General features: G+C 34.4%; 3 protein-coding genes and 1 long non-coding RNA gene across 4 annotated transcripts; 2 read left to right on the plus strand and 2 right to left on the minus strand.

Moving 5' to 3' along the window:
- Nucleotides 1-2,391: 2,391 nt before the first annotated feature.
- LOC123541717 (uncharacterized) lies at nt 2,392-13,549 on the minus strand. Its single transcript, XM_045327271.2, has 7 exons — nt 12,605-13,549; nt 12,136-12,212; nt 10,910-10,968; nt 9,708-9,829; nt 7,451-7,538; nt 6,227-6,356; nt 2,392-4,219 (listed from the first exon to the last, which is right to left on the minus strand). Exons 1-7 carry the CDS (start codon nt 13,503-13,505, stop codon nt 4,109-4,111), a joined length of 1,488 nt encoding a protein of 495 aa, XP_045183206.2. The 5' UTR covers nt 13,506-13,549; the 3' UTR covers nt 2,392-4,108.
- A 5,787-nt stretch (nt 13,550-19,336) lies between these two features.
- LOC128551271 (neurogenic locus notch homolog protein 1-like) lies at nt 19,337-40,315 on the plus strand. Its single transcript, XM_053532031.1, has 13 exons — nt 19,337-19,403; nt 21,882-22,009; nt 22,652-22,723; nt 24,340-24,502; nt 26,263-26,376; nt 27,304-27,414; nt 27,790-27,900; nt 30,593-30,703; nt 34,409-34,519; nt 35,869-36,002; nt 36,929-37,028; nt 39,003-39,167; nt 40,071-40,315. Exons 1-13 carry the CDS (start codon nt 19,394-19,396, stop codon nt 40,313-40,315), a joined length of 1,575 nt encoding a protein of 524 aa, XP_053388006.1. The 5' UTR covers nt 19,337-19,393.
- A 4,066-nt stretch (nt 40,316-44,381) lies between these two features.
- Nucleotides 44,382-48,487, minus strand: LOC123542220 (E3 ubiquitin-protein ligase TRIM17-like). The gene has a single exon (XM_045327936.2). It carries the CDS (start codon nt 48,479-48,481, stop codon nt 47,345-47,347), a length of 1,137 nt encoding a protein of 378 aa, XP_045183871.2. The 5' UTR covers nt 48,482-48,487; the 3' UTR covers nt 44,382-47,344.
- Nucleotides 48,488-49,674: 1,187 nt separating this feature from the next.
- LOC123558170 (uncharacterized) lies at nt 49,675-58,204 on the plus strand. The gene is made up of 3 exons (XR_008368576.1): nt 49,675-50,226; nt 55,167-55,355; nt 55,989-58,204. It is a non-coding gene; the product is annotated as an uncharacterized LOC123558170 (long non-coding RNA).
- The last annotated feature ends 13,885 nt before the right edge of the window (nt 58,205-72,089 follow it).

The following is a 72,089-nucleotide window of genomic DNA, read 5'->3' on the forward strand; positions in this document are numbered from 1 at the left end:
ATCTGCTGGTCCAATTTTGAACTAAATTCTCACAAATGGTCCTTGTTCAAATTATTCTGATTCAACAGAAAACATGGCCGCTAGAGGGTATGGTCACCTTTCCCTACATTTATATAGTAGAAACTTTGAAAATCTTGTATGAAACTGCTTGCCTGATTTTTGATTAATTTCAGACAAATGGTCCTTGTGTGATCTATTACTTATATTGTCAAATTATTCCGATTACTCACAAAACATGGCTGCTAGAGGGTGTGGTCACTTTTCCTTACATGTATATAGTAGAAACTTTAAAAATCTGTTAAGCAGTATTCGATCTTCAAATCTAAATGAGTTGAAATCAATGATCCTGAAGGACCAGAAAACATAACAACACTGAGATAAAGTCAGGGCGACTTTTTACGGTCGCCACACAGCACTTAACACCCACTGTTGTGAAGTAAATAAAATCTGAAAAGTAGATCCCTCAGAAGCACCAAGAACAAGACAAACAGTGAAAATTGCAGCCGAGATGCTTTTACAATGCAGTTTTCTTATGCAACTGTTCATTTTTTACCTCCACTATTCAGAGAATAGAGGGGCTATTCTAAAGGCCCCCGCGTCGGTGTTGGTGTGAGCTTTCTTGGTTAAAGTTTTTCGGCAGCCTTTGTTTTTCTGTCATATCTTTGTTGATATTGCTTATATCTTACTGTATGTTCACATAAACATTGTCCAGCATACAAACAAAGTATGTGCAGGGGCTGGGCCCATTATACCTAAGGTCAAGGTCACCAACGTGTTATACTTTGGTTATTTTTAAGGTTAAAGTTTTTCACAAACCTTTGTTTTTCTGTCATATCTTTACTATTGCTTATATCTTACTGTAAGTTCACACAAACATTGTCCAGCATACAAACAAAGTATGTGCAAGGGCTTGGCACATTATACCCAAGGTCAAGAAGTTGTTATACTTGGAATTATTTTCATGTTAATTTTTTTTTGAAAGCTTTGTATATAGACATATCTTTGGTTCTTTTAAAGATAATGACTTGAAATTAAAAGTATTTCTTTATAATGTGTGTTACAATCCCTATAACTGTATAACTATAATTGTATTTATGCCCCTTTCGTACTTAAAATATTTTAGCAATCTTCGCTTTCTTGATGTTACTTTAGTACAATATAAGATGAAGACTTTAAACTTGAACTGTATTTTTATCATCATCATCTGCATGAGTGGTAACAATCCCCATAACTCTGATTTGTATTTTTGACCAAATTATGCCCCTTTCATACTTAAAGTTTTTGCCACTCTTCGTTTTCTGGGCATAACTTTGATACTATATAAGGTTATGACTTGAAACTCAAAATATATTTTTATCATCATGACCTGCATGTGTGGTAGCAATCCCAAGAACTCTAGTGTGTGTTCTTGACTGAATTATGCCCCTTGGTGTATCTTCCTTTTAAAGTAGATGTCTCTTATTGAGACATATATTCATTTTACTGTCAAACCACCGAATAGTGGAACGCGGTGTCTTACGGACAGCTCTTGTTATTACATCCGGTCAGACAAGATTCCATTCAGTTAAGACAGTTCATCCTGGGTCATCAGACAAGTCTTGAAACATTTTTGCTATGACTAATAATATATAGGGGAACCATGTCTCAACAACATGATCCATGTGAATACACAATTAAGTCCATTTATTTTATAAAAACAACCTGGAATCTGACTCCTGAATTTCACAAGAATGAAAGAAAGGAGAAAAGGAAGAAGAGAAAAAAAGGAGAAGAAAAACATGGCAGAAAAAAAGAAAAAAGGCTGGAAAAAAGATTTACCTAATTCTAAATGCTTGAAAAGGTATAACAAGAGGGCCATGATGGCCCTATATCGCTAACCTGAAATTAATTGCTTGGTTAAACAAATTTCTTTGCTAATGCTTCAAAAACAAACAAAAACTAGGTGAGGTCATGGTAACGATTCTTCAAGATAAGTACTGAAATTTGTTAAAAAATTATACAGGTGGTTCATTTTTAAATACTGTTGTATTGTACTATTTAGCTGCCCGTCGTGGCATGTTTCTGGCGTTCATGTTATTCTTATACAGGCATAAACAGAATTTGGTGGGGGCCGGGAGCAGTTTTTGACAGATCAAATAAATTGTACACTATATGTGTGAAGTCCACACATACCACTTAGGAAGGCACTGAACTTGTTTTGTTTTTTTTGGACACAGGTTTTCAGAGCTAAATTCTCTGATTTTTCCTGGACGTCATGTTTTCCGGTGAGGTGGAAAATTGAGAGAGCCACAAAGAGTTATAACATCATTTGTATAACTGCATAATTGTATAACCTGTATCGTAATAAACGGCCTGTCGTAGCCAGGGTGCATCGCTACAATGCGAAATGTATATATTTGTTGAGTTTATTTGTAGTAAAGAGAAAACATTTATGCTAACAAATGTCTTATACTGACTAATTTGTGTTTTTATTTTACTTGTTTGCAATCACAGTGATCCTTGCATGTAACACAGATAAACGAATTAATAGCAAAACACTTACTGGATGATATCTATGATAATGTTAGTAGTTTTGTATTGAATACGCGTCATCTGCAATGAGTCACCCAGTAAGTGTTTTGCAATCACAATGATCCTTGCATGTAACACAGATAAACGAATTAATAGCAAAACACTTACTGGATGATATCTATGATAATGTTAGTAGTTTTGTATTGAATACGCGTCATCTGCAATGAGTCACCCAGTAAGTGTTTTGCAATCACAATGATAATTGCATGACACAGATAAACGAATTAATAGCAAAACACTTACTGGGTGATATCTATGATAATGTTAGTAGTTTTGTATTGAATACGCGTCATCTGCTATGAGTCACCCAGTAAGTGTTTTGCAATCACAATGATCCTTGCATGTAACACAGATAAACAGCAAAACACTTACTGGATGATATCTATGATAATGTTAGTAGTTTTATTGAATACGCGACATCTGCTATAAGTAATTTCCAAAGGTAAATCAAGGGTAATATGATATCAATAAGTCTTTTTCAGAAACTTAACTTATATTGATCTAATGTTCTTTCTTATTCTTTTTCACGCACACGTGGCGTGGAGTACTTAGACTTTTACCCATGATGGTATACATGAATATGGCTGGGAGGTCAAGTTATCAATATGTTGTTTACTCAAGTAATCTATTTTTTCAACTTTTTCTCTGTCAGAGTTGTCCAGTTTAGCATATGGCTGATTTTTTCTATTGCATTTCATTCCTTTTGCACACCCCATCGTATAATTCCAACGCAACTGTAGAATGTTAAGCTAAAACAGGCTTTACCTCACATAATAAAATATATAATAAAAATGCAAACATAAAAAGGAAATGACAAACCTACTTTTAAAAACGTTATACTTCATTGACAGGTATTGCTGGTTATCACTGCGATGCAGAACGCTTTGTTTCTTCTTGACTAAATATTATTATACAGCTGATATTTGACACTGATTTGTCCTATTTTAATCATTAAACATCGTTGATCTTTGTAACCTCACTGTCAAGTTATCGTAAATTAAAACCAGTAACAAGATAAATATATTATAATCTCTGTGTGGAGGTTGTAGCGTTTTTGTCATCTTTGTCATTATCATATTTACTGTTACAAGCCGATGTGAAACCACCGTATCGAGTCCAATTCGAGTTCCGGCTTAAACTTTCCGATGCATGTTATTTTTACATTTTGTACGCAAACGCCTAGTGCATGTAGTCATAATACATAATACATAGTAGACGATTGTTACATTTTCATGCAAGAATTCGATGTTCAGCTAAGCATCCAGTCCAGCAGTCATAGTTAATCCTTAGTTATAAATACCTCTCAATGATCTTTCCGCCTTCTGTTTTAGACTTTAGCACACACGCACGCACGCACGCACGCACGCTCGCTCGCTCTCTCTCTCTCGCTCGCTCGCTCGCTCTCTCTCTCTCTCTCTCTCTCTCTCTCTCTCTCGTTATTTCACATCTAACTTATTTATAAGTCTTCAAAAGCTTAAGCCATTTCACTCCTTTCTCGACCTAAGTGTGTGTGTACTATGTCAAAGTCTTTAATAATTTAAGTATCTGGTGCTTTTGCTTCCAAAATAACCTTTACTTTCTGTCCATACGTATCCATAGCAACTGCCGGGTAGAGCGTTTTCTGTGTACGTAATAACCTTTCTCCTATCTGAAACAAATATCAAAAACACTTTACTACACATTCTTTTCTGTAAGATAAACTGATATCGTTATCTGAGATTGTTGTAGTGCCTATATAGTAAATCATAACATATGTCTAAATTTAGGATATTTCTGCACGTTCGGATCAAAGTTTTTTTTTTTCTGCAGTGGAGCATTTTATTATATCTTTAAAATTTTTGATATACTTACAAAATCGACAGATAAAAAGGGTAGGGTCGTTTTATAACTGATTTGAAAAAATGGGACGTCACATAAGTTTTCATAATGAGAGTCTATGGAAAATCACAATTGACAATGTAAAATTTAATCATCGTCTGGTGATTGATGTCAGCTTTCATTTCATGTAAAATTTACGGATTTACGTTAAACATAACGCTGGTACAATCATTTTACGGCAGATTTTGTTCCCGTATATCTGACGTCAAAACCACGCGAAGTTGTCAAGTTTGCGGCATGTTGGAATCGTCATTAATGTATTAAATGTGCAAAATATATAAAGATCTAAATCAGAAATATCTTCTGGTTTTTGTTGGTAAGGCTCTGAAAAAAGTCATATCATGGTTCTTCCTTAATCACGTTGAGGAACAATATATTCATTTCTTAGATATAAGAGCAGCGTTGGCGCATATCCATTTAAGGTATTAAATGTACTTTTTTCGGTGTTCATGCAAAATGACCGACAGAACAGGATAGGCAAAATCAATAATCGCACACAGTTTGCTAAATTTAATATTAAATCAGCTTCCAAACGGAACCACTTAGACGTCATCTAAGAAAAGTTCTCTCTGACTACACGCGAACATCGTCAAAACAGCGAACCATTATCGCTAAGCAGCGTTGACGTAACTTTCGCGACTTTCATTTTGCTGTTCATACGAAACGAACGTCAAAATTTTCAATGGAAAAGAATAGAGAGAATGTAAATATTTCGTAACATTACATCTTTGAAATCCCTCGGGATCCGCTTGTACCCCCGCCCTTCCGGGCTCGGGCACCAGCCAGTCCCTTGTGATATGTAGATGTAATAACTCGAAAAAGCATGTGATATCCCTACAATATAAGGTGCATTGCCAAATATTTTTCAGACAGCTTATGTATCCTATATAGCACTCAAGTTTCACTTCTTGAAAATGGATCTTCTTTCAGCATAAAGATGTGCAACAGTCAGCCGGAGAAAAAACAACACCTCTTGAAATAAAAGAAAGAAAGAACTTAAAATGTTTATAGGATACACGCTTCAGCTTCTTGAACTAATTCTATCATCATGATCATATCTTTTCTGAAACCAAAATTGAATATTTTTACATGCCTTTCGTTAGCAATATGACACATGCGATTAAAATTTGCCAAAATGTTTTGTATCCGTGTCAAATAAGGAGACCTAAATATATATCCTCATGTACATGGCATATGCCATTACAACTTGAACGGAAGATAAGACACGAAAAAAAGTACACTCATGTTAAAAAATAAACATTTATAAAGACTAAACGTAAGGAAATTATCACATTTATGGTATAAATGATGAAATAACTAAATGGCTTTTGAAAACAGCTAGTTATTGTTCTTATAATACTTCCGACCACTATGTTGGCGGACATTATTTCATTCTTACTTAACAAATAATCAAGGCCTTCGAGTGATTTATTGTCTGATTTACCACGGTTCAGAGTTCAGATGCGTAGAAATTGAGCCACGAGGGTGTTAGCCCGAGTGATTAGATACTGAAGCATCTGAACGATGAATCGTGCTCATTGCCGTATTTTAATAAATATGCTTAACTTCATTTACCCAAGGAGTAACGTATCGGACGTCATGCGGCAATCTGACGTCATAATTGGCGTCATAATGTTCTGCTCTTTTATTAGTACGCGCGCCAGCCGTTGTTTATATACAAAGCTTGATTTCCTTCTTTGTTTAACTGGAAATCTAATCGAGTAATGTTAGAATGGTATATATACGTACTGTAAACGTGACTAAATAGTTAACGTACCTGTCGTCCGTTTCTTGAAAAGTACACACGTACACCAACCGCTGACATGTTAGCTATCCCGCAGCCCATTGTGTCATTATCACCACAGGGTGGTCCAAACGGTTCTCCAAAATCACTATCAATAAAAACTCTGAAACGAATTGAAATGAAGTTTTAAAAATTTAGTTTGTTTGTTTGTTTGTTTTGGGTTTAACGCCGTTTTTCAACAGTATTTCAGTCCAGCACATATATATTCTAAATGATATGAACATTGTCTTATTTAGCTATAGTCCTTAAAAATTGATTATTGTACAGATGCACTTTAAAGAGTTGTTTGTTTGTTTAAACGCGTTTAAACCCCCAGTTTCCTGTATAAAGATTTCCGAACGTTCCAAGGCAGTGTCCCTGTTTTCAACTTGTTTTCTGTCTGTCTTGTATTTTATGTTGCGTATGTTGTTTTGTTTGTTGTTAGCGTTTCTTTCCTCTTTCACCTCACCCTCTCCCCAATTGTCCCCATACTATGCCCTTGCAATTGCGCTCCCTTGTTTTAGCATCTTCTCCCACTTTACTAAGAGTAAGTTATGGTACCCACCTTGATTTTTCCTGCCGGAATCCTAAGGCGGTGCCCGATTGTTGTTTATTCCTGCTTATATGTGTGCGCTTGTGTGCTTGTGCGTCTGTGTGTCTTAAGCGGTGACCTACAGTGTTGTTATATCTTACTTATCTGTTTGTCTATGCTAGTTAGTTGTGAGTGGATGTGTGTGTCTGTCTTAGGTACATGAATGTCTGCGCTACTGTGGTTTTCATTTTAGTGTAACTGTGTTAAAGGGTATATTCATCCTTGTTCTACCTTCCCCTTCCTTCAACCCCCTCCCCAACCTTTCTACCCCTTACCCCTCCCCCGTCTATCTATATTTTTCGTTAAATTAAAATCTACTTTTTGGATTTTTGAGGCAACCAATCAGTCATGTTTTTCCATTACAGCTTCTTTTTGTGGAGGGCCTACTTTGCAAATGCGTGGCTCTAAGGCTGTGTTTGTAGTGCTTTGTGCTTCCAAGAATTCTACCCTTATATTTTCTTTTAAAGTGTAACAGACTATTCTTAGCTAATGTTTAGAAGTTTTGGGGTTACAAGAATTTTACAGAAGTGTTCATCTACCTTTTTATGTTTTTTAAAAGGAAACGCAATTTATAGGAATGAGATCATTTATGAGTTGCGGAATCAAAACAAACGTTTAAAACTAACCGTCCATCGTCTGAATGGTAACCAGCTGAAAATTTTCGCCATCCAGGAAAGTCTTTCTCAGGGTAATCTTTAGGAACAATGCCTATCCCTTGAAATAAATAATGGTTTTGTCTGGTTAATAGCTGCATTCTTAATAATGTCATTCCAAAAGAAAAGTTTATTTAACAGTAACAATACTTGACTTAGCAAACAGCAAACATCTGACAATAACGATATGTTTCTGAATTAATCGAAGTGACAATGGGAGTGGTAGCCGAGAAGTAATATTTGGGTAAATGTTAGGTCAAGTCAATCCATGAACGATGAATTTACAGTCCACACATAAAACTGGAATGGACATTAAGGTAGTTCTGCACGTTTGGAAAAAAAATTCTATAATGTAGTATTTGACTAGACTCTGATTTATCAAAACTTCAGAATATACCTAGAGAATTCAGCAAATAAAAAAGATAGGGTCGTATGCTTGATTTTTTGCTAGACTGATTTGAAAAATATGGACCCTCATGCAATATTTCATAATGGGAATCTATGGGAAAATCATAATTTCCACAACATTTTCGCGAATAGAAATCTTTCTACAATTTAGATTTTGATGAAACTTCTCACAGTTGTAAATAAAGACATGGCCTATAATTTGGTGAAATAAAATGTATAGGTCCCTGTGCTTATTTTAAAGATATTTGACCATGATTAAAGTCAACCGGACAATTCACACTAATCTTAAGAAATTATTTTGAATTATTTAACGTGTCATGTGTTTTAATACCATATTTTGACTTTGGAAATACATGTATAGCAACAGTGCCATTGTTATAAGTTTACTCACAGGTTGCGATTAATTCATAAAATGATTTTCATTTCCGTACGCCGAATCCAGGCTTTATTCTACGTTTTCCGGATAAAAGACGTTACGCCATCACTTCCGGTTTATCAAACGTGCAGAACTACCTTAAATAAAGGCAGATTGTTCAAATATTAGATATGGTACATTTCTGTCAATGTACATTGCATTTCCTGTAAATGTTTCCTATAATTTTGTGCAGTTTGCATAAATTCCCTACTGTAGTTTTAGTTATGGCCTTAAGAAGAACCTTCAATATAGGGAGATAACTCAAAAAGAAGAAGGGTAGAGATAGAGTTCTTGTGACACATAACCATAGTCCAGGTATACTGCATTTCCTCTACTTGACCTCTATCATTTTAAGGAGATTGTATACATTCCCTTCAGTAGTTTTAGAAATATGCATTGGACAAGAACATTCAATTAAGGGGATAATCTAAAAGGTAACGAATTGATTTAATGTTCTTGCACGCGACATATCATCACACCATGCTGATCATTGGTGCAAAGTTTGTTTCAAATCTATTCGTGAACGGCAAAGTTACAGACTGGACACGAAATCAGGATGCACATTCAATAATTATTAAGGTAGGTTATTCAAAAAAAAAAAAAAAAAAAAAAGTAAGAAGGGTAGGGTTGTAGTTTTTTGCACACGACACATGTACATATCAAAATGTCAAACAGACGGACGCAGCAATTACTGAATGTCGAATCCAAATGATAGGAGTTGTTGCATTAACTAAACAAATATTATAAATGACTTTATTGTATTTGTTAAAAGTTTCTTGCAGCAGAAGTATTTGGACATATAGACTAAAATGATATTCTGAAGTACATAGTAAAATACAAAAAGTGAAGAAAAAAACTAGCACTGAAGCACCGGCTTAAAATGACGCAAAACACAACAGGGTAGTTTAAACACAAGACACACAATTTCAAAAACGTCCTAGAATGAAAGTACGATTCAGGTATCAAATGTATCTCTAATAAATGTAATGAAAAATACGATATTCGAAGTACTGAAATGCTTATTCAAATATTATATAACAAGTAACTTACCCGCACCAATGATTTTGGAGTAAACCGTGTATCAAAGAAAACACCATTAAGATCCCAACGAAATAGATCCCCCATTAAAGAAGCTCAGTAGCTGTTGGTTTTCAGAACTGTCCATTAGGGAGTCTACTACCAGGACAGTCGGATACTTTGAAAGGAGCGGAACTTAACATATGCGGTGTGTCACAGACGAGTGAGGTCATACAAATGTAGTAATAGGACTTTTGTAATAATTTTACCGAACAATAGGTATTATCCGAGAATCATGCAATCATCTTCAAGACAAATATGAAACCGACACAGTTATTATTCGTTAAGACTGAGTAGTTACATAACATGATAATTTTAAGTTCATCTCACCTACAGATCCGGCCATGCCACCACTTCTTATGATTTCTACTTCAAAATAGCATCCACTTGTCATTCTGATATCACCAATGTACACACCGTTTAAGTTCCCCGTAGGGTTACCACTGTTAAAACTATAAATATAGTTCCATATTACACAATAGAATTTTGAAGATATTTCTTGAACATTTTACTGATTTTTACAAGAGTTTTCATGACTTAAAATATCCTGTCAACATTTTCATGAGGTTTTCTGTATGCATTTGCTCCATAATACACCCACGAGTCATTGTACACTTGAAAGTAGTTATTGGTATATGCACACTTAATTACAACTAGGCCATCCCATAAGTAAACCTGTTCTAGTAACGCATAATACAAATTTTGCATCATGATAAATTAAAAATACTGGAAAATGGTATCTATAATGTTCCTTTTGAAAGAATATTTCGGACGATGCCATAATGTTGTTTTGTGAATGACGTCATATTGCGCGTGCTGTCTCGCGGAAAGAGCCGTCTTTTATATTTATATGCCAATGTTGTTTTTCTTTGCGACGAAAAAAAAGACGCATTTAAAAAAAATGTATTTTGAATGTAAATAATGCACCTGGATCGTTATACATATATAAAGGATGGAGTCACTACTTTGCACGCGCATGGGTTATCGCAAAATAACCGTTGACTGATTTTCTCCTATGTGTATATAGGTTATTTGCTGGTCTTGTTAGAATTTTCAATAAAATATTTTAAAGTAGTCTTTGAATATTCAACTATAAATGTCAATTTATTGATAGTTTAATGTTCTGCATATATGAACTGCAATGTACATACTATACACGACAACGCCATACTTCTTTCACAATGTTCTTGACGTCACGTCTCTAAACGTATTTGTTGACTTACATATAAGAATTGTAACTCTGGAAATACTAAACTTAACATTTCTTTACATTTTCACAGGAGAAAGTTTTTTTTTCAATATTCTTCATGCATATGTTTTATTTTAATTCTAGTTTGTGTCACTAATACTTTGTCATAGAACGGTTATATTATATCGAAAGGATCGATTAAATTTTTACTGATATTAACTTATCTGTAAGTAATATACGTCAGTATATTATATACAATATGTTAATATTGATTTAAAAGTGCTAAATGATTCTGTCGATTAGCAATATATATAACTGAAACATAGTTATATAAAGAACATACCTAAGACAGTCACCATCTACATGAATGTTGTCGATTCTCAGCTTCCGTTCCAATAAAGGCTGTTTAAAACATAGAAAATAATAGAAAAGATATTCGAATGTTAGAAATGTTTACTTAGAGATCAGTATTTCTCCACTGTGGAACTTTTCCAATGTACATGTATAAACTGTAAGTAACGACTACTTTGATGACCCTTAATAGCATTGTTCCAGTCAAAATGTGTATTATACGATGCAACTATTCTTCACAATATTAAAGGTCCATTACTAAGGGAAAGTGAGTTGGCAATTTTTTTCATAGCCAGTGCATAGACTTCTGCAAGACACTAAATAATGAAGATTGGCAGGTCAAAATTTACAGAAGGTCTTTGGAACTCAAAGAAATGTATGTGTATTATGTTGAAATTTCAATGAATCGACAGAATGACCCCCCAGGTCTTTTTAACTTTCTTCATACTTCATAGAAAAATAATTGTACATATACTGCGATTTATTTCGAATTTCTACATACCAACTTTCATTTTCCAATAAAATGAAATAGTTTCTGTGCTTTTTAAAAGAAATTAAAATGTTCACTTTCCTTAGTATTGGACCTTTAAAAAGACCTTCTCTGGTGCAATGCAGATTGGTGTTAACACTTTTACGGTAAAGCATGACTGACTAGAATAAGAAAGAGAAGGTTTTTTTTATTATCCTTTTGTACGACTGAGCCAAGACAAGAGGATTGATTAAAAAGCAGGTCTTAAATGTCGTCATCTTAACTATAATATACTTACATTGCGGGATAGTTAGAAGTTTAAGTTGATTTACAATACATTTTATCATTTTTATATTATATCATGTATCTTATATACATATGCTCATACATGATATTCCCAAACGAAAATTAAAAAAAACATTTATTTAAACTTCGTTGTGTGCGTTAAATCGCTTACGTTCTTTAAACTGTATGTGGCAGATCTCCTGAATTACGCTGTACATGTCCATAACAGTGTTTAAATGTACTAAATGATTCTCTCAATACTGGTACAGAATCTAGGAACACTGGTTAGGTTAACTGGTCGCCGTTACATGACTGAAATACTGTTGAAAAACGGCGTTAAACCAAAAATGAACAAACAAACAAAGTATGATCCGCAGAAACATATTTATATTATACATAAATGGACAGACATAAGGTGTATAAAGGACATAAATGAAACTCCAAAAATTTAGAATGAGTTTTACCTGTGCCTTTGGAATATTGACTGTTGCCTGTTTTGCCTCCTTTTCTGGCGTTAACAGACTATTTTCAAGCTTTGCATCTGTAATAGTGTTAACCAAAACAATTTACCTTTGTTAGTTCATTTATGGTCTCGGTGTGTAATATGTTTTAATTCCTGTTATGCTGATTTATGTACTCTTACTAAATAATAGAAGAAAGGGAATTGCTAGTGATCTAATTGAATGTATCTATCAACTGTTAAAACTTTAAATAAGACAAAGGATGTTGCACTATTCATCCACCAAGTCAGCGATTTGTGACCATTTGATTAATTGTTTAATGATCTACCTACTAAACAAATTAAGCTGACATGTAATAAAAAACACACAACAAGTATATACATTACAAATTTAAAGCACGATGAAAATATGTGGTATGATAACAGCAGATAATATTAGCACATAGAATAATTGCAATTTTTATTAAATTTACCGATATCTTGTTCTTTGTCTGGGCAATGCTGAATAAGTCCTAGACCGTTGCATCGCATTACTGCATTTTTTAATTGATTATCTCTTTGAAAACTGTATTCAGTTGTTTCATTTTTCTTCTTATTTTCATCTAACTTCTCTTTTAAGCTTTTCAGCTTCTGTTTAATCTGTACTGAGGCCACAAACAGTTTGTTTGGCTGATCTTGCTGCGACTGCAGTGTTTCTTCCATTGAAATTATTTCATGTGAAATATCAGTAGCTTCTTTTTCAAGTTTTCCGAAGACAATAATATTCTTTGATTTGATATCTGTCGCTTGAGCACAGATATCAGCCGTTAGTTTATTAACATGATTGACAATTTCATCCCTAAATGCTTCTGCATCATCAATAAACTTTGCATGTACAGTCTCGGCTACGTTCCTGTTTAACTGTATTGCTGACAAGCATTCTTGACTTTGATTGTTGCAACCTTTTACATCTTTGACAACCGATTCAAAGGATTTGCTGTCTTTGAAATTTGTCGCCTTCTCAGGAATATATTCAACTTTGCAAGGTTTATGCTCAAGAATCATACAGTCCCCGCAACCAACCTGTTCGTGAGTTGGACAATAAAACTTGATTAACTCTTTAAGGTGTTGTTGGCATTTTTCTAGCCCTTCATCAGACGCACCTGCTCCTTTCTGTATACTACCACCATATCGATGATCAAGCAACACGTGATCTTTACAAAACTTCCCCTTCTTATGATGTCTGAAGCAAGTTGAACACATATTTTCTTCACATTCTTGACATAATCCGTTAGATGCCGTATATTTGCCTTCATCTTCGCATGGTTTACAAGGTATATCTACAAATTCCTCGGATCCTTGTTCGTACAAAAATTTACGTCCAGGTACATCCATATTTTACGCATAGTATAAACTTTCATTTATAGTATAACACAGATAATGACTGCATAAACAATACAAGTTACACGGTACACTACATAGAGTTAAACCTCATTTTCCTATATATAATAATCATGGTTATAACATTGATAACGCGTGTTTACAATTCGATAAAGTTGTACAAATCTGCTACAATGTACTAATAAATAAACTTTGATAATGTGGCAGTTGACCTGAATACAATCGACACTGTTTATTGTCCAATACAGGTAAATACAATAATTGCTTTGCAATAGATCTATGATGGATTATCTTTGAACACCCCTGGACTTATTGGACTCAACTGCCACATTATCAAAGTGTATTAGTAGACAGAAGTATATGTCTGTATAATAAATGTTGCTTATTTTTAAAGCGGCATGCCTCCAGATCGTTCGACAACAAAAAATATTTTTGTTAGATATCTTAAAATAAATGCTATATTTCTTAAGAAGGCTTTAAAACTTAGTTACTGACAAACTTTATGTTACAAAAACACATGAGAAATTGCTGTTTTTACTACTTTTTACGATGAAAATCGAAAAGCGTTTGTCACGTTTTACTCCAGGTAAATGGCTCGATTGTAAATATCTATATTTTGAAGCCATTATTCACTACTTCAGCTATAGCGCTACTGGTTACGACGACGTGGAAATGTCTTTATTGCCGTGGCGGTCCGCGGTTCGATTCCCGACGCGGTCATCATTTTTTCTTGATTTGGAATTTTTAAAATACTTTAGAAACAAAAATTCATATTCTAATGTTCATAATATGACCAAAACTTCATTTTGAAAGAAAGATTATTTTTAGCCAAATCTGGAGGCATGCTACTTTAAAATCACATTTTTTTTGTGTTCCTTTTTTCTTGACTTCGCTAGAAGATTGAATATATTATAACTAAATAAACTCCACTTATTTTACAAACCAATGTATGTTGTACATGAATGACAAAATCTTAATGAAAAATCTTTTAATTAAAGATAACACTACATGGTTAGCATATTCTTGCGCAGTTTTAAAACATTTTGAAATGTAAACTTACAAAGATTAACACAAAAGTACACTATCTCTATGGCGGCCGAGAGGTAACGCGCTCAATTTCGGACTTTTTCGTCGTTGGTTCAATGCTTAGGCGCGCGTTTGTATCTTTAAAACTGTTTTTAAGATCTTAGTTTTCAATTCTTATGAATATCACTCATTTTATTAATTTAGGCTTTTTCACTAACATAAATTGGTCATTTTATCAGAACAAAAACGAACATACTTTTGTTTAAACACACATAAATTGTGTAAGGCCTAATGCCTTTCCATCGAGTTATTCTTTAAAACGTTGCACCTCACTTCATATAGCATTCCCCTGTCACAATTTTCAGTACTGTTTAATTTACAGATACTGGTAAATTTACTACGAAAAAAAAAATCAAAAAAAAAAAATCACAAAATAAAAAAGCGCGGTCGATTATTAGAAAATGTTTACTGATTTATTATTATTACACTTATCAAAACTTCTAACGACCCCTCCATATATTTTTGTCGGAAGGATATAACGTTGCAATGAACATTTAACAACACAATAGAGTCATGGATCCGATTATTCTTGTAGTCTATAGATAAAAGTTCGGAAATAAGATGTACTATCCCCCATGAAAATATGCCCGGACATACTAGCACCAGTTGTGATTTCCTTTTCGACTTACGAGTACATCTTCAACGAGATATTTTCGGCGAAAGCATTTGAAATCTATTAAATATCTATGGTCTGTTTAATGTGAAAATAGTGGGTATATTGTATATAGAATTTCAGTGAAAAAGGTGATCTTAAATGCTTCTAAAATGCCCCAGAATTCAGGAATTAAAGCGCTTAATTTCAAAATTTTCCCAGGGGGGGGGGGGGGGGGTGGGGAGGGGGGGGGGGGAAGGTGGCGGGCATGCAAACCTGTACTGGTAAACGGCTGACATCCAAACAAATCACATCAAATTAATAAGTGTGTAAAGACACACGTTTGTCACAGTAAAGTTAAGGTTGAACCCCCTCTCCTCAGAAAATTGGCTGGATCCGCGCATGCAATGTACCTTGATGAGTGAGCTATAGCATTTAACTACCATATAGGTATGGCCTCAATGCCATGGTTGCACTTCGCCAATAACATTGAACCTCATGTCTCTCTGTCTCAGCTTTTCGATGCTCAGCTTGTATTTGCTATCGTCTATCCTCGTAAAGTTCCAGGAGTTAGGGCAATCACATTTAGTTGCAGCTTTAATTAAGAGGACATAGGCTGAACATCTATGCGATAGGACTCGTATGTTGATGAATCAAATATATCGTTTCACGGGAACTTCAACAGAAGGACCAGTCAAGTATAGTATCTACGTCCTATAGAAGTTTGAGCTGAATATCATTAGTTGAAGTTTGTTTGTTTGAAACAGTGAGTAATTTGCCTGATCCCTGGCATTATCTAGCTCAAATCATTTAGACGAGGTAGCCAGAGAAAAAATATATGAGATATATGGTCTCACCAGCTCTACGTTTTAACAAAGGACATTCTATATAGTTTGTCAGCAAGTCTGAGACATAACGGGTAGTCGTGAGTTGGACAATAAAACTTGATTAACTCTTTAAGATGTTGTTGGCATTTTTCTAGCCCTTCATCAGACGCACCGGCTCCTTTCTGTATACTACCACCATATCGATGATCAAGCAACACGTGATCTTTACAAAACTTCCCCTTCTTATGATGTCTGAAGCAAGTTGAACACATATTTTCTTCACATTCTTGACATAATCCGTTAGATGCCGTATATTTGCCTTCATCTTCGCATGGTTTACAAGGTATTTCTACAAATTCCTCGGATCCTTGTTCGTACAAAAAATTACGTCCAGGTACATCCATATTTAACGCTTAGTATAAACTTTCATTTATAGTATAACACAGATAATGACTGCATAAACAATACAAGTTACACGGTACACTACATAGAGTTAAACCTCATTTTCCTATATATAATAATCATGGTTATAACATTGATAACGCGTGTTTACAATTCGATAAAGTTGTACAAATCTGCTACAATGTACTAATAAATAAACTTTGATAATGTGGCAGTTGACCTGAATACAATCGACACTGTTTATTGTCCAATACAGGTAAATACAATAATTGCTTTGCAATAGATCTATGATGGATTATCTTTGAACACCCCTGGACTTATTGGACTCAACTGCCACATTATCAAAGTGTATTAGTAGACAGAAGTATATGTCTGTATAATAAATGTTGCTTATTTTTAAAGCGGCATGCCTCCAGATCGTTCGACAACAAAAAATATTTTTGTTAGATATCTTAAAATAAATGCTATATTTCTTAAGAAGGCTTTAAAACTTAGTTACTGACAAACTTTATGTTACAAAAACACATGAGAAATTGCTGTTTTTACTACTTTTTACGATGAAAATCGAAAAGCGTTTGTCACGTTTTACTCCAGGTAAATGGCTCGATTGTAAATATCTATATTTTGAAGCCATTATTCACTACTTCAGCTATAGCGCTACTGGTTACGACGACGTGGAAATGTCTTTATTGCCGTGGCGGTCCGCGGTTCGATTCTCGACGCGGTCATCATTTTTTCTTGATTTGGAATTTTTAAAATACTTTAGAAACAAAAATTCATATTCTAATGTTCATAATATGACCAAAACTTCATTTTGAAAGAAAGATTATTTTTAGCCAAATCTGGAGGCATGCTACTTTAAAATCACATTTTTTTTTTTGTGTTCCTTTTTTCTTGACTTCGCTAGAAGATTGAATATATTATAACTAAATAAACTCCACTTATTTTACAAACCAATGTATGTTGTACATGAATGACAAAATCTTAATGAAAAATCTTTTAATTAAAGATAACACTACATGGTTAGCATATTCTTGCGCAGTTTTAAAACATTTTGAAATGTAAACTTACAAAGATTAACACAAAAGTACACTATCTCTATGGCGGCCGAGAGGTAACGCGCTCAATTTCGGACTTTTTCGTCGTTGGTTCAATGCTTAGGCGCGCGTTTGTATCTTTAAAAACTGTTTTTAAGATCTTAGTTTTCAATTCTTATGAATATCACTCATTTTATTAATTTAGGCTTTTTCACTAACATAAATTGGTCATTTTATCAGAACAAAAACGAACATACTTTTGTTTAAACACACATAAATTGTGTAAGGCCTAATGCCTTTTCATCGAGTTATTCTTTAAAACGTTGCACCTCACTTCATATAGCATTCCCCTGTCACAATTTTCAGTACTGTTTAATTTACAGATACTGGTAAATTTACTACGAAAAAAAAAATCAAAAAAAAAAATCACAAAATAAAAAAGCGCGGTCGATTATTAGAAAATGTTTACTGATTTATTATTATTACACTTATCAAAACTTCTAACGACCCCTCCATATATTTTTGTCGGAAGGATATAACGTTGCAATGAACATTTAACAACACAATAGAGTCATGGATCCGATTATTCTTGTAGTCTATAGATAAAAGTTCGGAAATAAGATGTACTATCCCCCATGAAAATATGCCCGGACATACTAGCACCAGTTGTGATTTCCTTTTCGACTTACGAGTACATCTTCAACGAGATATTTTCGGCGAAAGCATTTGAAATCTATTAAATATCTATGGTTTGTTTAATGTGAAAATAGTGGGTATATTGTATATAGAATTTCAGTGAAAAAGGTGATCTTAAATGCTTCTAAAATGCCCCAGAATTCAGGAATTAAAGCGCTTAATTTCAAAATTTTCCCAGGGGGAGGGGGTGGGGGTGGGGAGGGGGGGGGGAAGGTGGCGGGCATGCAAACCTGTACTGGTAAACGGCTGACATCCAAACAAATCACATCAAATTAATAAGTGTGTAAAGACACACGTTTGTCACAGTAAAGTTAAGGTTGAACCCCCTCTCCTCAGAAAATTGGCTGGATCCGCGCATGCAATGTACCTTGATGAGTGAGCTATAGCATTTAACTACCATATAGGTATGGCCTCAATGCCATGGTTGCACTTCGCCAATAACATTGAACCTCATGTCTCTCTGTCTCAGCTTTTCGATGCTCAGCTTGTATTTGCTATCGTCTATCCTCGTAAAGTTCCAGGAGTTAGGGCAATCACATTTAGTTGCAGCTTTAATTAAGAGGACATAGGCTGAACATCTATGCGATAGGACTCGTATGTTGATGAATCAAATATATCGTTTCACGGGAACTTCAACAGAAGGACCAGTCAAGTATAGTATCTACGTCCTATAGAAGTTTGAGCTGAATATCATTAGTTGAAGTTTGTTTGTTTGAAACAGTGAGTAATTTGCCTGATCCCTGGCATTATCTAGCTCAAATCATTTAGACGAGGTAGCCAGAGAAAAAATATATGAGATATATGGTCTCACCAGCTCTACGTTTTAACAAAGGACATTCTATATAGTTTGTCAGCAAGTCTGAGACATAACGGGTAGTCACCTCAGCGATTGGATTCATTTCATTGCTGGCGTAGACACTTCCCTGGGATTATACAGACACATCCCTGTAACCTATTTGACAAAACTCATGTCCTTCGTCACGGGCAGTTTGTTAGTAGAAACCTGTGCAATATTGTTTTGAACTATGTAAGCAAAAGAAAACTGCCGTCCAGATGACAAAATTACTCACGCTTATAATATATATTTCGATATTTTGCACACGAGATTAAATTGCATATACTCGTATGTATTATTCCCTACACATGTATACTTTAATTGAAGACCATAAGATAAGATAAAAGTGAGCAAGGTACCATTTAACAGATTATCTATCACAGTAGAATTGCGAATAGGACGGCGACATGATAAAAGGTAAAACAATTCAATTTTATTTCAATTCGGACTGTTTCTGTTATACCTCTTTTTGTTATATTTATTGTCGATTTCATTATTTCAAGTGTCCAAATGAACGTCAAAATTTTAAAACGGATGACACGTATAATTATACTAATTATCAAAACTCATATATTTTAATTCTTTATGTTGATGACTTTTTTGGATAACCTCTTGTCAGATTTCACAATTTCACCCTAGACACAATTCTTACAAAGAAACAAACATATACACCATATAATATTCTAAGTTTTAAGCAGTAGTACAGCGTGACTGACGTACACTTAGTTTCAACAAATTTTCTATGTGTATACATGGAGGTAACATATCAGCTTCCTCATCATTTTTTAGAAAATATTTATTACCGAAGAACAAAGTTGAGCTCTCTAGTTTCAATACATGCTTCACTAATAGCAGGATTTAATGTGGTATTACATATAAATGTCAAATTCCTGATAATAAGCTGGTTGTGGCATTATTACATAGAGATGAATCAAATAGATAAAAAAAAAAATGTACTAAATATAAACACATTAAATAAAGAAAAGAAACTAATTTCTTGCACACCGAACTCCGGTGACTTTAGCCGTGCGGCAAAACCCTGCAGGCACCACCATGCAGGATGACCCTCGTGCTGTTAAATGCCATTGATTATATGTCTTGTTTATGCGAAAGTTTAAAAAAAAAATCAAGTGACTTGACAGCTACTGTCCTTATAGTCTATTTCTTGATTCAAAATAAGTTAAACCAAAGCGGAACTTCTTTGTTTTGCGTTATAAAACGTCATGACGTCATTTCTGTTTACGAACGTTTATATCTTCTTGTGTTTAAATACGCTACTAAAAGTTGATTTATTTGTTCTATAATTTGTAATATACAATATGCAACAAAATGATTTACCATTGGCTGTAAATGCAGATGGGAATACCCGGCTGTCTTGTAACTATTTTTGTGGGCCAAAACAACAACAAGCAAACTATAGTTACATTGTGTATCATCGAGCCAGACATTCCAATCTGTATTTACAACCAGTGACAGATTATCATACATCTGCAACCAGTGATAGGTTATTATATTCTAAAAGGTAATAGGTAATGGTAGATTTCTCGGAAGCACAACACCAAAAACACAGTCACAGAGTCTCGCATTTGCAAAGTAGGTCCACAACAATAGGAAGCTGTAACGAAAAAATATTATAGACGGGTTGCCTCAATAATCCAACAAGTGCATTTAAATGTTCCAACAAGTGCATTTAAATCTTATGCAAAATATAGAAAAAGTGGGACGAAGGGGTAGGAGGTAGAAAGGTAGAAGTGTGTGTGTGTGGGGGGGGGGGGGGGGGGGGGGGGGAGGGGGGGGGCGTGATGTGAATGGCAAAGTGGAACAAGGATGAATATTCAAAGGGGGATGCTACGTTCCTTAAATCACAGCAGCGCAGACACTCACACACGCACACCAAAACACTCACACACATAACCTTGTAATAACCAAATATCATTTGTGAAAAGTAATGTCACTTTATGAAAGTTTTGTTTACTTCAATCATTAAAATTTTATTTTTGATTTGTGTGTGTGTGTGTGTGTGTGTGTGTGTGTGTGTGTGCGTGCGTGTGCGTGTGCGTGTGCGTGTGTGTGTATGTGTGAAGAATGACAAATCTTGTCTCATGTGTATGCATTTTTGGGTAAAGCTGCTTGATCTCTTTGCTTCCCTTGTAATAGATCTATCACAACTGAATGGAAAAGAAAACAGGATTTAGACAAATATGCATATATTTGTTTTTTTTTCACTGAAAAGCCATTCAGAATATAATTTACCTTTGGGTTCACGTTTAAGATTTTTGTCAGCTCTCCGGTGTTTTTGGTGATTTTATCCACGGCGGAGAAAAACATGCCGGATTGCTCTCGTGTTAATGACAACTCAGACTATGTGTACTGATTATATATCGTTTTGGTAATGTTCTAACACTGTTATACGTCTTTGAAACGCCATAACGTCATTTGTGATTTCGGACGTTAATCTTCCGCGCCGTGTTTATAACACGTCAGTATAAAATGAATGCTACAAAGAAAGTATCTTTTTTTATATTTTATAACTTTACAGATACATCAAGCCTGTTATGCAGATGTATGTACATTTTACATTCAGACAGAAAAGGGCACATTTTTGTCAGAAGTTTCAAATAAGAATCTTAAAAGTTTTATCAAAAGAAGCTGCACTTAAACGGGTAATAATTAAGTACATCTTAATAACAAAACAAACCTAGAGTTTACAAAATCTGTATTTATATTTAATGACATGTGTATGTCACATTTCGGACAGTGTCCTCGTATTATGTTTTTGAAAGAACTGCAATATTCAAAGAACAATATAATGAATATTTTGTATAATGTCATGTTAAATGCTAGAGATTTTCTAATACAACATAGTTTTAATACATATTTTTTTTTGTTTTCCAGTGAGCATGCTCAGGCTTTTCATTATGTTGTTATTTTTTTCAACAACCTCAGCTCTACAATGTCTAAGCTGCCAGAATGTCCCTGACAAACGAGACTGTCACAATCTCATGACATGTGGCTCACACCAGGTATTTTATATTATCACAGCTTCTATGCAGGTAAAGCTATGCTACAATCTGTCAGCTTGAATGGTGGAGGAAGACCTAAGGCGCCACTAAGAAACGCTGCTTAATATCCTCTCATTAGAGGATGCTAGTGTAATGGAAAAAATTATAGATCTAATCCAAGTTTGTGATGATTTACATAAGAATAAAGATCGCATTTCAATAACAAGGGCAATATGATACATGCATCGTCAACTATTATTTATCTTGTAAAACGAAATATTATACATTGACTCAAGTGCAGTGTCAGTTTAAATTATTAATTTTATTATTCACGAGATTGCTTCTTGTGGGAACAAATCATACTTCGCTTATTAACAGATACGAACCCGACTTCAGTGTCGAGGTGGTACAATATTCGCTACGACCCTAGTGTGCCTAATATGTAACAAGCAGATTTGCAATCAGGGAATTCTGTTTTATGTTGGATACTGTGTTCCCAAAATTAAAAAAAATAAAACTCGTAATTTGTTGATGCTACAGCTACAGTCATCAGACCTATCCAATAATTGTAATCGTTACTTTTTACCAGAACGGTGAAAAGAACATAACGGTTTATTTTACATTGTTAACATTATGACATTAAAAGAATGTATCGTTTTTTAGGAATGCTACACTAACCGTGTTATTGATGGTAGTAGGAGAAATCTCTACAATTTAGGATGTGTTGATCAGTATGTAAGTATACTAATTTATATATGTCATCCTTTTGCTTGAGATATCAAAATATATTAGTTAGTTTGTCCGGTATGTCTTCTCGTCCGTCTTAAAGCAGCCAGTCTTTATAACTATTTTTGACCTTAAAAATACTGTACACCGGTCAAAATCAATCCAGTTAAAATGTATATTTGTCTGTTTCTTTGTAAGACTGAATTTTAACTACAGACTGAACGTTTTCAACAGTGACGGAGCAACGAGTTAAAATGCAAAATCTGGTGAACATGAGTGATTCTTTGAACATGCAAAGTATATATGTAAATAAACAAGAAGTATCTAAAAAGGATACACGGCCGCATTTGCCAATGCACACTTTAAGCTACGAAACGTGCATGCACTCTGCACTTTCATATACGAGAGGGGGCGAAATGACCATTTTTGAAATCGTCAAGGGATACGAAATATCCCCCCAAAAAGGGACGAGTTGACCGGGGGACGAGTTGACTAGGTGACGAGTTAACTGTAAATCGTTTAAGGGAGATCACTCCGTATTAGAGTGGCAGAGTCGAACTCCGTCATAGGGGATTCAGGTTTATGAGATTTTACCAGCTATTTCCACAGCAGCCAACGGTTTATACTGTCTAACAATACAGGTTAGAGCACCTGCACATCCCTTAAGAAAATATTAAATATACAAAAATGTTGTCCATTATGTAACCTGTGGAATTTTTCATCCACCAATAAAAATGTACAGTTTTAATCAGCTGTTAAATGACCTTCACCCCCTGATATAAACAGGAAGTAAATCAAATCAATACCGGCTTGCGCCCAGAAAATCCTCTATTTCATGGATTTGAAAGGGTTTTAACCAAAGTTCCCGATTTTTCCCATGCATTGTCACGTTGTCGTCATCAGATCAGACTAAATAAATGAAACAGTTAAAAAAGGATTTAATTTATATATTGAGCATGCAAGGGGTTTATTTTATTTTCTTGAAAGAAATTATGTAATGTTTTAAGCAGATTTATTATAAATGACTGATATTGTCAAAAACATAAAAGTTGGTACTAGCTGACTAACTGACGAACACTGATATACGATGTAACAAAAATAGATAAAAAGATAAATGAAAAGACCCCTTAAACCTAAACAAAATGACATATCAGATAAGGCACTTTTGCAATGACTCAAGTAGGTCAAACATTTGATAAACCACGTCACTTTAGTAAAAGACTTAATACGACCTCTTTAAGCTCTACATGAACTTCATGAAAATCATTGTGACAACACATTTTACACGGTTATAATACAGTTATAACACTGTTATAATCCAATTTTACACAGTTATGACGCAGTTTTTACACAGCTATAATATTGTTTTTACACAGCTGTAATACAGTTTCAGTACAGGTGTAATACTGTTATATCACAAATTTGCAATTTCTTCATTCAAGGCTATTCCTGTGTAATTGTATTTTCATATTTTTAATTAATGCTTTAAGTAATGCCAAAACTGGACTTTTACTTTAATGCACAAAAAATTGGTCACACGGCTGATTTGTTTTTTAATGATTTAATATCAAACAGCAGCACCAGTAGAAACGAAAACAACGAAAGTAAATTATCATAATTTCCAGGCATGCAGTCAGCTTTCCCAAAGTGGACTGGGAAGGAGGGAAATACGCTCTACATATCCTGATTTCACATTCTCGAATTCTGACCACAAACGCAGTGTTATAACTACTTGTTTCCAGTGCTGCAATAACTCGGACGGTTGTAACTTAAATACTTGTGGAATAGGTAAATTATACGGTGTTCCGTTTGGACAGTCGTGCCTTTTTTAAATACTTAACCGCGATGCACGATGGTACGATGACGAAAATACGATGGCGCGATGGCACGATGATGAAACAATGATGGTACGATGGTGAAAACGAGGTGGCATGATACCCCACCCAGTCACATTATACTGACACCGGACTGACCAGTCCTAGCACTATCCTCTTAATGCTGAACCTCAAGCAAGGAAGCTACTAGTACCATTTCTTACGTCTTTGTTATTTCGCGGCCGTGGATCGAACCAACAACCTCTTGCACTCGAAGCGGACGCTCTACCACTAGGCTACCGATGCGGTGTCAAATATCCATTCGTAGAGATACACGTGGTAGTATTTTAATTTGATATTAATAAGGATGCAAACCCTTTGTTGAAAACCTTCTTTAAAGACCCTATTGCCGTGTGTCAAGTGTAAAGTTTTAGAACACAGATGCCAGATGTATTAAATACAGAAGTCATTTTACACCAAAAACATTATTCGATCCCCAGTTATTTATACTCGACATATTACCAGCATATTTTCACTCTCCAGCAAATCTGTTAGTGTATATTTACACTCTTATGACCTTTAATTCAACTGGTAGACCGCATGTGATGACAGGACTAGCGGTTATATTGACACACGTAAAGAAAGATCTAGTCTGTGTTCAGACCCTATGTTTTGTTCACAGGAGATAACTCCTGATGCTATTCATATTTATTTTAATTATGTCCCTTTTTTTCTAAAAACATACGGTAATCAGAGCCAAGACTGATGAAGTCAGAATATCTGAAATACTTATTTTTCCTTCTTCTAAAATAAGGGATGATCTTGTCGGTAGCTAGACTTCCTAGCACCGACTTAAGAGGAACTCTATTATTTATCATGCAACTACTATGCAAAGTGCCTGATATCACTTGCCTGATATTTTATTTTGTTATCAGGTCATTGACCTGATATCAAAATTTAGCTCCTCCCATATTGACGAACTAGTTTTTACATCAGTTTCCTTCCAGATTGAATTTTATTACAGAGTCCAGTCTCGATGTTGCGCAACATTTTTCTAAATAGATTCTGTAATCTCAACAAATTTCCTCGAATATGGTTGTCTCTAATCTTATCACACAGACAATAGCACTGAATGACGTCATTGTGAAACGTTCATCATGACATCACAATGTTTACATGGATCGATTCTTGGAAAGGTTTACAATACACTTTACTTGACAATGTATGACATAGATCTACTTATTCTTGATTTATACCTAATTTAAGGCATGCACATTTTATTAAGTATTAGCAAAAGTATTTGTGTTAAATATTATTCTTGGAACAGTGTAAATTTAGTGATTTAAAAAACTTTAAAGTATCCCCGAGACTCACCCTCACCCCTTCCAGCCCATATCAACCTCGACCTGATAACATTGATATCAAAAGACAGTAGCCTGTTATTCTCTATACATCAGTTGAATGGACAACAGGATCCCAAAGGATAGAATATATAACAACACTGAAGACTTCACAGATACATGTTTTAGATATGTAATGCAGTTTAAAATACTTTCAGTGCAAATGTGCTTCTATTGTTCTTCAGTTTCGGTGAATCTAGAAGTCAAAACACTAGAGTTACCGGTATCTCGCTTGTTTACTTGTGTCATACCGGAATCCCGATTCATTCCGTCACTAATCTTGTTATTTTACATAGAAAAAGTTCAAACCACGAATATTTCTTGATGTTTTCAGCTCTTAGTCCATGTGCAACAAATCCATGCGTTCACGGCGCATGCTCAGATGAAAGCAATAATGACTTCCGGTGTACATGTCACGCTGGATATATTGGTCGGCTTTGTGACTTCCGTAAGTTTTAATGTTGATGATGGAACTAAATAGTTGAATTACAAATGAATATTTATTATACTTTGACTTCGATCATATAACTAATCATAAAAAATGCAAAATAATTTCAAAGTTATTGAATACTTCAAGAGCGATGTGTCAGAAAATCGATAACAGGAAAGACAACAATTGTAAAGTCAGTCATAATATGCTAATTTCAAAGCCTCATTTCATAGATAGATAGATATGTAGTAGGTAGGTAGGTAGGTAGGTAGGTAGTACGTAGGTAGGTAGATAGATTTCGGCAAAGAATAATATTTACATGATTTATCAACAAACACAATAACAAGATGGGCAACACCTCTTCTTGTCTTTAACACAAACTTTATCTCAAAAGTCTGTACAGCAAAATAATTGTCATGAAAATGTTTCGTAGAGGTAAAAAGGTTTAACCTTACCTTTCTCATCGTCTAAATAAGTGACAGCTGTAATTTTTAAACATGACCATTTTACAGCTGTAACTTTTCATCTGTAACTTTTCACACATGTAATTTAGGACCTTAAGTTTTACACCTGTAAATTTCAACTATATGTTTTTCACATACACACAATGTACAGGTCTTTTGAAGCTGTAATTTCAAGATACAGGTCTTTTATAGACGTTTTACAGCTGTAAAACTGGTCCTATTTTCGTACAGGATGTTATAATTTTCAAGGTAAATTGAAGTACTTTTGATACATTTTGAATTCGGCAAAAGGTAATAAATAAACCCACGTGGGTATTTTACATAGATGCTTTGAAGTAATTGTTCATAATTTCAAACAAGAATTTCGGTCTAATACATCTTTAAGGCCCTTCATGAAGTATTTTATTGCAACAAGGAATCTTCTTCTAGACTTGGCAACTTTTGTGAGTACTAAACCATACATATTTGATATATTTTACAGAAATCTCACCTTGTGCGAGCAATCCATGTGCCCATGGATCATGCACCAATCATGGCAACGGATATAACTGCACGTGTGACTCAGGCTATACCGGAACTAATTGTAACCACGGTAGGATAGGACGATTATTGTTGTAATGGGGTTACAAAATTTGATCAACGTACATTGCATATATTTCTGGATATCTTTTTCTTAACACTATTCTACTACCCGGACATTTAATGATTATAGTAGGCTTTGACGAAGTGTAGACATATCTTTTTTTTGAAAACGGACATGCGCAGAAATTTTACAAATGCGCCATTTTGTTTTACGCTTCCATAGAAAAAATGGCCACAGTTTCCATCAAATATTGAAATCTTAATAATTTTCTCGTTTTTAAATTGATTTTGAAAATTCTTTCACTTCTTCAAATAATTTAAGATCAAAGTTGCATTTCCCTTTAAGCAGACGTTTAATCTTAATTTCATTTTAAAACATTTACAGCAATATCACCTTGTTCGCCCAACCCATGCGTTGACGGCGTTTGTAGCACTCACGGGAACGGATATACCTGCACCTGTGCCTCAGGTTATACAGGAACTAATTGTGACCAAGGTATGATAGGATAATTGTTTTCATGCGATTTCAGAGCATGATGTTGACCACATTTGTTTTTCTGATGTTTTTTTTCTAAGCACCTCTCCTGGCATTTAATGATTTTTGTACGCTCTAACGAAACGTCAGACATAAGCTGCATTTCTCTGAGGTACTTATTTTTTTAATTTCCTATAACTCATTTAAAGCAATTCCTCCTTGCTTGACCAATCCATGCGTTCACGGGTTATGTACTACTCATGGGAGCGGATATACTTGCTTGTGTGTGCCGGACTATACCGGTACTAATTGTGACCGAGGTAGGACAGGACGGTTTTCATACGATTTTAGAATATAAAGCATCATATAAACAGACATTTACGTAGGTTTCGGGGCAGGTGGGGGGGGGGGGGGGGGGGGGGGCCGGGTGCCCCATAATTTTGAGAGTTTGGGCGAGGGCCCAGTATATGCTTTGTCCTACGCCCCAATTTTGACCAATAAATTGATTTTTCTCAGAAATGACAGTTGTTGAATTGAATGAGCATTTACGTATACTAATTCCCCAACCTCTCCCTCCCGAACTTTGGGATCACACCTCCGTCAATGGTATAGAGTCTAAATTTCTGATAACTTACAAAACAATGATGTACACACTTACTCTCACAAGTGTTTCCTCTATGTACTATAAATTTCTTCAGCTAAATGGTCTTACCCCTTACCATTTCCTTCCCCTCCATCTATATTTAGCATAAATTATATGTACTTGTTGGATGTTTGAAGCAACCCGTCTGAAATATTTTTCCATTACAGTTTTTTGTTGTAGGCCTACTATGCAAATACGTGGCTCTGTGGCTGTGTTTTTAGTGCTTTGTGCTTCCGAGAAATCTACCTTTACCTATCATCATTTATTTTCTTTACCACCGCTAGAAGAAATTCTTTGGGACTGATGTTAATAAGGTATGAAATGGGTTGTCACTGCCTTCAAACCCGGAAACATATCGCCTCTTTGACCCCCGTTCGAACCAACTGGATCTTCACTTGTTCCAGTGTGACAGTTACATTATGTGAAAGCTTAATACAAATCAAGATCAATACTGTTCAGGACAACCATGCTAGTTATTTTCAATATGCATGCTTCCATTTTGAAAAGGGAATTGTTTATTTTACATTCTAATATGCTTGCCTCTGTTAAAACACTCTTACGCTGGAATGACGTCATGTTAACGTGCGGTGACGACAAAGGTTTTGTTGCGACCAAAAAAGAGCGCTTCTCTATTTTTTATCCTACCACTATGCATTTATCAGGCCGATATCTGCCTGCCGTGTAAACTTGAGGTTTATTCAGTCAATGCAGGTTTATACCGCCAATGCAACTGACGGACTACTTTTTCAAGTATATGTGCTATAGGCAATGTAAACTGGGCCAAGAGTTCGAAGCTCAAACATTTCATCATTTTATGAGGACAGCCACGGTAAAAAAAAAAAAAATTGGTTCACTCTATCCTAGTAACCTCCATACGGAATGGTACGGTGACGGTTTTTAAAGTCTGTGTGAATCGACCTTGACTTTGCATATTTGGCGTTTACTCATTTCTAGTTAGAAATTTACACAAATGACAAGATTTAAGCAGTCGTTTATCGTAATTATTGGATCTAAACCATTCATGGTGGAAGGAATTTCATTATCTCACATTGTCTTGTACGAAAATGGAGTAAATTTAAGACTGCGGGCATTTGAATTCATCTCAAGCGTGGTTTTCGGCTGTATTTTATCCGAGTCAAAACCATTCTGCTTGTTTTGTACGCGAATGCCCTGTTAGCACCGATGATTTATAATACACAGAACTTAAGAACGCAAAGTATGAGGTATGAAATAATGTTTTATTGTAAGGAATCGTGTTTAACCGGATCAAGCAGACAAGGGGTTGAAGGGCGTAGGAATTCACAAGTGAGTGAAATTCTGGATTATTTTTGTATAGAAAAAAAAACATTTTGAAAGTAAATATATGTTATACACAGATTTTATTGACTGCAGGATAAATAGAATATTAGGTTACTGTCTTTCTTAAGTTTATCCACCTCGTCTCTGAAAGGTTTATCCCCCTCGGCAAGCCTCGGGTGGATAAACCTTTCTCCAACTCGGTGGATAAACTTAAGTTAAGAAAGACAGTGACCTAATATTCTCTATATCTACTGATTTAGATTAAGGGCATATTAGAATCGAAATAATTTATAGCACAAGCGTGTTTTAACACTATTTTTACACTCGGGTGGTAATACGTCGTTCAGATAATTTCACTCGGGCTGCGCCCTCGTGAAATTATTACTCCCGACGTATACCACCCATCGTGCATAAATAGTGTTAAAGCACTCTTTTGCTATAAATTATTTCTTAAGTAATGTATTTTCGGATGAAAAATCTTATGCACATGTACATTTTTTCAGAATTTACTCATACGCACTTCTGATTGACTCATATCGAATATATATGTAATTGGAACTATTTGCATACTTTTGATCGACTCATTGTGAATGCACTTTTTATACACTATTGATCGAAAAATTAAGTATACACATGTAAGTGGAACTACTTGCAAACTTTTTACTTTAGATGAAATTGGAACTACTTGCACATCTTTGATAGACTCATTGTACACACATGTAATAGGAACTACTTGCACACTTTTGATTAACTCTATGTGAATATTTGCAGCTGATCCGTGTATCTTGGCACGTTGCGTACATGGTCAATGTTCCTCTAGTCAAAGTAGCGGTTTCCATTGCACATGCGCAGCAGGGTACACGGGTGTTTTGTGTGACACTCGTATGTTTTATTTTACATTTGATCAAGATAAGATAAGATAAGATAAGATAAGATAAGATAAGATAAGATAAGATAAGATAATAAGATAAGATAAGATAAGATAAGATTATTATAGTCTCACTCTGCATGAATACAAATATAATACAGTTACATTTACATATAAAATATTCATGCAGACCTTTCTTAAAAGAAATATGAGAGACTAGGAGAACAAACATTATATAATTAAACTTTAAAATAGTTTCACATTAATATTCTATCACTAAAACTTTTAAAAGGATTTTATACAATTCACAGTATAATCTCCATCTACTAAAAAGAACAATATGTTGATATTACACATTATATACACACACATGCCTTTAGCCCTTGGAAACAGACAGACTGTATCAGTGTATCAAGGGCAAATTCCTAAATGCCTAAAACATATATTTTCTTTAAATTCATCTAAGATCTTATCACAAAATACAGGTTATCATCATCCAGTAAGTATACCATGCTTAAATTCTTAATATAATATAGAGATACTATTAGACAAATGGAATTAGTGACAAATTCTTTAAACATAACCCTGACATCCAGTGAAGTGGAGTAAACTGAAGTATATAGTATCACCAGAAGTACTGAGTACTGGAATGTAGTGAGGAGGTGAGTTATTGAGTAGAACATCAAGTGAGTGAGGTAGTCTGACTGCACTGAAATGTTTGATGAAGCAGCGTATTGGGTTGAAGTTGAGATACTGAGTAAGAGTGTTGAATGAAAGCAAACGAGCGTCATCGCTCGTCTGAAAAAGTCATAGTTCAGAATTTCTAAGTACAAAAAGGATCCTAATTCTGACAAAATGCAGGATAGAGTTATGGGTTTCGGCCTACATAGTCATATAATAATGATAAACAAGTATGCAGAGCCTTAGCTGTTATAGTTATTGAGAAAGGGTGGACATAAAAAAACAACAACAAAAAAACAAAAATAAAAAACAATTAACCACTAAGAAACTCAAATTTTCTAAGTACAAAAAGGGCCATAATCTTTAATAAAGTGCATATTAGGGTTATGGTTATTTTCCTATTAAGTCACCTCATGTTGATAGACAAATATACAACGTTTCAAATCTGCAGCTTTTATAATTTTGAGTTTTCCATAATATTAGATATTAAATGTGATACAGAATGAAATGTTTCCAAGGACCAAATGCATCATTACTTAAAGTTTAACCACACTGTACTATTTTCCTTCTGTTTAAGATATTAAAACAGGTTTTGGCACTTAAAAATACAATGTCTGTGTTTGAGAGCAAATACTCAACTTTATCAATATCAGTAAGTTCTATAAAATGTGTATTAAAGTTTGAAGCTGTTTGTATCATGATCAGTTCTGCTCGGAAAGAGCTATACAACGGACAATGTAATAGAACATGTATTTCATCTTCAACAGAACCTCTACAGTGAAAACAAGTTTGTTCCTCCACCGGTATACCATTATATCGTCCTAGCTCAATACCAATTGGGGCTGTGCCACCCCTATATGATCTATTAAAGACTGTTGTACAATATTGCTCTGCATAAAAACTTTGTTTGAATGTTTTATATAATCTAAGCTTGTTTCTTCCTATTCCATTCCGTGCAGTATCACGGTTAACATCTCTACTCCAATCTTGTATAAAATCATCAAGAATTCTAGGTAGCATGTTACTAAATACATCAAATTTATGAAATGCTGTTTCAATATTTAAGAAATAATTTATAGCAAAACAGTGCTTTATCACTATTTATACACGATGGGTGGTTATACGTCGTCCGAAATAATTTCACGAGGGCGCAGCCCGAGTGCAATTATTTCGGACGACGTATAACCGCCCGAGTGTATAAATAGTGATAAAGCACTGTTTTGCTATAAATTATTTCTGTTCTAATATGTTCTTTATTGTAAAATTTATTTCAAATATAACGGAACTGTTTCTTCGTGCAAGCATAGCGCCAATAGTAGGTATTTGGTAAAACACGCCAGGACCGGAAACGGTAATACGTCTTGCGGCAGAATTCAGTTCGAGCAAAAATAATTGCGAATTATTCAGCAAAGCGATGAACTAATTCAGTATGTGTATAATTAATCAAAATATTTGTGCAATGTAACATTTCGTTTAAAAAAATGTTATTAAGTAAACTATTTCATGAAATTTGAAAGGGCTATTTCTTGATGCGTACATTGGGCTAAATATCACGTTGACGTGACGTCAACATAACATCGTTGTGATGATTAAAGCATTGTTAGCCATATTAGAATACAAAATATATCACAACCATACTGTCTAAACTTTTGACCGACTTTGTAGTTCCAATTCTTACATCTATTATTTGACATTCTATCTGACCAAACAAATATTTTCTTATTCAATCTTAACTGACACATACTACTAAGTCTACAACAATTAGCAAGCACAGATTTCCAACAAATTTTATAAAAAATTGGCGTCCAACCTATATCACCATAAACTGCAGCATTTGGAGTGTACCTACCTACATTTAGAAAATACCTAAGCTATGGCCTAAAACGGTAACGTTTTAAATCTTTGAAACGTATTTGTTATTTACAACTTTGAAACTGCGTTAACCTGGTTAAAAAAGAAGTCCAATAAGTTTTATTACGTCATTGACATATTTAAGCAAAATTTATAACACCCTGCGATTTCGCTCTTTATTTCGCATGATGGTAGGATAAATATATATATTTGAATTAGAACAAGCTGAATTAAAAAAACAACAACAACAACAAAAAAAAAATGAAGAAGCAGCTTTATCACTAAGGAGAAAACATAAGCGAAATTAGCTAAAGCTAAATAAAAGTTAGCTTAATATATCATTTTCATTAAACACCAGTTTATTTAAAACATGGTTACCTTTGTGTAAAAAAAAGAATGACTAGTTTATTATATTACTGTTCAACATAAATGAGACTGAAATATCTGAGAAGTACATTTACTGTTATTCGATCGACCAATTACGCAAAATTAAGAAATGAAATGATTTTTTTCGGTGTTCATGCGAAACGAACGACAGAATAGGATCAGCAAATCCATGAGTTGCACTACAGAATAGGATCAGCAAATCCATGAATCGCACTAGGGATTCATGTTTAATTTGCCGACCCTATTCTGTCGTTCACTTCGCATGAACACCGAAAAAATAGTTTCATTTCTTATATTTACATTATATTTCCTTTACATTTGTAAACAAGATAATATTAAAAATTGCACATATTTTGTGGCATTTAACATTAAAATCAGCTCCCCTGCCATTCTGTTCACCAAACGGAACAACTTCGACGTCATCTAAGGAACGTTCTCCCTGACTCTACGCGGACGTCATCAAAACAGCGGTCGGTTATCACTAAGTAGCTATTACGTAACTTTTGCGCCTTTCTTTTTGCAGTTCATACGAAATGAACGTCATATTTTTCAATGGAAAAGGATAGGGCGAATGTAAATATAAGGAAATGACATTCATTTAAAAGAGTCTCTTTGGGGTTTTATATTGAACATCTGGTTCTTAGCTTGCGAATGCATATGCAATTTCTCGCACAGAAAGCCAGATAGAAAAACCACCATGGTATTTGAAAGCTTCGGTCGTTTCCGTTGTTTTTAAAGACGAATCCAATCTTAATAATCGGAACGGAACAAATATTACAGATATATCATATAATTTACAGCAATATCATCTTGTGCAAGCAATCCATGTGTCCACGGATCATGTACCAATACAGGGAACGGATATGCCTGCAGCTGTGACGTAGGCTATATCGGAACAAACTGTGACAGAGGTAGGGCAGAATAATTATTGTTGTCATGTGACTATAGATAAATATAAAATATAATCATGTTTTATTAAGGTGGCATAATTAGTTTTGGGATTTTTTTGGCTAAAATCTTCAAAGGTTTGCATCTCCTAATCATGGTTAGGACATATATAGACCTCTATGTAAAAGTCTTCGAAATTTAAATTTAGACCAAATTGAACAAAACAACCGTCACAGTGATTATGACTATAAAAATACATGGGCCAATGAAGGTAGTACAATGATTTACCTATCGTATATTTTGTTCTATTTGTCTTGCAATTTGCAGACCTTTCTTAATTAAAAGGTATAGGTTTAAACGCTTTCTAAATATATATATAAAAAAGACATAAATCTTTGAAGACATTTTTTAAAACATAGTACAGATATATATTGTAATTGGTTTCATTGTTATTCCTAGACAATCAGAACTTGAATTCAATAATCAAAGTTCCATAAGGCTTAACTTTTTTGTTGAAAACGGATGAGACAAGTGTTATAATGAATATGATGCATAATCACATGTTTAGAAAATACACTTCTTTTAATGCTGCACATGAATTTGAACAGTTAAAGCCATAACGTAAGGTAATAAAAACAGTGGATTCAGAAAATTTTCCTACTATGTTAATCAGTTTTCCAACTTACAAATATTGGAGAAGATAATTATTGGAAGTAGGATAAAACCAAAAATCTTATATTTTATGTTCATAACGAAACATGTGGAAGCTACATTTTAGCAAAGGCTTTATGAGCTTTAAATAAAGTGATAAACACTTAAACATACGCACTATGTATAATAATAGGGTTATTAAAACAGTAGCTCGGTCTGGGATGTTGTATTCAGCTTTTTGCCAGCTCGGATCGTATGAGGCGTGCAAGCGCCGAGTGTGATCCGACCTTGCAAAATCAACGAGAGTCGAATGCAAAATCCCCGATTTAGCTACTGTTATAATGACCCTTTCATTATTATATTTACTGTTTTGTTATTGAAAGAATCTTCAATGTTTATCAATATCAAAATGGAAATTATTGAAGTTTTTATGTGCGCTATTTATAGAACTGTGTCAGGTCATGCATATTAACGAAAGTAGTCCGGCAGCATACAATACAAAAGGTACAATACCGATTTTTTTTTCTGTCTGTACATATTTAATTGTGAAATACAAACCGATTTTAACAGAATTCATATAGGTATATCATAAAAAGTTAAACCATGAAATGGGAGTGACGTCACTTTAAACAAGCAGAAATGAATAGGACCTTTCAAAAAGATTTTTTTTTTTATTTTGGGGGAGTCATATTCAAAACAACTATTTTCTTGTGTATAACAGAAATCAAGGATTGTAAAGATATCCAGAACAACAATGTTGCAAGTGCTACTGGTGACAATGTATATCTTGTCCATCTCAACAGACGCCCAGTCAACGTTGTCTGTGACATGAAAACACTAGGTGGCGGATGGACGGTAGGCTTGGCGTATTGATATTTAAGCCATTAGTTAGTCCGGATTAAACAGACATTTCTTCTCTTTCATCCTGGTAAAAGTGTCTTGCTTCGACCCTTCCTGATCGTCAACCATCCAGTGATGCAATTTTTAGACAGATATCTTTTTTTTTGCGGGGGGGGGGGGGGGGGGGGGGGAGGGGGGGGGGCGATGGGGGAGGGGCTTAACGTCGCACCGACACAATTTTAGGTCATATGGCGACTTTCCAGTATTGATGGTGGAGGAAGACCCCAAGTACCCCTCTGTGCATTATTTCATCACGAGCGAGCACCTGGGTAGAACCACCGAGTTTTGTAAGCCAGCTGGATGGCTTCCTCACATGAAGAATTCAACGCCCCCAGTGAGGCTCGAAAGTGATTTGAAGTCAGCGACCTTAACCACTCGGTCAAGGAGGCCCTATAGAGACAGATATTGAATCAGATACTGTTGTATTACATTTTATATTAACGTAGTTCTGCATATTTGAATTGAGATAAGTTTCATCAAACGAAAGAGAGATTTCTTCCTAACGCGAACATGTCACTGTAGTTTGCAAATGTGGGCGAATGCAAGAACAAGTCGATAGACGTTTTAACCTCTCTCGTTTGACAATACTGCGTCTCGTTCAACGTGTCAGAGACACGGAAACGCTTGTTGACAGGACCTCGTGTAACGCCAGTACGGCAGGATAATTTATCAACATCAACGCCACTTGCGTGACAGATTTGTGACGGCTGAATCCACGTCTCGTTTAGTGGTAGGTAATCGTGCACTGCCTAAAAAACATACAGTGAGAAATCGGCCTTAGAGAACGGGAAATTATATATTTATATATATAGGCTTATGCAAATAATAATAATAATAATAATAATAATAATAAAAAAATAAAAATAACTCTCCGTTTACAGGTCCTGATGAATCGAGAAAATGGAAAACAAAATTTTGAAGATCAGGATTATTCGTCATATGCTTCCGGCTTTGGGGATATTCGGGAAAATTTCTGGCTAGGTAATCTATAGATCTACCGCTACTGTAATTAGAATGATCAATGTAAACTTTTATATCAAATCAATGCAGTTTCAGTACAGAATTTATTGAATAACCTCAATATAATATTCATTACAGTCTATCAGACAGAAAAATACTTTAAAATGAGCGAAAAATAGGTTGTCGAACAAGCACTTTATCGACCATCGTTATTCAAGATTTGATCTTCATTTTACAGAAATATATATTCTAACGTCTTGCATTGAAACATTTTCTGTTTTATAAAATACTTCGTTGAACGAGGATTATTTTAGAAATAATGATATCTCAATCAGTGATTTCTCGTTGAATAAAATTATTGTTTGGAGTTCAGACGCGAAGGCATTATATCACGAGGGCGCATCCCGAGTGATATAATACAGGCGCGGGTCCAGGGCCCCAGTTGGCTGAGAAGTGACTTATACTGATATTACTCATCAAAGATGCACACTACTATTTTGGCAAAGGTGACCATGGTGATACTAACCCTAACCTTTAGTCAGTATATTATACACTAAATGCGTATGGACATGCAATAATTTGCGTATTTTTGCCGTGCGCTCCAATTGATAATCACTTTCGGGCATGCGCAGAAGACCGCTCCAGCTCTGCAATGAGCAACATCGGTCCTTTATTTACCGCATACATGACATGAAAAATACACGCCATGCGGCACGGCTTACTTAGAAATAGTGCAAGTCCTGAAGTAGTAAAGATAATTGTATTCATAATTTCAGATTTGAAAGGTAAAAGAATGTTCTTCATGAATATTTTGTCATCTCACTACTTTTATAATAAAGGTTTCGTAAATTTTTTTATGCTGAAAAATAAACAGTCTCAATATTTATTGAAAAAAGTAAAAGAAAAAACATAATTGGTTAAATTATTTAGTGGAAATAAAGGCAGGACAGTTTTCTTTCATTTAGACAAATACTGGAAAGTAAAACTCATTAAACGTCCTTTGCCGTAGTAACTATATTGGAAGACCAAAGTAACGCTTTCACGCATGAGATATTTAATTACTGGGAAAACGATATTAAAGAAAACATCAATTTGTATTGAGAATTAAACTGACGGTTAATAAATTAAACATGTTAATAGAACAGACATTTAGTAATAAACAAGTATGCCCACGAGCAGAATGTCGAGCCCGCCAACTGTCAAGTGTGACCTTGACCTTAGACCTAGGGACCTGGTTCGTGCGCATGACACATTGTCTCATAATGGTGAACATTCATGCCGAGTTACATCAAAATACCACCATGCATGAAGAAGAAACGCTCCGGACAAACTTCAATTTGATCTTTGACCTCAAACTGTGACCTTGACCTTTCAGATAGTAATATGGGGTTTGCGCATGACACTCCTTCTCATTGAGTTAAACATTCATGCCAAATATAAACAATATTGGTACATGTATGTTTAAGTTATGGTCCGGACAAAGTCGAACGGACGCACGCACGCACCTACACCTAACCGCCGGAAAGCGCGACTACGTCTCTTTTTAAAAACTGTTTCTTCTCCTGTTTGTCTTGTGTTTTATATTAGGATATGGTCAATATTCCTTCACTTTATATAAAATGACAGGTCACATTCTTCCATTTTGGATAAAGAGAAGCAACATATTCCGCTTTTGATCTGAACCGAACCCTTGATTTCTTAATTAGGAGTAGAATGATTGACATTGTAAAACATACTAAAACAAAACATGACTCGAAAGGTAGATTTATCAGAATAACAAATTAAAACGTTCGTGATTATTTTACCGTATATTTTCGCTTATAAGACGCCTTATTATGAGTCATATTTCCAGTTCAAACAGTGGGGAGCATCTTATAAGTGTGTACTACAAGGAAAGTAAAAGAAAAAGAAACTCCAGTTTGCATGTCCGGCGTCTTATTAGCGGGTACATCTTATAAGCCAAAATATACGGTAATAGTATTTTGTAACTTTAAGGTCTGAGCAATATGCACGAGATAACCGGGGATGGACGTAGGTACCAGCTAAGGGTGGAACTCACTATTGCTAATGGTAGCAAATACATTGAAACTTATGACGATTTTTCTATTGGACCAGCTAAAGACTTTGTATTGCATGTTGGAAATTATAGAGGAAACGCAGGTAATTGTGTGTAAATTATTGCAAACCATTTATGTTTGAGCAAATGTGAATTAAGATATTCTTTCCTCTCTGCCAAATGATCTATCAATTGGTTGACTGATGTAACTAGTTAATGAATTAACTAATTTTATGTTGATTTTTGTAAGTTGCAGTCTCAGGTAACACATTGTCAAGAACATTTAATAAACATTCATTTTGAGTTTTGTTTTTAAAACGTGTGATTGTTTGTATATTTAATTGGATTGACACACTACTTGAGCAGTATTTCATTTATGGAACGGCTGTCAGTTAATGTAACAAGTGTTCCTATACTAGTACTGACGTGTACTCGCAATTGACTGAAAACTTTTTGACTTGACTAAGAGGTTGGTGACTAATGAATTCTGATACAATATATTTTTTTTATCAAATCGACACGGAGAATATACGGGTTTTACAGGGATCGAACTAGCGATCTCCGGTCTTAGTCGAGTGTATTCCCTACATTACTCATTACTAATAGGACAGGCTGTTATGTTATTCACAATGACGTATCAAACCCTGATAAATCACTTTCGCGATGGCAGATTCAGATCAGAGGAGAATCAATTGAGCCGCACCATGAGAAAACCAACATAGCGCATTTGCGACCAGCATGAATCCAGACCAGCCTGCGCATCCGTTCAGTCTGGTCAGGATCCATACTAATCGCTTTCAGAACCTATTGCAATTAGAGAAACCGTTAGTGAACGGCATGGATCTTGACCAGACTGCGCGGATGCGCAGGCTGGTCTTGATCCATGCTGGTCACCAATGCACTATGTTGGTTTTCTCATGGTGCGACTCAATTAAACGATAAATATACTTTCCTGTGACGACAGAAAACGCATATTCATTCTTCAGATATGATTTTTTTTATCAAAGGTGACTCTCTGTCAGGACATAATGGTTTTGGGTTTACAAACAAAGATGTTGATCATGACAGTAACCTCGGGACAAACTGCGGTGTCTATATGCACGGCGCATGGTGGTTTCACAACTGCTACGATTCCTGTTTGACATGTCCTTACTTGACCCCGGGAACCAACAAGTGTCGGTCATTCTCCTGGAACAGTTTAGGATACTGCATTGCCATTAAATCTGCACGAATGATGGTGCGACCAATGTAGTAACTTTGAAATAAAAAATAGTTAAACAATATACTGCTTTGTTATTTCATGGCGTAGATTCTGTATTATTCCATCCTCTGTGTTGCACTTGCAGGTATCATAAAATGAAACAAATGGCCTGATTAATACTGTAGCTTCTTAAAAGAGTCACATATGACTGATCAACTATCTTGACAATTTTCACGTCAAGGGTCATGTTGCCGACACAATAAAGAGATTTATCGACAGCGTTGTCACCCCTAGAAATGAGAGAAGACACACAAAGGATGTTTTCCATGAACTTCCATTATTATAGCATTATGGCGTGTATGGCCTTTCATAAATCGAAACATCACATTTTATTCAAAGAACTATCTTACTTCCACCAAAATATCGGACGGTTAACATAAAATCAGTTATAACTGCTACGACTCCTGTTTGACATGCCCTTACTTGACCTCCGGTACCATCAACAGTTACTGTCGGTCATTTCCTTGGAATTCTATAGGATACTGCACTGCACTTAAATCTGCCGAATAAGTGTGCGACTTATGTAGTAGATATGAAATTGAATCTTGTTTGGGGTCATTGTGATGTCGTTCGTCGCTTCAAAACGACATGACATTTATGCATGAACACGTGACAGTGTGCTACGATATTACGGTATTTCACGATGTTTAGTAATGCTATACGACATTACCATATTTTAACATTTTTTTAACATTGCGACACGAAATTATGACCTTTAAAGAATTTCAAACAGTGCGATAAGGCGCGCTACATTATGATATGACTATGAATAATTGCAACAAGACAGAACGACATTACTATCGCGATATCGCGTTACTTTACACGTGTAAAAATGTTCAACAAACCAGTACGACAATACATCATGACATTACGACAAACCGACACGATGCACGACATTACGACACAATAAGGATACATAAGGTCATGACAAAAAGACAGTACTGCGTCGCGTTGTCTTAATGTTGTATCGCGTCGCACTGTGTCACACTGTTGAACTGTTCTGTCATGTGTCGCATTGTCAGTCGTCGATCTAATCATGCTCTGAGTGACATGCGATGGCCTAAACAGGATTTCGTATAAAATAAAGATATTTGAAACACTCATTGCGTTGTCTATTTCCTGAAATTGAGATATTTTTCGAGAGAAAAATAGTTAGCTAATCTGATTTTAATGATACTGTAATATACTGAACGCCTTAAAATACACAACACTTTCTGACGATCAGCTAAAATTAATGTGTAATATTAGACCAAAAATAAACATAGTCTGTTGCGTATGATTTATGATATTTAATTTTGAAATTTTTATGCTTGAAAACGGAGTAAATAATTTAGAGTTTATATGCCAATTTCCGGTCTGCGATCAATTCGATTTTTTGATTTAATCATATTTTATTGCTTCTGAACACATAATACATAGCACATATACATAATAAGTAACAAAAGCAAATGGGTTAGGCTACAAGTTAAAATTCGATGGAACACATAAGGACAGTAAAGATGAAAAATAAAATCAGTAAAAAGATCTTTTGGAAGCAAAGAATGCAACAAAGCAGAATAATAGCAGTCTCGGTTTGATTGAGTCTGTTTATGCCATGTAATAAATATGCAACACCTCTTACACCCCTAGCACCGGCTTAAGTGGAACTCTATTAAACATCAATTGAATGGACTCCATGATCCCAAAGGACCAGAAAGTATAACAACACTAAATGCAGGTACGGGGAGACGTTTTACAGCCACTACACGGCATTTAAAGATTGCTGTTCTTTCTCTATTAACTGTCAGTACTAAAAACTTTTTGCCTTTTCTCATCCATCGAATCACAAGGATTTTAGTAAAGGTCATTTTCCTGCCAGATATAAGCTTTATTGATGCATGCTGATGATTTTAAGCTACGTTATATGTTTCAAAAAGTGAGTCGAAGCTGTTTGGGAAAATAAAAGTGAAAGAAAGTATTTCTTGATATCCACCTACTTAATATTTGCGTTTTCATCACGTGTCTTAGTCACGTGACCAGAGTTTCACTGCATTATGGTCAGCCCATAAGTAGTCATGTGCATCTCTTCAGATCTTTGTCTAAACAAAGAGCTATAGAAATATAATCATATATTTTTTGCTGCTTTGGTCTATATAAAGCCGCCATTTTGATTGGGAGAGATATTTGTCCACTCCGCCTGCGGTGAGCTCGAATTAGTCGTCACTTTTCGGGGTTCGGTGTATGTGCGTCCATCCGTCCGTGCGTGTGTGCGTCCGTCCGATTTTGTCCGAACCATAAGTTTGACATGCATGCACCAATGTTGTTTATATTTGGTATGAATCTTAACCTGAATGAGGAGGAGTGTCCTGCGCAAACCACATGTCCCTATCTCAAAGGTCCTGGTCAACGTTGGAGGTTAAAGGTCAAGTTGAAGAATAAGTTTCTCTGGAGCATTTCTTCTTATAATGCATGGTGAGATTTTGATGTTACTTGACATGAATGTTCAGCATTGTAAGACGGAGTGTCTTGCGTATGAACAAGGTCCCTGGGTCAAAGGTCAAGGTCAGACTTAGAGGTCAAATTTCAAATACAAGAATGACGGTCTGAAACATTTTTCTTCATGTATCGAGGGATTTTGGTGTAACATGGCACAATTGTTCACCATCATGAGAGGAATGTCATGTACAAGAACCTAGAATGACTTCCCTTTGTTGTTACTTTAAATAGGTTATATTGTAAATTCTTTGTTACTGGGCGAAGGAAAAAAGCAAAACCACTTTTCTGTAGTACAACATGCATGTTGCATCCAATTTTGAGATGTATTAATTATGACCTATATCTACTGGTAATGATTTTTTGTGTGGACTTAGAGTATTGTGTCCAACTCCCAGTCCTTTTGACAGCTGGCGGGCTTGACATGTTGCCCGTGGGCATCTAGTTTGAAATCAGTTGGGCGTAGAGTTAATGGTGCATTGGTTAACGTAATACATGAATTGAAAAAGTTTCAACCTGTCCGAATTAACAGAAAATCAAAGTGTACATTTAGGTTTAACATGTACATGCCGTGAATTCCCAGTCCAATATTACCACTTTAGATTTTCGCAGTAGCGAACTGTGGCAAGTCTATATCTGCATGTAGTTTTCGTGTGGCTATCGGTGTGTAACATTACCTATTCGCATTGACCGTTAAGTATTGGCTATAACATTTATTTTTATCCATCGATATTCAACAAATTAGAAGAGTTAAAGACCCACATAGTGGTCTACTTTTTCCTTCCACATGAACTTTGTGCAAATAACTCTGGTAATACTGGTATCATACAACTACTGTACAAGATGACAGGTGGACAAGCTAAGCCCTGTTTTCATAACTTCATCTGCAAACTTACTTAGTCATTCTCTTCTCAGTACAGTTATATAAAAAATAGAATAATAACTATCTTACACTGTACATAGAAACAAAGTGTGGTCTAAACTCACCTTAATACATGAAGTACCGTGCATACTACTACATTAATTGAATAATATATTTAGTAATACATTGTCTTAGCCTTATATCTGTTACTGTCAAACTGTAATTAGATACATGTTATTTCTCATTTTTCCATACAAAAAATGTATAATATAAAATCATGGAACAATCTGACTGAAGTGCTTGTCAATGATCTTCTAAACGAAGATCCGAGAATGACCCATTCTCATTCGTCTTCTGTATATTTATGATTTCCGGAATTGCTATTTTTATTTTCGCAAATCTATTTTTTTTATTTTAACCGATCAGACGACTTGTTCGAATGTCAAAGATTAAAGTGGCATTATGCGCATCTGCACATAGTGTGTTTTGGGTGAGTGTTCTATAAAAGCAATTTTCGGTTGCTGTGCATTTAGATATGTTAAATTAACCATTATGTCACATTAGTATTTGAAGTTGATGCTTTACAAATAAAGAAATCGGACGGATAAAATAATAGATATTTTCTTCAGTCTTCTACGCAATGATCTCCCTTACCTAATAATAGAAATTTCTGAAGTAGAAGGGAAGCAACTCCTGCTGCAGTTTGACGTTTTTTAAAAGGACTCTCCCAGTCAAAATAAGAAAAGTCATATTTGGTAACCTTTATTTCGTACTGGTCACTGGAAGAGTTTGGTATGTTCGGTTAAAAGCTATAATTTCCACAATCCTTTTTACTTACACATCTATTTCAACTGGATTTTTACTTGAAAAATGCATATAATTCCACTTTAAGAAAAATGTGCAGGCAGTCAGGAACTCAAACCCGGGACCCATCGCTTACAGGGCAAGTGCTCTACCGACAGAGCTAACACTTTACCGACAGAGCTAACCGGCTATCTGACACTTTACGTCATAAAAAATATAAATATCAAAAACCCAGTCTAAATATAGATTTTTTATTATTACAAAATGTTGACTTTGATTGGCTAGTGGAATGGTCGTCAGAACGAGGCTATCAATAGCACTTCTTCAGATCCTTAGTATAGCGTAATAGGAGATGTACTTTAGTCAGATATCATCATGGAAATACAAAAGGTTACAGTTAGTTTGTGGTGTGTCTTTAAGGTAACTTGACAATAGCCACTACTGACCTTGACATTTTATAGGGAATATTACAAATATATATAACTCTCAAAGTTAGAATTGAAGCTCAAACAAGAGCTGGCACTATTAGTGACAAACGCCACCGAGGTTTGCCCAAGAATGCTACAGTTCGATGTGCAAAATATGCCAAAATAGTTAATTAGGTATGACTGTTTTTTCGACCAGATAAAAAGTTTCTCCGAATGTAACCTTGACCTTAGAGCTAGGGTCTGGGTCTTAAGCATAACACACTAACTCATCATAGGGAAAAATTGTGACAAGTAATGTTTGATGATGGCAGAGTTATTGACTGGACAAGAAACATAAATGTTAATTTTTGAATCTAAGTTTGACTTTGACTTTGAAGCTAGAGATCTTGGACTTGCGTCTGACACGTCATTTCAATATAGGGAACGTTTATGCCATGTAATATTAAAATGTCTTCATCGATGGAATAGTTATGGAACGGACAAGAAACACACCATGTAAAGCGTTTACCTCCAATTGTGACATCGACCGTGGAGCTAGTGGTCTGATTGTTATGCATGACACGTTTTCTCGTTATCGGGGAACATTTTTGCTAATTAATTTCGAAATTTCTTGATTAATGACAGAGTTACGAACCGGATATGAAACAGACCCTTTTAACCTTTCACTTGACTTCTAAGTGTAAACTTGATCTTGGAGCTAAGGGTCTGGGTCTTGCGCGTAACACATTGCCTCCTTATGGTAAACATTTATGCCAAGTTGTTTCAAAATCCCCTCATGGATAAGAGAGTTATATACCGGATACGTAAGATATATTAAGATATGACTTCTAAATATGACCTTGACCTTGGAGCAAGGGATCTGGGTCTTGCGCGTGGCACATTGTCTGATTATAATTATAATTATGCCAAGATATTTCAAAATCCCTCTATGGATGGCAGAAATATGGATGGGACACAAAAAATGACCCTGTTAACATTTGAACACTAAGTCTGATTTTGACCTTGGAGCTAGGGTTCTCATTTTGATAAACATTTTTGCTGAGTACTTTTAAAACCTCTTGATGAATGGCAAAGTTACGATCCGGACACGAAACAGACCCTATTTATGCTTGACTTTTAAGTGTGACCTTGACCTTGTAGATAGGAGTCTGAGTGTTACACATGAAACGTCGTCTCATTAAGGTTAATATTTATTTCAAAATTCCTTCATGAATGACAGAATTACAGCCCGGACAAGAATTTACAAAGTTACGGTCGGACAGTGCAATTTTAATATGGCCACCGTCGAGGGCATTAAGATTAAAGAACATACTAATAAATAAAAAGTTATTTGCTGAAACATCTTTAAAGGATGTAAGGATGTTATTATCAAATAAAAACCTAAAAGTATGAACTACTTTTGTAAAATTCTTGAAAAAGATATAAACTTAATCACTTAATATCAACCTAATATATTAGGCCCTAATAAACTTTGAAATACTATCCTGAATGTCAAATATGTATACATTTTTATCTGCACTCATTTATGTCGTTTATTCAACATCATGAAAATTACTATTTTCGCACTTGAAATATTTGAAAAAAGTATATCATTTTCACACAATTGAACAATATGTCTTCAGCCTTTTACGTATGTTAAAATATATTCTGTAACTATTACTGTACAACGCGACTTTTCCGACTCTGTAACCCGTACTATATGTAAATGTGGACGTTTCTTCTTTTTTTTATCTCAATTTAGGTCCAAATTCTTTTCATACTTTTCCGTTCCAGCAAAATTGTATACTTTTATTTATTTTAGACTTTAAATTTCAGACAGAGTTAAGTATGTTATTGAATTTATGATGTAATTTTTAGCAACTGCAACTTTTTTCTACCAATCGCGCTATTTGTGACTGATATAACTGATTTGTCCTTGGAAACACAGACTCTGCATGGATATTCCATATCTAACTTGTACGATGATAAGATCCGACCTGTCTGGGAGATCTGTACATTGGAATTTGTGTCTTTGCTGCAGACAAGGATACAGTCGGATGGACCTACTGTTACACCTCTGGGTTCATTGATCTGGTCGTCCTTGACAACAGCTCGGGTGTTGCTCTTGATGTCACATATGTAGACAGTATGCTCGAAACAATCGGTGAAAACCACTTTGTCACTGCTTCTAATATATGTACAAGCACTAGTGGCTCTAAGATATTTCTTGTTTGGAAAGCTGATACTGAAATCTTTCTCTTCTTCTGACATAGATACAATACGAACATGTCTTGTATCGTCAATAGTTCCAACAACAAAGTATCTCCCATCTTTCATACATATAGACTCATATTTTGCATTAACTTTACATGTCCTGATCAAAGTTATTTCATTAGATTTACTGACACGTAGAAAGTCTATCTTGTATTGAGAACTACTTATTATCGCCACTTCCTCCTCAGATACAGCAACAACTCACTTTGGCATATACGATAACTGGTATGATCCTACTTTCTCAAGCTTCTCATTGTAAAGCAAGCATTTCTTGTTTTGATTATCCACGGCAACCAGTTTACCATCCGGCAAGAAATCCAGACCTGAGTATAACGGTTCCTTGACATCATCTCCAGTTTGCTTCAGATCAGTGGAAGTAATCTTCGTGAACTTAACAATCGGATCTACAGGTGCGATGTGTTTCACATCTTCCGATATAGAGCATTTTATTGTCAGTTGTCCTGGAACGTAATCAGAAACCGGAAGTGGGGGCATTTTCAATGTTTCTTCAAAATCAAATGAAACGATCACAGTCTCTAACCTTTGACATTCCTTGTCAACATTGCTGCCAAGTTCATCAACTTCTTTCGTCATTCTATGTTCCAGTATAAACTGTTGTGATGGTGTCCCTTTCTGATGAACGTTATCAATTGTTTCCAGAGATATTGTTGCATCAGCAACATGTTTCTCACTGTCTGACTGCTTCTTTGACAGCTTATTGAGTGTTTCTGTCTTAAATGATTCAGCGTCCTTAGCGACGGAAACTTCAAAATCGTCAAACATTTTCATTACATTATCACGCATTTGTCTGATTTTTACAGTCACTTCTTTAACATCTTTATTCAGTCGTTCCTTTGATGACTTAGTATATTTAATAACAGTTTCAGCTTTCTCCTTTACTTCCTGCAACTTGACCTTTAATTCGGAACGTGTCGATAGAGACCTTCCGGCAATCGTCTGTATTTCTACGACACTGTGGCATTTCCGGTGATCTACAATAGCACAGGTACTGCAGCAGAGCTGATTCTCATCTTCACAGAAGAACTCTAAATCTTTATGATGCTGATCACATTGGTCTAATCCCTTCATATCAAAAGAAATTGGTTTCTCTTTAATATCTTTTGCGTCCACTAATTTGTGATTTTTCATGAAAGCATACGTTTTGTGTATGTTTGAACAATCCATGCACTGAAATTCATCACAAATAGAGCAAAACACATTAGCTTCTGTTTGTTTACCCTTACTGGAACACGGTTGACATAATACTTGATCTATTCGTCCGGGAACTGCATCATCGGCGCTGTTATTTTCCATATTCTCACTCCGCTTTTCAGCCATTTTGAACCGTATTTACACAAAGGTCAGCAATAATTCTCCCGCATTGAGTGTACGGACGCAATGAATATACACTGTTAGATAAACCTAACCCTAATAGTACACTCAATACGTGCGTATATCCAATAGGGGCGATTTAATGTTAGCGTTTAATGTTTAAACATGTCATTTAAGATAAAACTGCTAAGATCAGAAGTAGAGCATAGAATGCGGAAGTAAATTGTGTTGTTAAGGTTTACACATTTGATTGTACATTACATTTTGATTTTTTTTTTATTTATTGAAAAAGTACATTGCTTAATATTATAATGTCTTGTTCTCTATAAACTCCATTAAACGTAACAAATGAATATAACAATAGAGCCGCATTCCCTGTTTGATATTTGTCTTTGTTTTTTTCACCGATATAGGATTATTAAGATTAAACGTTAAAAACATTTGATGAAATATTTTACCTGCACATCCGTGCAGTCTTATCATGGTCTGCACTGTTCGCTATTCAGTCAGTAAATTTCCAGTGAACATTCCTTCTAATAATTAATGGTATTGCCTAAACGGATTGATGGACTAGTCCATTTTAAAATTTTATTAGGCTAAAGGTTAATTTTAAACTCTTGTTGATTATGACCAACTGAACAACTGCGTACTTCTACAACCTTTTTCAGGTGATTTACTTTATCACTCAACTGGGATACAGTGGAACTTTCCCTAGTGGTCACCTGTCATAACCAGCCACCTGTCTTAAGCAGGTAATTAGTAGTCTTTCAAAATCGGCACTTTTAACTTATTTCATAGAGATAGTACCTAAGTTTTTAAAAACATAGGTATGAAGTTAAAAAGCTTTGAAATGAAGACAAATGTCCCTATATTTCTCAAAAATATATATATAAACAATATTTTAATCAGAAGCGTAGAGTTATGAGCACTTAATATTTTCATGTAAAAGAAAATTTTGTGACCAAGGAAATGTAACTCTTCTTGGACCTGGAGAGCAGAAACATCAAAGTGACAATATAACGAATATTTTCTACTTGGGTGCATTTGATTTAACTTTCAACTGTGATCTGGATTTCTAAATAATGATCCATGATACTGTGTGCTAAAAATATAGAACAACTGGAACAGTCCTTTAACAGCAAAAAGATGCTGTAGCAGAATGAAAATTGTTAAGCTGTAAATGGGACTCGAACCCAGGCCCTGCTTTCACTAACGTTCTCAAAGTGAGAAAATTCTCAGCTCAAGATGTTCTCAGAATTGTCTGAGAATTGTCTCAGCTGAGAAATTTCTCAAGTTGGCTTTCACTAAACTTTTTCTCAAGTCTTGAGATTTTTCTCAGCTGAGCCGTAATTTTTTAAGACATAAGCGGCCAAACATCCAAGGAGCCGCGTGAACTTTCCCACGAACACGAGTGCATAGTTGGGGGCAGTGGATTTATTCATTTATTGAGACAAAATGAAGCGTTGAGAAATGTTCATAAACAACATGTACAGTTTCGGGATATATCCAAATTGTACGTTTGTACAAAGGTATGGCAGTGTATTTTCAATATTATAATTAATCAGCTTCAAACCTGTCACTTTTGAACCAATCAAACACACAGTCGCGGGTACTACGTCATATTGCATGTGTTTTCTTTACCAAATATGGGATTAGGTAAACACAGCCATAAATTGTTACACTTAGTACGTGTGACAATTTTATGTTATGGGGCATATGTTTATCAGTTTATGGGAATCAGATATGCAGCCGTAAGTATACATTGTTTTGTGATTCACATATTAATTACTGCAATTAGTGTATTCATATCAATGATTGCAGGGACATAAATAAAAGCATGCATTCTCTACTGTAGGCATTTCAAACTTTGAACAACACAATTTGTTCACAATACTCCCGTTCTATTTTGTAGTAATCCTAAATATAAGACCTGACATAACTCATATCACTTTATAAGTTCATTTTAATTGATATTTTACATTTTTTATTTTCCATGTTATGTCAGGTCTTAACGTTGAACTGAAATAACGTATAGCACAAAAATCGCTTCAGATTTGAATTTTGATCTGAAGGATTTTAAACGACTTTCTGGCAAAAATGACTGAAACTTTCACATCGAGTATGAAGAATAATCATAAATGTGCTTTATGGCAGCAATTAAAAGTTATATTTTACCTTATTTGTTATTAATTAACCGATTAATTAATCCAGTATCCAATCCGTTGAAAGTTTTGAATAGTGGCACGTTAATAACCGAGGGTGTTCCTGATGTAAACATGATTTGCATATTAGAATTATTTCTTGAACGAAAGTTACCTTTTGGCTTTCACATACAGAGAAACTATAAATGTCAATAATCTTTCTATTTCCAGAAGAGACATTTAAAATTTGTAAGGATAAAAATAGAAAATATATATTTATGATGAAAAAAATCAAAATTAGAATGAACGTATTTGGCGGGAAATATTTTTTCGTCTACCGCCGATCAAATTTAATTGGTACTTTCAATTTCGAAACAAGATGGTGGCATTTCAAATATAAACATTCGATGTCAAAAAGATGAAGCGTCATTTCGCGGATAATAATTGATTGTAAATCATTTTAAGGCCTATGTTATTCTGAAATTATGAATTAGGTGGGTGGGGTACATGATATTATTTCTGAGAAATTTCGAAGTTATTGTAAAACAAATTTTATTCCAGTGTAACAATACATTAAAACCATGCAGTGCTGAACTCTTACTTTAATTAAAAGACTAAAGTGGGAAAAGTTATCAGTATGTTCGGGACACAATTTTCGGGGTAAGTATTCTATATCATCAAGCATAAATGCGAAAAAGTATAACATACATAGTAAAGCTGAACTATCCGTGTAAATGAGCTGAGAGCTACTTTTCTATTTCCATTTATTACTTTTCTAAAAAAACACATTAAAATTAACCAGGTGTGGGTAAAATTTGTCATTTTTGTGCACATGCCTTTACACATTAAAGAAGTCCCAACTATAAGTATGGTGTGCGAGAAGGGCCTGAGCGCTTGTACGTAGTGCGCATTTACAGGGAGTGTATTGCTCAAATTAATATATTAAATATATATTTGACTTTATCGTAAGTCCGAAAAGTGCACCAAAAATAGCAGTATTAATTTTGTAATAATATTATTTATTTACAAGCGTACATCGAGAATTCTAACTAGCCTTTTAGAAAGCTGCATTTTCAAAAAATGGCGCCTGGCAAAGTGGTAGGAGTTGGGAGGTAGTTGGCTAGCACAATAAAGGTGTCTCATAAGCCAATTTGGCTGGCCCTTTCAATAAGGGTGACACTATAATAAAAAAATAAAAAGAGACCTTTACCTTTATACAGTAGGGATATGTTTGTTTTACATGTAACATCAAAGCATTAACCCCTCGTGAAAATAGTATGCTTTCGGCGTTCACTGTATATGTATAATTATAATATTATACTTTGACGTTACACTGATACAAACAAATACCCTTTTGCATATTCATTTATATAAAAATAAAAACAAGCAAACAAACAAACAACTATGGGGAAAATGTTTATCTTTTTTATTTTGTTGGGTTTAGAGTAACATCAAAACGATACAATTAACTTTTTCCATTTTTTTTTTTTTTTTTTTTTTTTTGGTGGGGAAAACCTCCAGGTGCCCCTCCAAACATTTTTGGGGCTCAGTTGAGTACCAGATAGAGGCAGAGACCTTCGAAAAGTCAGCTGGTGGCTTCCTTACACCATCCCACGCCGGTGGCAAGGAATTCAAAGTCAGCGACCTTGGCCATCCGGTCATGGAGGCATCTATAGAAGTAATGTTTGAAATATTTACCATTATTCAATTCTCACGCTGATTTTCATTCCTGTGAAGTGAACAATTATGTCTACGTTTTTCTTTTGCAACTATTAAACTTATATATTCAATTAAATCCCGATAATATAAATGATACTGTCAATGATATTTACCGCCTGAAATTACAAATGGTTTGTCGAATACACCATACTTTTAATTACAAAAATTTACACACCACGAGGGTCGAAAAGCACGAAATTTACGTTCTTCAATGTATATTATGAAACGTCATGCTTGAAATGTAAATAAAGGAATAAAAATAATTTTTAAATGTTCGTGGAAAAGATCGAACTGTGATTGTCGATGTTTCCGGTACAGAATATATATGAACGTATATATACGAGCCGTTTCATCTTATGGGACTTACAGGAACATTGTAAGCGATTGTTTATTTATTTTATTTATGTTCTAGTAACCTTTGACACTGATTTCGAGGACAAGCCGTATTTGTGACACATACATGTCTATTGTTGGGCTGTAAAAAGATAGATCCAAAATTAAAACTAAAAGCTATATTGCATAACTTCTTCGTCATTTCTGTGCATAGAATTCGGTTGCTATTTCGTTAGAATATCAGAAAATTACTGGAAATAAAACATATCTTTGAAAAAGTCCCGATCTTTCATCATTTGTTTGGTTGGCGTATGTTTACAAATTTCATGTTAGTAGGCCGTCATGTCCAAGAAGCCGTGTAAAGTGATAATTTTGATGACACATTGGTTTTATTTTGTAATTGTGAGTGATCGTTACGTGATCAGAAAGATCGGACAGTGGAATGTTATAAAAAAGTGATACTTTATTTAGATTAGAAAGTGAATCGCACTATACAATAAGGAATTCTAAGGTAAAATAATCCTTTTACTTCGTTCACTGAAGAAAACATGGCGGACATATTTTTGTAAAATATTGGTGCACGTATGATTTGTGTAACCCAGTTTAACGACGTTTTCTTAGAAAACTAACGCTCAGCTCATTTACACTGACATATCCTTGATTGATGAATATATATATTGTATAGATATAAGAGACTTACGGTACCAAATACTTACCCCGAAAATTCCTGTGCATTTTCCTCTTGTGCACTGTTGGAACACGTTTTTGAGTGTCATTGATACTTTATAATTTACTCGGAGATACATTTTTTATTATTATTAGTTTCTCTTTGAACCCCGAGCATTTCTCGCGTTGTAACGACAATCTCAGTTTTACATAGGAATTTTGCACTGTCAAAATAGCATAGTCCTTAACCTTGCAGAATTGAAGCAAAGGTATTTTTGTTCCTATTAGGTACAAAGTTTACCGACTTTATAATGTTTTAGAAATTGATTTTATGCTACACTTCTTTCATACTTAGCGTTTAGACGTCGAAAAAGGCTTTGATAGTAAAAATGTAAAATGTCAGAATATTGACTGTTGAACGTCAAATGACAACTTTTTCACGTCTAATTATTTGGACTATATTTTGTAGAAGATATCAAGCTTCTTTTTCAAAAGCATATTGTCATTTCTGTCATGATTATAAATTAATGCTGTGTCTAACGTATTTCGCCAGGTACTCTGTGAGTTGAAAGTACTGCAAACCATGTACATTTTTTTTGAAAATGCAAAATGAAAGTGAAAGTAGGTAGAACTGTCAAAATGAAAAAAAAATGCAATATTTCAAAAAATATAAAAGTTAATTAGATTTCATTAACCAGAGTACCTAGATAAGTATGTTAGACACACAACAAAAACAAATTTAGAGAAAAAAATGTGTTTGAAAAAAAAAAATGATTGACATTTCTACAAGGGAGAATGTGGACAGTTAGACAAAATACAAAGTATAACCAAACAAGGTGACCTTTATAGAAAGAATCTGCTACTTGTGTATATATGCTATGAATATTATTGGTCTGTCAGGTATAATTTCCATTTATGAAAATTTACAAGAGGGGGTCTCAAAGGCTTTACATGATCCTAGTTCTACTTTTTCATTTCTACTTTCACTTTCAGTTTGAAATGTGTTCAATTTTTTTAAATTACATTTTTGCAGCACTTTCACCCCTAGACTTCCTGAATAACCAATATGTTATATTACATTAGTCTCACTTGAGATGCAAACTACAGGTGTCATATATAGGCCTAGCTTATTCCTGTTATTAAATGTTGCAGGTTTGTAATATATCATAACTTGAGACAGGACTATATATTATTAAAAACTATTTTTGACACAAGCATGGTTACAAATTATATTTTTGAAACAGAAGTTTGAAAATCTGTATGACAGTATAATAGCATTTTATGATGGGAAATTTCCAATCAGTAGAATATATGTTTGTATATTAAAGCTTTTCCTTCTTTTTCTGTACACTTCTGTATATTGTAGATCTAAATAGAGACAGAATATGAAATTCCTCAATAAAATGCTAAAATATGTTGTTTTTTTTTGAAAATCATTATGAAAGAAAAAGCTATTTCAATTGTAAGGCATCCCTGAAATGTCACAGATTTTGATAATGGTTTTAAATGTTCATTGTCAATGCATATGTTTCAAAGTATGTTATTTAATTTTATATGTTTATATATTTTATATGTGGTTTATATAATACACACCCACACACAATTTTATTAGGATTCTTGTAGATATCAAAATTATGTAGCTAATAATTATAAGCTTATGTACATGCACCCAATAACCATTGATCTTGTATACCTAAGGCACAGACTTAGTGTTTAAGATTTTCTATATTATCAAAATCTTTGTGTAATTTAAAGATTGATATTCCTTCTTATAAATGGAATAAGGTATATTTAAACCTGGTTACACAGCAATTTTATACAATTTATATCAGGTCACAGCCTGCTGATGAAGATCCTCAGCTTATACAGAGGTCAGGCTTGAGCTATGTGCTGATTCAAAAGATGCTAATGACAGTGGATAATCCATTCTGATTTGTTCTAGGACCATTCACCAACGTTTCAAAACACTGATGGAACTGAAGGCAGTACATGTACTGGTGTCTGGCCTGTGATTTCAAGTAGTATGTATTGACTAAGTTAGTCTCAATGTTTCCTAAATTTGCAAACTCTATTATAATTCAAACCATGCTAGATTTTAATTTTACTCAAAAGGAAATAAAGGAGAACAATAAATAAAATCATCCTTGCAAAATATACAGAAACCAAATTGATACCCTGAATGGAGGCACTTCATTTACAAACATTTGAAATGGATCAGTCTGATTTTGACCAAGTATTGGTTTGGTTTGAAACTTTCACTTATGATAATTTGCATGCCCAGCTCATAATATAAAGCACTAGACTATGAATCAAGAAAAGTTGTAAGTTTGATCCTTTGGCTATGCATGCTATGCATGCTATGCATGCAATATCTTTAACAGTTTGAGAGAAGAACATGTCTGAAGTCATTTGTCCAACATTTCTTACTCATTTACAATGGGAAGTTGTCTGTGAGCACAAGTCATTTCTAGTAAAGAATGCAGGAACACTTGATAGGTTAACTGAACACCATTACATGACTGAAATACTATGGCAAAATTGAATCATATTGAAACAAAAAACAAAAAAGGAAATTTCGCTCCATAAATGCATAACAAAAATAAAATGTGTGATAGTGTACTGTATATAACATAGGAAAAACAATTCCTTTTCAGATTGATGTACCTCCTTGAATACAATATATCTGCCATGTGAAAGGAACAAGCTGCAAGATATACTGTGGAAGTGGGGGCCTATGTAAAAAAACATTTTATTTAAAGAATATAAGAAATCTAACACTAAACTACTGAAAAGGTGCACAGGGGATATTTTTGTGTGTATAGACTTCCATCAAGATTCTGAGAAAGTTGATTTATTAAACAAAAATAGTCATATTGTGTCTTCAAAGCTGAAAAGATTAAGATCTTAGGAAAACATTAGGACTCAAAAAAAGTAATGGGGTTATGAAACTGTAGTGTTCAACATTTAAATTGTTTTTGTTTTTTTCCACAACATTTTGTGAAGAGGGTTCCATCACAAGATGTGACATATTGGTAAGAATGAGATGTAGTTTATGAAAAAAAGTATTTTGCTTTAAATGTGCAGACTTTAAGTTACATAAAAAATCAAAGCTTTAACAATAAAGCTTGATTAAAAAAAAAACACTGTTGAAAACTAGCCTTCATGTAAATGTCACATTTTTTTGGGTGCACAGGGGACACAATTAGCTATATAATTTAATATAACTTTAACCCTTAGGCCCTTGCTAAATTTCTATAATGAACTTGTCCGTTTTACAATTTGGACAGTATTATTAAGTGTTGAAAGGGGTGCTAACCAAAAAGATACTGACTGAATGGCCAACAGTGCAGTTCAAGATCAGACTGCACAGATGTGCAGGCTGATCATGATCTACACTTGTCGCAAAGGTAGGACCAACCATGTACAGCATAATAAGGGTTAAAACTGCTTGTCATGAGCCATTCAGCTGAAATTGCAAACATTTGTTGACTACATTGATTGGATATATGTAATTTGCCCTAAAACACTTTATAAAACTGAACTGAATTAAAATAAGGTGAGAGAGAAGAAAAAGCTTAATTATTTAAAAAAACTAACAATATAGCCGATAGATATACATTGTTGAAGGGATTATCTTTGTTTACATTAAATTTAAATGTGGCTGCTACGTTGTTTGTTAGGAACATAACACACATTAATTTCTTGTTTTCGAATTTTAAATATCGCATTTATGTGTCAAAGATTGGCATGGGTGAAAATGTTACTGAAAATATCAAATCAGTTTTTATTGATTAACTCCCTTTTTGGCTTGTGTAGTATAAAGTCTTGTGCATCATTGAAAGTATATGTAGTACTTTTCTAACCAACTGATAAACATTCTATTTTTGGAAAGTTTGTTGCATAAAGTTAAAGGAGGTTTTTTTTGTATGGAATTTACATGGTGTAGGCCTTTAAGCTGTTTACTTTAAACACCACCTTGTATTTTTGATAATTTCTTATGTAATGAAGTCATTTCTAATGTTTTCTCTTTTAACTGACCCTGAGTGGCAGTTCTTGTTAACTACAAAACCATCTTTTATTATTGGTTAACTAATTATTTGAATAGTGAGCATTTTAACATTGTTTCATCACAATGCACCCCTTTATGGGAATAGGGAGGCAATAGCACATTTAACTATTAAACTGTCATTTGAATGAAAACAGCCTTAGACACACCTGAAAATCAGATAAATTTGAAAATACATGCAAAGTTTTAAAACTGTTTTTAGGTTTAAGTTATAACATTTTCTTATTTTTATCTTCAGTTGGTTATAAATGCAACTGATTGTTTTTATCAACATCTGTTGTCAGGTGTGTTTCGTCCCAATTTAATTTTGTGACCCATACAGTGTTTCCAGAACTCGTCAGTAAGAGAAACACCATCAACTTGAGTCAACAACATAACTTTTAACATGTGAACAGAAGTTAATTATAAATAGTTTCATAGGAAGAATAGTGAACTGGAACAGTAAATGAAAATTTAAAAGACATGAAAACCTGTACACTTTGGCATTTCATAGTTTTAAAAAAAAAAATCAAATTTATCTGAGAAGACAATGACAGTGAAATATAAAATTTTACTTAAAATTATTGTTGTAAATCCGATGATACTGAAATCTAACAACTTACTAGTAATATAAATTTTATCAATAGCATAGAGTTAAGATTTTCTGATATTTTTGGAAAGATTTGAAAAACATTGTACTTTAAATGTTCAACCAATTAATATTTTAGATCAAATTATGAAATGCCATATTTATTTATAAATGAATAAAACTGTTGTCAACTTATAAAAATTTCTGTTAACTTTAATAAATTATTAGAACTTAAATATTTTTCATTGTCTTTGTGTCCAACAGTTTTTCTGCTTATTCAATTACATCATGCTATTTGCCACTTGCTAAATGTGAAATATCTAAAGTATAGATGTTAATAGTTAACAGCACTGCAAAATGCAGAACAAAATATTTCCAAATGCTTATTAATGAGTGATTACTTATAAACAAGCTGGTGTATAGATCGGTATGTAACATCATGCCATTATGTAATAACCTATATCACTTGACATGGCTAGAGACTGAACCTACAATATCCCACTGAAGTGGTGGGCCATCTACCACTTGGCTACTGAGGCCTATGAGGCAACAGGACTTGATTACTACAAAGTGGAGATTTTGTATAAGCAGTAGGTTAGCTTAGTTGGTAGAGTACTTGTCCTGTATGAGAGGGTCCCCAAGACTGAGCCCTACAGTAGACTGACTGCACATTTTACTCAATCTGTTCAATTAACTAGGTGCACAACATTGGACTGCGACTGTTTTATAAACTAGAGGACGATTTTTATATAGCAGGGGAGTTTATTATGGTATAGGACTTGATTACCACAAAGGGGAAATTGTTTCAGCAGATGGTTAGTTCAGTTGATAGTGCACACACCCTGTAAACAAGGGGTCCCGGCTTTGAGCCAACCACTAACTGCTCATTTTTATCACCCCTTGATAATAACCCCCAAGTTGTGAAACGAAATTTCACAATTTTGTCGTGCGCTAAGAATAAGGACTAGGGACGTTACTGCACAAGTCAATATACATCTCGGTACGAGCGTTTTTGGTACGAAACATAGGCACAGTAAAACGTCTACGGTACTTAATAAATATTGTCTTCAAAGTTGTGTAGCATTCAAGACGAGACAGAAACATTTTAGAAACAGTAAAAAGGTTGTTCTTGTGGTAAATTAATTGTTGCATGTGTTTTAAAAGCGTAAACAGTGTCCCTAGCAACAATCGGCCATTTTAGTTTTACTTGGATTACTTCCCTTGAAATTAAGAAATTACCGTCTCTGACGAAGTTTGTTGTCATCCATGTCATGCTGGTGAACTCAGCGTGAAACTGGCACCGACTACGGCAGCGGCGTATATTGTATCGTCGAAAAGCCGCCATTTTGTTTCTTTGAGAAAAGCACTGAGACAGCCCAACCCTTGACTCAAGAAATCTGAGAAAAATCTCAGCGCGGAAGTTGAGATTTTACTGAGAGATTTTTAGTGAAAGCCAATCTGAGAAAAATCTCAAGCTGAGAATCAAAGTTGAGATTTTTCTCAGACTTGAGCTGAGATTTTGATTTGAGAACGTTAGTGAAAGCGGGGCCAGGACCTCTCACACCTAAGGCAGACACTCTACCGCTACACTATAACAGCAGTAGCTATAGCTAGGCAGTTTAAAGGCAAAGAAAATCTCCTATATAAGTGACCCCCCACCCTCCTCCCAAATACCAAACTTTTTAATCCCCAATATACAAGATCCTATCTGGTCCAGTCTGATAAGGGTCCATAAAACCCCTGTAGACTTGACATGTAGCCTAATTATTGCCTACAGATAAATTGGTTATTTCCCGTGTTTTGCATTTTATTGATTGAAATGCTGTTTTCTTTTTTTTTCTTTTTTTTTTTTTTTAAATGTACACAAAATTATTTTAATTGATGTTGAGGTGAGTAATGTCCCGGCCAATTAAATTATAACTCTTATAGCAAAGCAATTCTTACTCCGTAACCATTAAATAATTATTTAAAACTTAATAAAAGAAATTAAAAGTTTGTTTATTCAATGATCATATCTTTTTATCAAAAGTAACAAAATAAAACCAGAAAAAAATGATGATTGCTGGATTTTATTAGAAATTAAAGAAGCGTTCAGTTGCATTTTTAATAGATAAAATGGAATATGGACAGAAGGATTTTATATATTAAAAATGCATAATTCCCCTTGTGTTGTCTAAATAACTTTTCTTTTATGTATAATACAATCCAGCAATAAAGAGATATCATTGTTCAAAATACACATAATTTATCATTTCTAAAAGCTACGTGCCTGAATGCATTTTTTAAAATATTTTTGATTAAAAAAAAAAAAAAAAAAAAAAAAAAATAAATAAAAAAAAAAAAACAGCAATGATGAAATGTAATTGTTAAAAAACTTGATTATTAAAAATACGATAAAAACACTGTTGTATCTTATCACTTTGTTTATTTAGCCCCAATTCAATCAAGCTTTCTAAACATGTTATAAAAGTGGGAACTGATTTGCTATGAAGGTGAGAAATATCACCTGTAATTTATGTACTGCACAGTAGCTATACAGTACCTTATTATGATAAACAGAAGCAAGTCTATCAATGGTCCAGTCTTGTGTATTGGCCATTACCGCCAATACACAGACCTTATCATTCCCATAGGCCACATACCTGGCATACCAGAATCAGTGTCTTTAAGTGCACCGATTACATTTCGTGAACTGGAACAGTTTTGTGACAATAACACATAATCGGCCTTCTCCGGATTATCGGCGTATTCGCTTTGTTACCTAACGGCAATTTTCGTTTAAAGAAAAAATATAATCTAATGCTGTAAACGTTTTAATCGGTCAAAACTGCTCAAATTTCTCTGATGTGCTTTTTAGAGTATAAACTTACTAACTGGTAGTACCAGTGAAATATAACTTACACTGAAACTTATATATTTACCTTTCTAATATTTGGCGAATGGCAAATAAAATGGGCTTTGTCCAAATATAAGCAATTACTTTACCATTTTCGAGAGGATATCAATTGATAGGAAATTACAGTTACAAACTAAATACCTTTCTGCAACACATGGAGTCATTAGCATTCACTGTCAATCAGTATTATGACTAAGATCAACGATCATTCATTCATTCAAATAATTTATAGACAGAGTCCGTTGTTTAGGCTATATACCAATAAAAGAAATTGTTCTTTGTTTTATATAAAATTCCGCTACTTCAGAACAATTCTGTTACAGTTTCTAGATTTTCACTCCGTCGTAGACCTATTTTCCACAAGATATCCATACATTTGCTTCAAGAAAACGAAACGAAAAAGGGGTGTTGAATAGTATGCTGTGAAATGCAAGTCAACTGAAGTCAGGTACCCTCATATTGTCGCAGTTCAGAAAGCGTCCACAGAATAAACACCCTACTTTCGTTTTGAAGTAAACAACTCAAAAACAGGTGAATATTATCACGAAATGTGTCCTATTTTATGTAAAATTCATTCCACGAGTGAAAAAATGCCCATTTGCCCCCGATTTACGCGCAAATGCGCGAAAAATGGGGAAAAATATTGGATTTATTTATTAGGTACTTCTTTCGACTACACCACGGAAGCACATTTTTACCGAATTACTGCATTATTACTGCATTATAACCTTTACATTTTTAATCGTAACCAGTGCTCTTGTAAAACCACTATTTTGAAAATTCTAATTCGGTGACCACCCGTTTTCTTTTTATATTTTAAAAGTAAACATTATGTTTTGCTATTCTTGCAAGTTTAATCAATTTCCTTTATGCAGATTTGGAAATATTAACTGCTGAAGGAAATATACAATATTACATAATTATGATGCATTTTTACCTTGAAAACAACAACAACACACACGTGTCATGCAAGCATTTCTTAAATAAGATTAAAATTTCTTTTTATTTTGAAGCGAAGTAGTCATGTCTTATGAGATTTGACTGTATGTTATACTTCATGAATCATTTATTTGATTCCTTGATGTTATATGCTATAGCAGATACGCTCTAGATTTCAAGATAAACTTGTTTCCAGGTCATGCATTATAATCTGAAATAAAATGAAAACGAAGTCGGTGATCCCCATATTTTTTTTATTTTTAGGTTACTTATAGAATGAACTAACAATATATGTAATATGAACAAAATCTGTTATTAGAAAAATAGTGGTGAAATTCTAGCATACGCCTTCAAGGAGCTAGAATGTGTGCATCCCTTTGCTGTTTTATACAGTTTGAACACGTACATTATATTAGTGTTGAGAGTAAGTCAAAATTTCTACGTGAATCAATCAGTGCAAAACTATCTCATCGTTGATTAATCATGACGAAGAACAGATATTGCTTTTTTCAAGCCAATCTTTTTTATTTTGGCAACGAAATAATTCAAATATGTCACTAATTTTGAAGATAATGTAACGAAAATCCGGTGGTGGTTTTATAGTTCATACTTCACTCTTTAGGATTCGTACTCCACATTTAATACTTCCTTCTTCACAGTTCAGATCTTACTTTTCATAGTTCACTGTTCACAACTTAAAGTTCATAACTCACTCTTTACATTTCAGGCGTCACACTTCTCAGTTAACACTTCACAGAACAGAACAGAACACGTTTTATTCATACTTTATATTCAGTCTTCATAGTTATCGATTTATACAATATATAAAAAAATTGTGCCTTTTTTAAGCTGTAATAACAATGTACTGATTGATTAGTGCAAGATTTCCTTGTCTTTCTAATATGTTCTCTATTCCAATAGATGAGATTATGTAATTAATTTAAAATATAAAGCGTTAAATAAATCTGTGAACAAAATTTGACAGGTCACATATAATATCTCATTATTTCATAGACTGATTGAAAGGTTTTGCTCAAAATGAAATATATACATTTTTTAAAGATTTCACAGATTTATCTTCATTATATATTGTTTGAGGAAAAACAATCAAATATGAATAAATTATAGTATAATAAATTCTATTAGATATAAGATGTTGCACACAATTTCAAAAAAAATATAACCTTTTCTAAAATTTCATATTTTTGTCTTCATTGTGTTAAGAAAACAATCAATTATAAAATAATTATAATATAGTAAATCTGTTAAGAGATAAGTTTTTATACACAATTTTAACAAACAATGCCCTAGATAGTTACATGTTTAGTGCTGATCTACTTATTTTAGTTGAGGTAGCAGGGTACACTTAAACACGGACTGTCTTACATGTAGCGAGTCGCAATTTTGCACTTCTCTGATGAGCAGAATCAGGGTAGCCATTTTATAAATTGCGTGCATGGTCTGTGCTTTTAATTAATGGCGAGATCAGGATTCTCCTACAAGAATAAAGAAAGTTATGAAAACGGAAGTTTTACACCATCCATTAAAAACAGCATGCCAAAATCATCAATTTTGCACTTTTTGAACAGCCTGAAATGATCCCACTGCAAGAACAATGCCCAATTTTATTGCATTTCTCAATTTAATAGTCCTTACTGAACTTCTGGATATAAACGGAATGGGGGCCCATCCAGTCATTATTCAAACACTCAAATGAAATCATTTCACATGTGCACCTGTAGTTTAAAATGGAAATTTTGGTTGGGGTATATTTATATAATATTAAATTTAGTTTATATTGGGACATTATTGAAACACCAAAATTGTTCGTACGTTGAAGATCATGAACACATTTATTTATGGCGTCGTGATTAATCTGTACAACACTATACAGTGTAACCTGTTTTAAGGAACCAATTAAGGGAGAGCAAAAACGTGGTCTTATAAGACAGATGATCCTTTAATACAGGTTAGATTTATATGAAATGCACTATAGAGGGACCTGAAATTAATGGTCCCATAACACAGGATTTTACTTAATACCGGTGACTGTATTTGGCCGGCCATATTGCCCCACGGGATGCGTGCGTTTTATTATTGACAGTTTGGCATTCAGTATAAAATCATGTCAGGGTCAGGGTTAGGGTTAGGGATCAAACTTCTCCTCAAAACAAGGCCAAACAGTTCATACACGGATGTTAAATTAAATTTCTTACATAATTACTTTTATAGGTACATTGGTTTTGATTAATACATTTCAGTGTCAACTGCATAGATATAGTACGAAAAAACAACAACACAGAACGATATCCACCTGATTGCGTTGCGTATGGACTCACTTGAAACTGCTTTGTTTTTGGTTTTCGGCCGATTTTTCTGAAACAAACCCGAATAATTTTATGAAAATACACATGCTTTGCTTAAAGAGGTAGTCCTTTAGATAAGAAGTGTTATAATATTTACTTGTTTCTGATAAGCTCTATTTATGATGCGATATTGTCAAAAACAGACAAAAATCCCCACCTCACCCATATAACGGGTAGAAATTCCTTTAAATCATGCTTACAAGATCTGAAAGTTATACAATCGGCAGTACATATTATGACGTTCAATCTTTGAGAGAATTATTTGACAACGTTTCAGTTGGAAATATTTTATCGTTTTTAAAGCAGATAGGAATATATCAAAAGATCTAACACTTCTTATTTTTATTTACATCTTGCAATATTATTATGTTTGCAGCTGATATTTTAACATACACGTACATACATTTTTACATTACTGTTTTTAGATATGCTTTACATTTTTACATGGATGCTTTTAGATATGTTTTACATTATTCATAGTGTTCTTTACATTTTTACATGGATGTTTTTAGGTATGCGTTTACATTTTTACATCAATGTTTAGGCTTTACAGTTGGCGTTTGCAATATGACTTCTTCTCGGCGATATATGACCATTTTGTGTCGATTCGCCGTAAACCCCAACTCACTCACTCACTATACAATCGGCAATATTTCGCCATCTGTTCTGCGTAAAATTCACCGCTCAAATAACTTTGGAACCACGTGATCCGATAAAGCTATGGCCAGTTTGAGTAGTGGTCGCTGATTAGGTTATTATCGCAAGTCTATATATATATCTGCGTGGCTTTTAGTTACGAAATATTTGTATCCTGAAAATATTACGGACAATACTTTATCCAGACGATAACTTTACGTTTTCAAAAATTTGTTTGTTTGTTTTGGGTTTAACGCCGTTTTTTCAACAGTATTTCAGTCATGTAACGGCGGGCAGTTAACCTAACCAGTGTTCCTGGATTCTGTACCAGTACAAACCTGTTCTCCGCAAGTAACTGCCAACTTCCCCACATGAATCAGAGGTGGAGGACTAATGATGTCAGACACAATGTCGTTTATCAAATAGTCACAGAGAACATACGCCCAGCCCGAGGATCGAACTCGCGACCCCGCGATCCGTAGACCAACGCTCTACCTACTGAGCTAAGTTTTCAAAAATGGCTACAAACAGATTTAAATGGAACACAAGGAATCATGTCAATATTTAAGTTGATAAAATTAAGATATTTCTTGTTCTAGTACCAGTTTGCAAAATAGATCAGATGCAAAGCATACTTTCTATGTTAAACAAATCAATTGCCGTGTGTGCGAGACTCAGCATCGACATTTAATTTTGATTTAATTTTTGTGTAAAAAGCCAGATTTTTTATGTGATATGAGGCTCTTAAATAAGTCTGTTATCTCAAATGCTCATTATGTGTCTTAAATGCTGACATTGTCTTCTATATCATATCATGTCAAAGATCAAAATATAAGAATTCTAAATTTTACAGAAAATAAACGGTAGAAAAAAGGATTAGACTTAAGCAAATAGTTAAGTTCGTTATATCTTGCTTAAATGGAAATGTCACATTTGCGTGGCTGAAATAAGAACTGCAGACAAATGCTACTAACCTTTGTGTAATCTAATTAAAAATAAATTGGTTTTAAGAAATCATAATGAAAAAGAGCAACCCTCTCTTAAACAAAAACCTCTCTGTAATATATATCGTAGAAATGTCCCTAAGCTGAAATAAACAATTAAATTTGCCTCTACAGAACAACAACCTCTACATAACAGTCAATAGTTGTATCTCGCAAAAGTTGCTGCTCTACAAAGGTTGCACAGTACCAATTTACTTGTCAGATAAGCGTTATGAATTGTTATTGTATCAGTTATCATAAAATGAACTCGTTTTCGCGTTTCAACGGCAGTTTCGTTATCATATAGGATAAGTACTGATAGTGTTAAAGAGAATTCCTATAGTTTTTTTCCTTTCATAGAATTTTTTTTAATTCACATATATGATAGGAAAAGTTGTGCTGAAAACAATGAACAAATAAAAACAATAGGTCACCAGGCTTGTTTTTGTGAAAAATTGTTTTGAACACGCCCACTGTTGCTGAAACTGTCAGCTATTTTTCAACATTTTCATAATTTTCTGCTTTTTTATAAATACCAACCAAAATATACATCCAGGCAGCACAATACGGTTTTTTTCTTTTTACAGATTTTATTATATACTTATTTGATATCATAGTCATATTTGTAATACTCTATCCTTACAATAATGGGTACAAATGAAAAAAAAATATTGTTTCATATTTACTTTTGTGAACTTTTTTCAATGAAAAATACCCATAGTGAAGGATTTTTTTTTATTTTGAAAAAACTCTTTCATAGAAATTTTTCTTTTTCTTCTTGTGTATAGATAATTGTATTGTGAGCATAAAAATGGCTAAAAATGTATTGGTCACCAGGCTAAATTTCATGTTAAGACCGCTAGAATACAACACCTGTTCGGACGGAAATGGCACGAACCTGGTCAAATTGATTACATGTATGTCTGCTAAAAGTTGAAAAAAGTTTTAAAAATTCTTTATTCTTTCTATAATTGAATACTAAATAATCTGAAAGGTGATATTGTCTTATCAGTATTAAGTCAATTATCTTACATTATATGAACAACACTGTTTTTGTACTAAAATGCGATGTGAAAACACAACAACAAAAATAGCAAGATACCTGTCAGGCATGATACTTGTCAATACAACATAAACCAGTATCAACATTTGATTACTGATATAACTTATCAAAAATGATATTTCATTCAAAATTCCTCATATTTAAGATTGTCTGTAACATGTTTCAACAAATGTTGACTTCAGTTCAGTTTTCCATAGAAAGTGTCGGCTGCGCAGAAAGATGCGCATAAAAAACTACAGGAATTCCCTTTAAGGACAAGAAAAATTTAATGTAAATATATCTGCTATAATTGCATGTCAGTGAAAAACCTGTTATATTGCGGAATGTCACGGGTCAGAGATAAAGAGATGAGTTAACTCAGGGAATTCAAAGTTGTAGTATATTATTCATTGCATGTTAACGAAAATAAATCTCTTGAAAAATGTTAAGTTTGACAGCTTTCTTTCTATTATTGTAAAACAAGAAAAATGTTTTCAGAGTCATGATGTTAAAAGATAACACTACTGTACTTGTTTCTACGTACAATGGGTTTGTTATATTCGTTCATTGCATGATTCATTATTGGAAACATCATGTCTGGCAGTTGTTCAGTTATACTTTTCGTCAATTAGTTGATTTCTGATATTAAGCTCGCATGAATCGGTTGAATAAGATAAATAAACATAACCTTATCGATTAATGTCATTTTAAATTAATGATATTAATTGTTATCACTTTATCACACGCTGACATAGCACGTAAAGGAACAAACAATCAATTTGAAGACATATATCAAAATTTTGTGACACAGTTACCTCAGTCAGAGAATACTGTATAAAACACAATCTTGCTGAAGTCAACGGACTGGCGACCTAGTGGATAGGCGGTTCAACAGATTTGTAAAGTAAGGACTTAGAATATACGAAAAAAATAAATAAACATTTGAATACAAATTTTTGAAATTAGGAAACAGACGTGTCTTTTTTTTAAATCATGCTCAATAAAAGGACATAGGACAAAATAATATAAATTACTCTGAAAATGTCCAATCCAGCGGCCTAGCGGCCAAGTGGCTCGTGTATCGTCTGTAAAATATTGATTTAGAATTTACGATAGAATAAAGAAAAATGTGAATACTACCGGCCGCCAGACTGCTCTACCGCTAGAACGCCTTCTGGAGGCCGTTAGGCCGCCAATTCCGTTGTAACATTAAATTATGACCCTGTTGAAAATTGACCAAATGGGTCAGTTTTCAACGGATCAATATTCAAATTTCAACGTTGAAAACTGACCCTTCCCGTTATTTAATGTACGACCCACGCGTAAAAATTTGACCCTCGTTGAAAACTGATCAACTACAAGCAGGCCATATTTCAACGTTGAAAACTGATCCCAATAATCCTACGCAATATGCCTCTTACCATACAGATAAAAGATCAATATTTCTGTATTTTTTTCCAGAACTTTAAGTAATTAACGTTAAGTTATACATTTTAGCGCGCCATGAGCTAATAATAAATAATTCATCGGCAATAACTCAGATTCTGCAGATAATGGTCAGAAATAGAAGTTAAAACCCAGCTACAAATATTTGGATGATTATCAACGAACTAATCAACTACAGTCGGGTCATATTTCAGTGTTAAATTCAAAAACTCTCATCGATTTTAGGCCGTTTGTTCGAGTGACAGTAATGACATGGTTGTTTATTACAGATAATTGTATTACTTGTGTATCAGACAAAAAAGTATTTGTTTTCAAATTTAACGAGAGATTTTGCCTAGTGTAAGTTAAGACACTATTTCAGTTTTCGGTGACAGCTTATTCAGGGGGTGTTTATTTCAGGAAAAATGCCTTCCATATAGGTTGTTAGTGGGGTTGAGTCGGCTTTTCCAGGGGTTAGTTTTTCAGAAAAATATGCCTTCCATACGTTGTCTAGTAAGTGTCTGTTTAAAGGGGGTTGGGGAGAGTCATTTTTTGAGACGCCTTTTTTTAGAGGGTGGGAGGAGGTGTCTTTTCAGAAAAAATGCTAGTTCCATATAGGTTGTTAAGGGGTGTGGTCCTGGGGCGTCTCTGGAGACAGCTTGTTCAGGGGGTGTTTTCCAGGAGAAAAGCCTTCCATATAGGTTTTCCAGTGGATGTCTGCTTAAGGGGGTCTTTCGAGACGGCTTTACCACGGAGGTGTGTTTCAGAAAAAAATGCTGACCAGGGGGTGGGGGAATCTGTCAACGGTGGGGGTCTCTGGAGACAACTTGTTTATTGGTGTGTTTTTTTCTCAGGAAAATGCCTTCCATAGGTTACCAGTGGGTGTCTTTCCAGTGGGGTCTTTCGAGGTGGCTTGTCCGGGGTGTTTTTCAAAAAGATATGATTTCCATAGGTTGTCAAAATGGTGCGCGTCAAGGGGATTATGGTTGGTGTGTTTCAAGGTATTTTTCTGGAAAAATACCTTCCACAGGTCGCCCAGGGGTTTTTCCCCTACTTTTGCTTGTACAAGGGGGTGTTTTAGGGTGTGTCCAAGGGGAGGGGTCGGGAGTTGGGGTTGTAGGCTGAAATGCCTTCTATAGGGGGAGGGGGCGGACATTCTCTAGAATAGCCCATTGAAGTGTATAAAAACTTCATTATCACCATTTAATAAAGTGTGAACTTACATTAATGCTTGTGTCGACGCTAAAAGATAAAATAACTGTAGGACTGGTTATATACTTGTTTCAGTAAGTTTATCACTATGAACAGCTAAAATAACAACACCATCGGCAACCTTCAACTTCGCCTTCCAATGAGCAGTCGTTAATCTTATTTGGGAAATGCAGAAAACTACATTTATTTACGCTGGGTGGCTCTGTAGATTATGACGAAAAGTAATACAGTTACGATCTAATATTAGGATCGTGATACAAAAATTGTTCCTAGGAAAGACCGTTATATCCAATAGTTTCAAACATACAAATCAACAGTTATCCTGGGCAGTAAAATATCGCACTTGAATAAAATACAATTTGGTAATTGTTTCATCAAATGAACATGCATGGGAATAAAGATTCGGGATTGGCATAAGTGTACGAGGGGCGTTCAATATGTAATGTTACTCCGTATGTAGTTCCGTAACCGCTGGTTATTATTCGATGCGGTTTTTGGCACATTGAGGAGCAATTTATTGGAAACACAATGCTATATAAGTCATAAAAACCGACATGTTTAAAGTAAAAATATAATCATTTGAGTGGTGTGCACTCATGTATACTGGAACATAATTATAATCTAGGTTTGTTCGGGGCATCCAGAGTCTCAGAAAAATAGAATAACTTGTAAAATCACAAAATTCTATCATTTCCCTACGAGGTACAGCAATTTGTAATGAGTTTGCGTTTGTTTTAAACTATTTATTGCATTTTTAATTTTACAACACAACTAAACAAATCTAAACTCGAGGTTGATTCCGTCTGGAATGGGTGTTGAGAGCGGTTAATCAAAGCTGTAAGAACTAGTTTCGCAATCAAGAATTAAGATACTAGTATCAACTTAAGATAAAAGAATTTTTTAAATGATGATTATCGCGCCTGACAAAATTGCAGAGGCTTATTGTACTCATCATTTTTCGGGTAAAAATATACACAGTCAATTTAATACTGTTATAAACTTTTTTTATTTTAGTTTTCAACTGTTTTGTGAAGATCATGATTTGTTTTATTTGTTTAAACTGAAAATTGAACTATAGTTCTAGTTGTTGAATAGTAGAATCAAGGAATTGCATATTACAATCTCAATATTTTGGACATAAAATTGTCCAGTATACCCGAGTTCACCTCATTCAAATGTTTATGTTTTTACTTTGAATCTACCGATTTTTATAATTGATATAGCATTTTGTTACCGATAGATTTCTCTATAATGTGCCGAAAACCGCATTTAAACATAACAAGCGGTTACGGAACTACATACGGAGTAACATTATATAAAGTTGTTAGTTTGAGCCTTGGCTCGGCTTTGTGAAATTGTTTTTTAAAGAAGATATCCAGCAAGACTGCGATAGCTTCTGGTTCTTTCCAGTGTGTTTCTCTGTTACAAACAGACGAGCTCCGGCGTTTAGCTTAAGTTTAACTACCCTTTAAAATGACCCCATCACTGATCAAAATTTAACGACTGATCAGGTTTCAACGACGTTTTGATCAATTTTAATGTTGAAATTTTGGCAGGGTCAATTCCCAACGTTGAATAATGACCCATGGGGTAAATTTTCAATGGGGTCAAAATTTAATGTTACACCGGCAGAATAAAAAAAGAAAAGAATAAACAACACACTTTTGGGTGTAGGAGTCACCCATAGCTGTAAGTTTTGGAGCTGTAAGTTATTAAGATTAGCGAGTGGTCTTTTTACTTAAGCGACCACATCTTTCAGGAGCCATACGCTCTATGAACAGCTTTATCTTATTTGTTTAGAGATTAGTTTCCTATCTGGATATACTGAAACGATACATGTCAAACCTTTGACGGCTTTCATAGTGTTATAAGCGGCTTTAAGCAAAACGTTTGCCCCGTTCGTTTGGGCCATGAAAGGTATGTTTAAATAAGAAGAGCATGCTTTTTCTGTTTTTACAAGATATTTTGTGTCTTCCACGCGATAGTCGGAAGAGGTACACAAGGTCAAAAATGATATAAAACTTACAAAATGAGTAATAATGTAGAACAAATAAAGTGTTCAGAATTTCTTTTTCAAATAATAAAACTCTCTGAAAAAATACATTCAATAAAGAATGATATATTTTTTTCACTTCTGGCAGACGTAAACTCTATTTGTATTTCCTTCCAAGCTTTTCTAAGGCTTCTCGGAACTATTTCATTGGGCCCAAATAAACGGGGCCGTTGAAAAACAAGCTTGTCGGGTGAGGTTCTTGCTATAATAGTAAGATGCCAATTTGGCAGATTTCACCAGGGCCGAGTTCGGACTTGGAGCCAGACTTCAGTGTACAATTATTGCAATGGTAGCTTTTGAATATTTTCAAATGAAATTCAGTTACTAGGAAATGCTTGGATCTACCGTCCTCGGATTGGTGGAGGTTGATCATATCCTACAAATGTCTATTGATTTTGAGATCATTAGGTAGTGGTTACAGTGACCTGTTTCTGGAAAAAATGTTCTGAGCTATAATCAAAGAAAGCTGGGACCGAGGATCTATAAACTTTATAGGATTGTTGGCCATCACCAACAGAATAATGACCCTAATAGATCACAGTGATCTGCATCAGGGAAACTGCTTTTCG

The sequence above is a fragment of the Mercenaria mercenaria genome, chromosome 19, assembly GCF_021730395.1.
Source record: "Mercenaria mercenaria strain notata chromosome 19, MADL_Memer_1, whole genome shotgun sequence".
Taxonomy (NCBI): Eukaryota; Metazoa; Mollusca; class Bivalvia; order Venerida; family Veneridae; genus Mercenaria; species Mercenaria mercenaria.

Coding starts and splice junctions, on each gene's coding strand:
- LOC123541717 (XM_045327271.2), bottom strand. CDS start 13,505: ATGGATGTACCTGGACGTAAATTTTTGTACGAACAAGGATCCGAGGAA. Junction 12,213..12,604: donor AGACAAAGAACAAGATATCG/GTAAATTTAATA, acceptor ACACTATTACAG/ATGCAAAGCTTGAAAATAGT. Junction 7,539..9,707: donor TGGCATGGCCGGATCTGTAG/GTGAGATGAACT, acceptor ATTTATTTCAAG/GGATAGGCATTGTTCCTAAA.
- LOC128551271 (XM_053532031.1), top strand. Junction 24,503..26,262: donor CTTAAATACTTGTGGAATAG/GTAAATTATACG, acceptor TGATGTTTTCAG/CTCTTAGTCCATGTGCAACA. Junction 30,704..34,408: donor GGGTGTTTTGTGTGACACTC/GTATGTTTTATT, acceptor TATAATTTACAG/CAATATCATCTTGTGCAAGC.
- LOC123542220 (XM_045327936.2), bottom strand. CDS start 48,481: ATGGCTGAAAAGCGGAGTGAGAATATGGAAAATAACAGCGCCGATGAT.